Raw genomic sequence first — 72,089 nt, forward strand, 5'->3', positions numbered from 1 at the left:
TATGAGCTTATCTAAAGGAGGGCCCTGATTGAGTATTCAACTGCTGGCACCAAACATTGCACTGCCCTTTGAGAGAGAGAGAGAGAGAGAGAGAGAGAGAGAGAGAGAGAGAGAGAGAGAGAGATGTTTGTGTGTATGTTTTTAATGTCTGTGCGAAAATAAATTTGGGTTCTGAAACATTAGGTAACAGCGCCACCTTGTGTATACTTTAACAGTCAAGATTTCTATTTCTATTATAACTATTAAGCTTGCTTTGCTACTATATGTAAGGAAGAGAAAATGTTTACTTTTTGCACCAAACTTGGTCAGCAACTGTCCCCTAACAAAAAAAAATACACCACTCCCTATAACTTAATATATATTATAGTGATGTGGATGAAAGATAATGACATTAAATGACAAACAGACCTCAATAAACTGAAAAAATGAATATACAGTGGTGCACATTTTCCCATAAGAAATCATTGAAATGTTATAAGTTATTGTACAGTATAGCCATCCGCATGTGGAGTATAATATATAGTATGGGGATAAAACTCAAAAAACAGCAGCAGTTTGTAGATACAGAATGGAACTGCAGATCCCCATAATGTAATTGTGTGGTACAACAGGCTAGAATAGAGAAGTAAGGTTGCTGTCAGAGGTCTGTGTTGTCACGTGACAGCAATGTGAAAGGGGGACCAATCAGGAAGTGAGAATCACAGAGCTGTGCAGGAGGACAGTGACAGAAACTTTTCTATACAGCAGTGTGTATAGCTGAGTGTAAGTGCAGGCACATTATATACAGCAGTATGCACAGCTGAGTGTAAATGCAGGCAGATTATAGGATGTGTGTATATAGCTGAGTGTTAGTGCAGGCACATTATAGCAGGAATGGAGAGGATGGGAAACACAAGGACTGACAGAGACTGCAGGGAGCATAAAGGAATTAGCAGGGCATATGTGGGCACATAAATGCAGCACTCTCTATCAGGGGAAGGAGGGGTTACAGCTATGGAGAGATTACCTCCACAGTCCTGTCCCCTGATGCAAGGCCCAGTCTGAAGTGGATCTGCTATGATTTGGAAGGTGAGGAAAACTTCCTGGGTCAGAGTACAGGGCTGTAGACCAAGCTATGCAGTGCCACTCCTTTGCAGTACGTCTCCTGCGCAACCATGCCAAAATTATCTCTTTGAACTGAATTTGATCTACAATTATTCAACTGCATCCAGGACCCTGACATATGCAGGCAATAGTGTAATGACATGAAAAAAATGACAGAAAATATTTTTGTTAAGCAAAAGTTAAACCCCTTAAGGACACAGTGGATTTTGGCCTAAAAGTCTACCTGCCATTATAAATAACTTTTGAGAATTTATAGAGACTAGAGATGAGCGAGCAATCGAGTAGCTATTTCATTGAGTATTGCACTACTTGAAAGATTAGTTTTCGATTGAGTATTATAGCCTGTTGGTTGCTATAATATAATAGATGGGATCCCCTTCCAGTCTATTCCATTATAGCAGGAAATTAATTAACTGTATAATTAATTAAAACAGCAAAAGTCCATTCTAATTTTGGTATTGTAAATGAAAAATATCAATATTAGAACGAACATTTGCTATTTTAATTAAATATAAATTGTTACGGGGAGCGGTATTTAGCGGTATACCGACATTAATACAGCTTCTTGTAATAGTCTATATTTAATTAAAACAGAAAATTTCCATTCTAATATTGATATTTTTCATTTACAATAGCAAAATTGAAATGAAAAAAAAAAAGCAGTTTCAATTAAAAATACTGTTAATAAATTATATATATATATATATATATATATATATAAAATTTATTTATTTATTAACAGTATATTTAATTGAAACAGAATTTTTTAATTTCAGTTTTCCTAAAACTGAAACGCAAAATAGCAAAATGAAAACAATATTTTTCAGTTTTAATTAAATATTAAATATTAACTATTACAGGGAGCGGTATTACTGCCGGGGACCTCTACCTGTGATAAGTGGTATAATACTGCTTCCCTGCTTTCCCAGTTGCATTCCAGAGGTGTTTGCATCATTTTCTAAAGGTGTCATTATGGACTTTGGGACCTCCAAGTGGCCGAATTTAGGTTTCCAAGAAACAAGCATTTTTCCCATTGACTTTAATGTGGTTCAATATTCGATTGAATAGTCGAGCATCACTTGCTCATCTCTAATAAGACATGTTAAAAGTTTTCATCGGCCCAATTCTGAGTGTTCAGACCTGTACCGATCAGGAGATGGAGCGGGGAAAGGCACCCGGCAGCGCGTCCACTCTCCACACTGAATTAATAAAAGGGTTGGACTTATAATGGGCTCCTATGAAGCGTGTGTAAGGACTGTGCGCTGATGCTCCTCGGTTTGAACTGTGCGGCTGAGAAGGCGCTAAATTGGTGCAGTTCCAGTAGCCTGTCTGAGCACATGTTTATTTTAGGTTTGTTCAGCCCCACTCGTCTTGCTTGTTGTGCCTTGGCAGCTTGAAGGATAACCTGCTGCTATGCAGGTGAGCTGTGTGGAGGATCAGTGGCTGGTTCAATCACTGCACTGCTGCACTGAGTCCCTGATCCTGCATAAATAGTAAGTAAGCCCAGCAGACAGAGCTGGCTATTAGTTGTTACTAGTCCCAGCTCCCCTGCTCCTTTCCCAACGTTCCCAGTCCTATTCCCTTGCTATTGTTCTGCCCGTGTTCTGACTTTTTGGCTGACCGCCAACTATCCACTCTCTATCCGATTTTGTACTGTGTTGCCCGTTCGGTTTTTGACTGGCTAGCTGACCTTACTTTATTGTTTTTATTCGTCTGTCTGCGTTTTGTGTATCGCACCTACTCAGTGTAGGGACCAGCTCTGTAGTTGTCCGCGGCAGTTTAGGGCCGTCCGTGGCAGGTAGGCAGGGACATTGGTTGGGTCAAGCCTCAGGGTTCACTGTCCTGTATTGTCCATGTCTCCCTAGCCTTGACAGTGTGACTCTTCTTTTTGAACTCAGAGCTGGGAGAGGATGTGCTGTCCTCTCCCTACTCTATCTCCAAATTAGTACTGGTCTGAGCACTCAGACCCAGACCGATCAACACTTTTGACATGTCTTTGTGACATATCAAAAGTTTTTTTTATAATGACAGGTCCACGCCAATTTTCATTTCTGCATTCTCATTTTTTATTTCTTGCCTTAGCACTTTTCAACCTTCAGGGATTTTTCATTTATATATATCTATTAGAGATGAGTGAACATGCTCGTCCGATAGCTACCAGATAGCACCATCAAGCCCCCCCTAAACTAGTGTGTACTGCACTGTATAGCTGATATTTGTAGTGCATCCCGCATAGAACTTACTTCACTGCTCATTGTATTGGGGTGACAAAGTGTGTACAGTTGTTGCCCATACCATATAGCACCATCAAGCCCCCCCCTAAACTAGTGTGTACTGCACTGTATAGCTGGGAGTTGTAGTGTATCCTGCATAGAACTTACTTCACTGCTCATTGTATTGGGGTGACAAAGTGTGTACAGTTGTTGCCCATACCAGATAGCACCACCTAAACTAGTGTGTATTGCACTGTATAGCTGGGAGTTGTAGTGCATCCTGCATAGAACTTACTTTACTGCTGATTGTATTGGGGTGACAAAGTGTGTACAGTTGTTGCCCATACCAGATAGCACCGTCAAGCACCCCCTAAACTAGTGTGTACTCACTGCACTGTATAGCTGGGATTTGTAGTGCATAGAACTTACTTCACTGCTCATTGTATTCGAGTGACAAAGTGTGTACAGTTGGTGCCCATACCAGGTAGCACCGTCAAGCACCCTCTTAACTAGTGTGTACTGCACTGTATAGCTGGTATTTGTAGTGCATCCCGCATAGAACTTACTTCACTGCTCATTGTATTGGGTGACAGAAAGTGTGTACAGTTGTTGCCCATACCAGATAGCACCACCTAAACTAGTGTGTACTACACTGTATTGCTGGGATTTGTACTACATCATGCATAGAACTTTACTGCTGATTGGAAGGGGGTGTCAGAGTGTGTATAGTTCACGCCAATACCAGATTGAACCGTCCAGCCCCCCTAAACTAGTGGGCACTACACTGTATTGCTTCTGTATCACTTCTAATGGTTCTCTGTGTCCTCACTGCCATGCTCTGACGTCACACTACATCTGCGGAGGAGCGGGACTGGTTGCCGGGGGCCCGCCTATCGCGCCCCTGCCAACCGACCAGTTGTTTTATTTTATTTTTGCTTGTCTAGCTGTGGCCGTGGCCTCACCACCCCCGGCCGAGAGGCATCCAGTGTACTCTTGATGGTGAGTGGTGAGTGAGAGCAGGCCTAGCCAGTCAGCTGTTAGCACCCGGGTTCATGTCCACTACATATCCCAGCCCCTGGATTCACTCCAATTTTTGGGTGGGCTCAATTGCTTCCTCACTCACTTGTAATGGTGAGACAATTGCCAGATCCTCAAGGATCAAAGTCAATTTCAAAATAAAAAAAGCGGTGGGGGAAGAGGTGGTGAGTCACATTATGCAGGGTATGTTACGCCAACTGCTACATTTAAATTGAAAATCGAAAGGGTGGTGGGGGTAGGAGTGGGGAGCCACGTGATGCAGGGAATGTTACAGGAGCAGGACTGGTTTCCGGGGGCCTCCCGATCGCGCCCCCGTCAACCAGCATGCTGTTTTCTTTTATTTTTTCTTGTCTAGCCGTGGCCGACATGAGCATGAGGTGGAATTCCTCCTTCCAGATGGTAGCCAGGGTTTACCAGCAACGCAGAGCCATTGTGGAATGCCAGATGTCAACCTCGGTTTTGTCCATTTCGTACCAAATGATTTGTGGTCCATATGCCTACCTCTGCCATCCATGTTGACTACTGGTGTGCCTGCCCCTGCCTCCTTGTTGATGGGCCGTAACTGGCATCCATGTCGACTACTGGTGTGCCTGTCCTTGCCTCCTTTTGGCTGGGCCTTAACTGGCATCCATGTTGACTACTGCTGGGCCTTTAGTTTACTGACGTCACTAATTTTGCCTCATTGTTTTGTCCATTTCATACCAAATGATTTGTGGTCCTGGTCCATATTGATGTTGTAGCCTTCTCAAAGGCAGGATTGACCAGGTCTTTTTTAATAGACACTTGCCCTCTCTTAGAGACTCTTTAAAGGATTGAAAGTGTATTCATTCGTTCAAATCAAATTACAGGGCCTCTTAAAAAGACTGTATTGTTATTCTTCGTCCCTACCTCCAATGAGATGCCTCTCAAGCAAAACTGCATGATGGTGTGAGGCAAAATCTAGCCCTAATCCGGCTATTTTAGTTTTAGGCGCAGCAGCAGCACTGCCGTGGGTAAGCGTCAGCAGGCGGTGCTCAAACTGATGAACAGCACCTTCTACCTTCCTTGGATGTTTTAGCCGCTTTTAAGGCAGGATTGACCAGGCCTTTCACCAGTAGATTCTTTCCTTTCTTGGCTGTTGTAGTAGCCTATTTGAAGGCAGGATTGGCCAGGCCTTTCACCAGTAGATTCTTTCCTTTCTTGGCTGTTGTAGTAGCCTATTTGAAGGCAGGATTGGCCAGGCCTTTCACCAGTAGCTTCTGTCCTTTCTTGGCTGTTGTAGGCTTTTGGAAGGCAGGATTGACCACCAGGTCTTTTTAATACACAGGCTACCACACTTGGCGTCTCTTAGAGACTCTTTAAAGGATTGAAAGTGTATTTGTTCGAATTCCGGGGTCTCTTAAGAAAACTGTATTGTTCTGTGTCCTCACTGCCATGCTCTGACGTCACACTACGCCTGTGGAGGAGTGGGACTGGTTACCAGGGGCCTGCCGATCGCGCCCCCGCCAACCAGCCAGCGGTTTTATTTTATTTTTTCTTGTCTAGCCGTGGCCGGGGCCTCACCACCCCCGGTCGAGAGGCATCAAGTGTACTTTTGATGGTGAGTGGTGAGAGAGAGCAGGCCTAGCCAGTTAGCTGTCAGCACCCGGGTTCATGTCCACTACATATCCCAGGGGGTGTCAGAGTGTGTATAGTTCACGCCAATAACAGATTGTACCGTACAGCCCCACCAAACCAGTGGGTCCTCCAAGTATTTTTCCTGATTTCTGTATTTCATACGCAAGGCCTATCTAAGTTCATTACTGTGCAGTGTCCATAAAATGGTGAACTCCAGGGGTAAGGGTCGAGGGCGTGAGCGTGGGGTTCCAAGTGATGTGGTTGCTGGAGTCCGTGGTTCAGGGCAGGGTGACACAGCAGAACCTGCTGAGGAGGTAGCAGTGGCACACCGCAGACGTCCACTCCCTAGCTTCTTTGCCTAACTTACAGGGTCTCAAGGTAGACCGTTATTGAAACTGCAGCAGTGTGAACAGGTGATCAGGCACCCCTTCACCTCCACTCTGCTCCACACCCTCCAGCAAGGTGTCCAAGCGCAGCGTTCAACTGTCCCTGCACCAATGTTCCCTTGCCTCCATGTTGGCTACTGCTGGGCCTTAACTGGCATCCATGTTGACTACTGCTGGGCCTTTACTGGATTCCCTAATTTAGCATCCTTGTGTTGTCCATTTCGTACCAGATAATTTGTGGTCGATATGCCTACCTCTGGCATTCATGTTGACTACTGGTGTTCCTGCCCTTGCCTCCTTTTGGCTGGGCCTTAACTGCCATCCATGTCGACTACTGCTATGCCTGCCCTTGCCTCCTTTTGGCTGGGCCTTAACTGGCATCCATGTCGACTACTGCTGGGCCTTTAGTTTACTTGCGTCCCTAATTTAGCCTCATTGTTTTGTCCATTTCTTACCAAATGATTTGTGGTGGTCCTGGTCCATATGCCTACCTCTGGCATCCATGTGGACTACTGCTATGCCTGCCCTTGCCTCCTTTTGGCTGGGCTTTAACTGGCATCCATGTGGACTACTGCTGGGCCTTTAGTTTACTGGCGTCCCTAATTTAGCCTCATTGTTTTGTCCATTTCGTACCAAATGATTTCTGGTGGTCCTGGTTCATATGCCTACCTCTGGCATCCATGTGGACTACTGCTATGCCTGCCCCTGCCTCCTTTTGGCTGGGCTTTAACTGGCATCCATGTGAACAACTGCTATGCCTGCCCTTGCCTCCTTTTGGCTGGGCCTTAACTGGCATCCTTGTCGACTACTTCTATGCCTGCCCTTGCCTCCTTTTGGCTGGGCCTTAACTTCCATCCATGTCGACTACTGCTGGGCCTTTAGTTTACTGGCGTCCCTAATTTAGCCTCATTGTTTTGTCCATTTCGTACCAAATGATTTGTGGTGGTCCTGGTCCATATGCCTACCTCTGGCATCCATGTGGACTACTGCTATGTCTGCCCTTACCTCCTTTTGGCTGGGCCTTAACTGGCATCCATGTCAACTACTGCTATGCCTGCCCTTGCCTCCTTTTGGCTGAGCCTTAACTGGCATCCATGTCGACTACTGCTATGCCTACCCTTGCCTCCTTTTGGCTGGGCCTTAACTTCCATCCATGTCGACTACTGCTGGGCCTTTAGTTTACTGGTGTCCCTAATTTAGCCTCATTCTTTTGGTCATTTCATACCAAATGATTTGTGGTGGTCCTGGTCCAAATGCCTACCTCTGGCATCCATGTCGACTGCTGCTATGCCTGCCCTTGCCTCCTTTTGGCTGGGCCGTAACTGGCATCCATGTCAACTACTGCTATGCCTGCCCTTGCCTCCTTTTGGCTGGGCCTTAACTGGCATCCATGTTGACTACTGGTTTTGGACAACACAGATTACTGGGTGTTCACTCTCCTGGACCCTTGGTAGAAGCCGAACTTTTCCACTGTCATTCCTGCCGAGGAACGCAGTATGAGAGTGAATCAATATCAACAGGCCCTGGTGCAGAAGCTGAAAATGTGCTTTCCATCTGACACCACTAGCACCAGAGGACGTAGTTCTGTGGGCCAAAGAGCGGGGGAGAGGAGCGGTGAAGCAAGAAGCTTGAAAGGGGCAGGGGAACACTCTCCAAGGCCTTTGACAGTTTCATGGCACCCCAGCAAGACTATGTCAACCATCCCCAGTCTAGACAGAGTAGGGGGAAAGCCTTCAGGAACATGGTGAGGGAGTACCTTGCTGACCATACCAACGTCACCGGAACTGGAGCTTTACATCTTTGAGGTGCTGGGCTGCCCTGCCGCTAGCGTGTTGTCAGAGCGTGTCTTCAGTGCTGCTGGTGCCATCATCACTGATAAGCGTACTTACCTTCTAATGCTTCTCTGTGTCCTCTCTGCCATGCTCTGACGTCACACTACGTCTGCGGAGGAGCGAGACTGGTTGCCGGGGGCCCGCCAATCGCGCCCCCCGCCAACCAGCCAGCTGTTTTATTTAATTTTTTTGTCTAGCTGTGGCTGGGGATTCACCACCCCCGGTCAAGAGGCATCAGGTGTACCCTTGATGGTGACCCCCTAAAACTCGTGGGTACTACACTGTATTGCTGGGATTTGTAGTACACCTGCATAGCACTTCACTGCTCATTGTAATGGGGTGTCACAGAGTGTGTATAGGTCCAGCCACTACCAGATTGTACCATACAGCCCCCCCCCAAAACTTGTGGGAGCACAAGTATTTTTCCTGATTTCTGTATGTCATACGCAAGGCCTATCTAAGTTCCATACTGTGCAGTGTCCATAAAATGGTGAACCCCAGGGGTAAGGGTCGAGGACGAGGGCGTGGGGTTCCAAGTGATGCCGTTGCCGGAGGCCGTGGTTCAGGGCAGGGTGACACAGCAGCACCTGTTGAGGAGGTAGCAGTGGCACACCGCAGACGTCCACTCCCTAGCTTCTTTGCCCAACTTACAGGGTCTCAAGGTAGACCGATATTGAAACCACAGCAGTGTGAACAGGTGATCAATTACTCACTCACTTGTAATGGATCTCAGTGTGCTGAATGCCATGCTGTGTCTGGCCTAATTTTTGGGAGGCTCACTAGCTTCCTCAATCACTTGTAATGGATCTCAGTGTGCTGAATGCCATGCTGTGTCTGGCCTAATTTTTGGGAGGCTCACTTTCTTCCTCACTCACTTTTAATGGTTCTCTGTGTGCTCACTGCCATGCTAGGTCTGGTATAATTTTGGGGAGGCTCACTGGCTACCGCTTCTACCTTGTTCACTCTGTCCTCACCGCCATGCTTTGTCAGGCTGAATTTTTGGGTGGTTCATGTTATGCTACCTCTGTTTTAATGGTTCCCTTTGTTCTTACTGCCATGCTGTATCAGGCTAAGTTTTTGGGTGGTCCATATGCCTACCTCTGTTTTAACCAGGCTTTTGCACAGAATTAGACATAATGGTGGCATTAGGCAGCTTTAGAGGCATGCATACATGCTGCCCCTGCTGTTTCCTGTCCATTTCCGTTGTGTTTCCATCAATTTCTGAAGTTGACAGGTTTTCACACGACCTTTCCTCTACCGAACCTGAGTCCCCTAAAAAAATGCTCGAGTCTCCCATTGACTTCAATGGGGTTCGTTACTTGAAACGAGCACTTGAGTATCGGGAGATATTCGTTTCAAGTAACGAGCACCCGAGCATTTTAGTACTCGCTCATCACTAATATCTATCACGTTGTTAGCCCCATAACCATAATAACTGTACAACAAGTGTATTTATGTAGGTGTAAGATAAAACATAATAATGGCATCACTGTTATTTTACTTATTCTCTGCATTTCACTTATAAGAATAATTTATAGAAATAGTTATAGTTACTATTACTAAATGTACAATTTGTTGTAAAGAAAACATTAAGATAAAACTGAAGAATTGCTAAGAGGAAAGAAGGAAAAAAATCCTCTGATACTTATTTGTCATGGATTTGTCATGAATAGTGATGAGCGAACATCCTCATCCGAGCTGGGTACTCGTTCGAGTATTAGGGTACTCTATGGTACTCGTTACTCGGACGAGCATCTAGCGATACTTGAGAAAATCGCATCATCCATTTCCTGTAAGTTTGGGCGCAATTTCTCAGCCAATCAACATGCAGGAGACTCTTTGGTACATCCTGCGATCACGTGGGACCCATAAATGTCGATAGCTGCGATTGGTTGGCCAGATCAGATGACCCTGGCATATAAAAATCGCGGCCGGCAGTGCTTGCTTCAGATGTATGCTGTGAAAGATTAGGGACAGAGCTGCTGCTGGTCAGGGAGAGCGTCAGTGTAGGATTTAGCGTTCCGGTAGGCAGGAATACTAGGAAAAGAACCAAACAGCCCTTGAAAGGGGTTCAAAACTTTATTTTTTTGTATTACTCCAGGCTGCTGGCTGGGACTTGCCGTGCTGCTACCACGATTTCAGCAGCACACTGTGGTGATCGGCTGCTGGCAGAAAGGGGACATTAGGTGTTGCATACAGACCCCTAAGAAGTGCTCAGTACTCTTTTATTATTTTGTGGATGGTGGTGCTGCTGTCGTACATTGTATTGCTATGATTTGTAGTACATCTGCATAGAATTTCACTGCACACACTTGTCCTGTGTAACAGGTGCCATAGACCAGTGCTTCTTAAACTTTTTTTAGTGGAGCCTCACCCAACAGACCAAGGCAATGCCTGGGCCTCACCAGACTGACTAAGAGGTTGCCAGGGCCTCACCATCTGTGGTAAAAGTCCATTTAAAAGTTGAAAATAATGCTAAGGCTACCTTTTACCCATCTCCCAAGCTCTATCTATATCATAAAAATCAAAGTCTGTCTGTCTGTCTGTCTGTCCTTCTGTCTGTCTGTCTGTCTGTCCTCTATAGACTTCCAAACGCCTTAACCGTTTGACCCCAAATTTGGCACACAGATACATTGGGTGCCCGGAAAGGTTATTGCGAAGGTCCCGTCCCCGCCAGATGTACAGGAGGGGGGGGGGAGGGGAAAGAGTGCTCCATAGAGATGAATGGGAAAATCTCCTCACTGCAAACACAGGTGATATAATTAGCTGCAGCAGACACGGCAGTTGGAGCCTTAGCAACCAATAGGATTACTGCTTTCATTTCCACAGGGAGCAATGGTGGCTAGGGAAGCTGCCTCACAACATCCACAGTAATAACTGGTAGGCCCCCTACTCCATCTATACAGTACATGTATATACAGGGCCCCCTACTCCATCTATACAGTACATGTATATACAGGACCCCCTACTCCATCTATACAGTACATGTATATACAGGACCCCCTACTCCATCTATACATTACATGTATCCAGGACCCCCTACTCCATCTATACAGTACATGTATATACAGGGCCCCCTACTCCATCTATACAGTACATGTATCCAGGACCCCCTACTCCATCTATACAGTACATGTATATACAGGGCCCCCTACTCCATCTATACAGTACATGTATATACAGGACCCCCTACTCCATCTATACAGTACATGTATCCAGGACCCCCTACTCCATCTATACAGTACATGTATATACAGGGACCCCTACTCCATCCATACAGTACATGTATACACAGGGCACAATAGGTATACCAAACTGTGACTGGGTAACACTGCCACACCAGACCTGACCAATACCGCCATACTGTGCTGGATAACACTGTCTTACCAGACCTGACCAATACCGCCATACTGTGACTGGATAACACTGCCATACCAGACCTGACCAATACCGCCATACTGTGCTGGATAACACTGTCATACCAGACCTGACCAATACCTCCATACTGTGACTGGATAATACTGCCATACCAGACCTGACCAATACCGCCATACTGTGACTGGATAACACTATCATATCAGACCTGACCAATACTGCCATACTGTGACTGGATAACACCGCTATACCAGACCTGACCAATACCACCATACCGTGACTGGATAACACCGCCACACCAGACCTGACCAATACCACCATACTGTGACTGGATAACACCGCCATACCAGACATGACCAATACCGACACACTGTGACTGAATAACACTGCCCTACGGGTAAATACAACCCTGCAGGTATACAGGACACTACAGGTATACAGGACCCCAAAACTATACACTACAGGTGCACGGGACCTCCTCAAAACTATAAACTACAGGTATACAGGACCCCAAACTTTACACTACAGGTATACAGGACCCCATAACTATATACTACAGGTATACAGGACCTCCACCAACTATATACTTCAGGTATACAGGACCTCCACCAACTATATACTACAGGTATACAGGACCCCAAACTATACACTACAGGTATACAGGACCTTAAAACTATACACTACAGTTATACAGGAACTCCACCAACTATATACTACAGGTATATAGGACCCCAAACTATACACTACAGGTATACAGGACCTACACCAACTCTATAATACAGGTATACAGCACCTTCACCAACTCTATACTACAAGTATACAGGACCCCAAATATACTACAGGTATACAGGAACTCCACCAGCTATATACTACAGGTATACAGGACCCCAAACTATACACTACAGGTATACAGGACCTCCACCAACTCTATACTATAGTTATACAGGACCCTCAAACTATTTACTACAGGACCCCCGAACTATATACTACAGGTATACAAGACCTCCACCAATTATACACTACAGGTATCCAGGACCCTCAAACTATAAACTACAGGTATACAAGACCTCCACCAACTATACATTACAGGTATACAGCACCAACTATATACTACAGGTATACAGAACCCCCGAACTATACAGTACAGGTATACAAGACCTTCAACAACTGTACACTGCAGGTATACAGGACCTCTCTTAACTATACACTACAGGTATACAGCCCCCCCCAAATACACACTACAGGTATACAGGAACCCCCCCCAACTATACACTATAGGTATACAGCCCCCCCAACTATGCACTACAGATATGCGAGACCCCTAAAAACTATACATTGTGGGTATACAGAACCCCTCCAACTATGCACTACAGGTATACACTAATTCCACTGATTATCTCAGATGAAACAATACCTTTAGCTTGGCCTCCTGGGCACCTTAGAACAAATCTAATTAACACACTGACACTTTATACCCGGGCAGCGCCGGGTACATTTTCTATATACTAATATATTAAGTACAAAATAAATTAATAATGTTGCTAAAATTGAGATTTCTGCAAACAGCAAAAGGATTGTGCAGATCCTAGTTACTTTGTGAAAACTGGCTCCCCAGATGGGCCTTACCAACAACTAAGGGGCGCCTCACTGGTGAGGCCCTCCTCACTTTGAGAAGCACTGCCATAGACGACAGACCACCACTTACAGACAGACTCTATACGACAGCCTCCAAATACTAGTGTGACCACCAGTATTATAACTTATTTCAGTATTTCTTACTGAAGCCATACCCAAGCTCACTGCTAATTGCCCTGTGTAAGGGGGTGTCACACAGTGTATAGGTGCAGCCACCAACAGATTGTATACCACAGCCTCCAAAAAAGTAGTTGGACCACCAGTATATTTTCTGATTTCTATATTTCTTAGTCAAGGCATATCCAAGCTCACTACTGATTGCCCTGTGTAAGGAGGTGTCACACAGTGTATAGGTGCAGCCACCAACAGATTGTATACCACAGCCTCCAAAAAACTAGTGGAACCACCAGCATATTTTCTGATTTCTATATTTCTTAGTCAAGGCATATCCAAGCTCACTACTGATTGCCCTGTGTAAGGGGGTGTCACACAGTGTATAGGTGCAGCCACCAACTGATTGTATACCACAGCCTCCAAAAAACTAGTGTGACCACCAGTATATTTACTTATTTCTGTATTTCCTACTGAAGCCATACCCAAGCTCACTGCTAATTGCACTGTGTAAGGGGGTGTCACACAGTGTATAGCTGCAGTCACCAACAGATTGTATACCACAGCCTCCAAAAAAGTAGTGTGACCTGACCACCAGTATGTTTTATGATTTCTGTATTTCTTACTCAAGGCATAACCAAGCTCACTACTGATTGCCCTGTGTAAGGGGGTTTCATACAGTATATATAAAGCTGCAGTCATCAACAGATTGTATACCACAGCCTTTAAAAAAAACTAGTGTGACCTGACCACCAGTAAGCAGAACTTACCTACAGATTGTATTTGACAACCTCAAAAAACTAGTCTTATTTCTTTATTTCTCAGTGCAGCCATATACAAGCTCACTGCTAATTGCCCTGTGTAAGAGGGTGGCATACTCTATATAGCAGCACTTACACTTAGCTTCTGAGGGGGAGGCAAGGTCAGTCACAGGACCGGTTGGAGGAGGAAGAGGGGTGGGCAGAGGGAGAAGCAGGGCCAGAGCAAAAAGATCAGCAACTGTTTCACAGAGTCAAACTCCTGTGGCCAGGCCTAGATGTTGTCAAGTCTGGAAGTTCTTTAAAGAAACTGCGTATGACCGACGGACTGTAGTGTGCAACCTGTGACACGCCAGGATCAGCAGGGGAGCCACCACTACCAGCCTAACCACTACCAGCATGCGTAGGCATATTAATGCTAAACACCCCACTCAGTGGAACCAAGGCCGTTCAGTGACTGTTAGTCACACCCCTGCTCCTTCCCATGTGTCACATGCTGGCTCTGTCAGTCCCCCCGCCCAGGCCCCAGGCACGAGGACCTCCCGCCCCGACAGCCTCCAAAACACTAGTGTGACCAGTATATTTTCTTATTTCTTTGTGCAGCCATATCTAAGCTCACTGCTAATTACACAGGGTAATTAGCAGTGAGCTTGGTTGCGTGTGACAACGGATGGAACCTGGTAATGGCTCTCCAACTTGGCAGCCTCACACATGTACCATGCCTGGCCCACGTCTTAAACCTAGTGTTGCTGCGGTTCCTTAAAACCTACCCCAATTTGGCTGACTTGCTCCCCAGGGTGCATGGCAGGGCCGTTTTAATACATTGGTGGGCCCAGTGCACAGCCCTCAAGAGTGGGCCCCCCCTTCCCTTTTGGCACAATGTATAATGTACTGAATTTGCCCCCACACTGTATTAAGAGCCCCAATACATACAGTAGTTACCGTATAACACTATTTCCACCATACAGTGATTACATATTACATAAAAACTGCACTAAACAAAACAGAAAGATATCACCAATGATACCATTACATAATACAGCCACATCATGAACCCTAACACTACAACCCTATAACAGAGTGCAGTTACATCCAGTGACTCACCGGGGGCGTCTTCTCCGATCAGAGTCTGTCACCTTTTCTTTTTCTCTCCATCCAGCCTGGGCCACCTTGAAGTCTTCTCCTGCCTGTGAATCTTCTCTCCAGAATCTGCCAGAGAAATATTTTAGGCTCCAACACATACAGTAGTTAGGTCCCTTGTACCCCTATACAGTAGTTACACCCCTCTGTACCCCTACATAGTTACACCCCTCTGTGCCTCCATAGTTTTAAGGTGTCCCTGTAGTATATAGACCCTCATGTGCTCCTCCAGTTATATACAGCCCTCCTGTGCGTTCCCCCATTAGTATATAGCCCCTCTGTGCTCTCCAATAGTATATAGCCCCCCTGTGCTCTCCCACAATAGTCTATAGCCCCCCTCTGCTCTCCCACAATAGTATATAGCCCCCCTGTGCTCTCCCCCCAATAGTATATAGCCCCCCTGTGCTCTCCCCAATAGTATATAGCCCCCCTGTGCTCTCCCCAATAGTATATAGCCCCCCTGTGCTCTCCCCAATATATAGCCCCACTGTGCTCTCCCCCAATAGTATATAGACCCCTGTGCTCCCCAATAGTATATAGACCCCTGTGCTCCCCAATAGTATATAGCCCCCTGTGCTCCACAATAGTATATAGCTCCCCTGTGCTTCCCAATAGTATATAGCTCCCCTGTGCTCCCCCATAGTATATAGCCCCCTGTGCTCCCCCATAGTATATAGCCCCCTGTGCTCCGCCATAGTATAAAGCCCCCTGTGCTCCCCAATAGCATATAGCTCCCCTGTGCTCCCCAATAGTATATAGCTCCCCTGTGCTCCCCAATAGTATATAGCTCCCCTGTGCTCCCCAATAGTATATAGCTCCCCTGTGCTCCCCAATAGTATATAGCTCCCCTGTGCTCCCCTATAGTATATAGCCCCCCTGTGCTCCCCCATAGTATATAGCCCCCTGTGCTCCCCCATAGTATAAAGCCCCCTGTGCTCCCCCATAGTATATAGCCCCTGTGCTCCCCCATAGTATATAGCTCCCCTGTGCTCCCCCATAGTATATAGCTCCCCTGTGCTCCCCCATAGTATATAGCCGCCCCCCCATAGTACATAGCTCCCCTGTGCTCCCCCATAGTATATAGTCGCCCCCCCATAGTACATAGCTCCCCTGTGCTCCCCAATAGTATATAACCCCCCCATAGTATATAGCTCCCCTGTGCTCCCCCATAGTATATAGTTCCCCTGTGCTCCCCCATAGGCTGCCCCCCCATAGTACATAGCTCCCCTGTGCTCCCCCATAGTATATAGCCGCCCCCCCATAGTACATAGCTCCCCTGTGCTCCCCAATAGTATATAACCCTCCCATAGTATATAGCTTCCCTGTGCTCCCCAATAGTATATAGCCGCCCCCCCATAGTATATAGCTCCCCTGTGCTCCCCCATAGTATATAGCCCCCTGTGCTCCCCCATAGTATATAGCCCCCTGTGCTCCCCCATAGTATATAGCCCCCTGTGCTTCCCAATAGTATATAGCCCCCTGTGCTCCCCAATAGTATATGTGCTCCCCCTCCCATATAATATTGAAAAAAAAAACACTTTTACTCACCTAGGTCCACGCGTTCCTCTTCTCTTCCCTCTTGTGGCCGCACTTCCTGCGGTCACAAGAGGCTGCACTCCCCTTACCCTCGCGCCGACGCTCTAGTGATGTCGGGCGCTAGAGGGAGAGTGCGGCCTCTTGTGACCCCAGGAAGTGCGGCAACAAGAGTGACTGACAGGGAGGGAGCCAATGGCTCTCTCTCTGTCAGTATCGCTGCTGCTGAAGCGCTGAAGCGCCACAGCAGCGGGCGGGTGGGGGCAGCGGCGGACGGGGGGCCCTGCAGGGGGCGCCATGGAGGGGCAAGTAGCTTACCCATCCATGGCGCTCCCCCCTGACAGGCTGGTGGCCGGAGCCCTGTGCGACCGCACTGGTCGCACATAGCAACGGCCGGCCTGCTCGGGGGGGCCCCTTTAACCAGTGGGCCCGGTGCACGTGCACCATGTGCCCTCTGGTTAAAGCGGCCCTGGTGCATGGTATCTGTGCGCATTACGCAAGTCAAAAAGGGAAAGTTACCCAAACTGCTACAGTCAAATTCAAAGTCAAATTCAAACTCAAATCAGCAGTGAGGAGAAATGTTGAGTGAGTCACATGATGCAGGGAAAGTTACCACAACTGCTACAGTCAAACTCAAATCAGCAGTGGGGAGAAGTCAAAGTGTTGAGTGAGTCACATGATGCAGGGACAGTTACCCCAACTGCTAAAGTCAAACTCTACTGTGTCAGGCCTAAATTTTGTGAGGTTCCACGCCTGCCTCATCTAAAGGCCGGTAAAGCCCACTTTATGTTTTTTTTTTTTTTAATCTTCAATTGAAATTTTCAAATCAAATCGACTTAAATTCAAGTGCTATTTTGCAGGGCTGTATCTCCAAGATACACGTCACTGTTCAAAGGAACAGACAGTGAACATGGTGGATATTAACTTAGCATCCTCCTTGTGTTGTCCATTTTGAACCATATTATCTGTGGATGTCAAATTACGGGTGTTCTCTGCCGTCCTTTCATTTTTTAGCTGTTTCAAAGGCAGTAGTCAGCTACTCATCAGTCTAGTACGTTAAAAGACAAGTTATTAAGGAGGGGGGGGGAGGGGAGCTCTCTGCTTGTCAGGCATTGACAACGTTCAAAGGAACAGTGTCATGATCTCGCCTGAAAAGGCATCAGTGCCACCCTCTGCTGCGAAGATTAGACCTCTGCGCCAAAGACTGCGATTTTGGCCATAATCTTCCATTTACTGTGTTTAGTTTGCCTTGTTTTTGCCCTGTCTGAACTGTGTCTTATTCCTTCTGGTCTGCTAATTGTTTTCCCTGCCCCACCCATGTCTGTGCTGCTAGTTTCTTCTGGTCTTGTAACAGTTAACCTGCCTTTGCCTCAGTGATTGACAGCTGGTCCCTCCTATCACTTTCTGGACATGGTTCCTGGTCTCCTATTTAAGATTGCAGCTTCTGCCTGTGCCTGGCCGGTTATTGAGCTTGTCTCTGCCTGGTTCTGTGTTTGCTATTCTTGCTCTGTTTATTCTGACTCTGCTTTGTATTTCTGACCTTTCCTGCTTGCTGCCTGCCCCTGACCATACTGCCTGTTTTTTGACCTTGCCTTTGGATTGTGATTTTGTACTTTTGCTGCCAGATTGTTGTGACATTCTTTATTGTGTTTTGTCTGTCTGTCTTGTCCTTGTGTCCCACCTAGCCAGTGCAGGGACTGACGCCCAGTTGCTCGCCACCATCTTAGGGCGGATTGTGGCAAATAGGTAGAGGACAGTGGGCGGGGCTGAGCTTAGGGCTCACTGTGTTGTCTTGTCCTGCTGTCCGGTTCCTGACAGAATATCCGGCCTTACAATATTTTTTTACTCCTTACCTGTGGCCAGTAATGGACTCAGCACAGGAGTTATCTGTCCGTTTTGAGGGTCTTGCTAACCTCGTTTTTGAGCTTGCCAAACAGGTCCAGCTATTGGCCCAGCAGCTACCAGCTACCACTCCTGCCACCCCAGTGGTCACACTCAAGGAGCCTGACAAGTGTTCTGGGGACCTGAACACATATGTGACGTTCAGAGATGCTTGGGTCAGTCACCCCACCCCTAGCTTCCTTGAAGAGGCCATTTCCCTGGCGATTACCATTGATCGCATGCTAAGACCACGCCCAGACCACTCCTGTGTCGTTAATGTTCCTTCTTCTGTCCCCTCCAAACCTCTGCATACTATGTCTTGTCCTCTGGTCACCCTGGAGGAACCTCCGGAACTGGGCAAAATTAATAGATCCCTGGCCCGCAAAGAACACAGAAGAAGGAATGGACTCTGTTTTTATTGTGGCGAAAGTGGACACTACATCAGCTTTTGTGCCAAGCGTCCCTCGAGGCCAGATCATCAGCGTCCAGGTGACTACCAGGAGGGTCATCTGGGCGCCCAGGTGGGTGTAGTTGTTGTGCATTGTCCCGCTGATAATAAGTCAGTAAGTTCGGGCAATATGGAAGTTGGCTCTGTGTGTCCCGCCGAGGATACCATGTCTGCTAATTTGTGTAAGGTGGAAATTGGCTCTGTATGTCCTGGTGATGGTACTAGGTCTGTGTCCTCATGTAAGGCAGAATTTGGATCTGTGTCTGGTATTGATTTGAGTAGTTATGGGAGATCTGTCAGACCGGTTACATATCTCTTGGAGTCTGATTCTGATGAGTGGGAGACGGACGATGATATTTCCAGTGACATCGAGACATGCATTGTAAGAGGTCCTTTCCCTCCTAGGTCTGGTGAGGGTCCAGAGGCCCCTCATAAAAGGGGGAGTAATGTCATGATCTCGCCTGAAAAGGCATCAGTGCCACCCTCTGCTGCGAAGATTAGACCTCTGCGCCAAAGACTGCGATTTTGGCCATAATCTTCCATTTACTGTGTTTAGTTTGCCTTGTTTTTGCCCTGTCTGAACTGTGTCTTATTCCTTCTGGTCTGCTAATTGTTTTCCCTGCCCCACCCATGTCTGTGCTGCTAGTTTCTTCTGGTCTTGTAACAGTTAACCTGCCTTTGCCTCAGTGATTGACAGCTGGTCCCTCCTATCACTTTCTGGACTTGGTTCCTGGTGTCCTATTTAAGATTGCAGCTTCTGCCTGTGCCTGGCCGGTTATTGAGCTTGTCTCTGCCTGGTTCTGTGTTTGCTATTCTTGCTCTGTTTATTCTGACTCTGCTTTGTATTTCTGACCTTTCCTGCTTGCTGCCTGCCCCTGACCATACTGCCTGTTTTTTGACCTTGCCTTTGGATTGTGATTTTGTACTTTTGCTGCCAGATTGTTGTGACCCGGACTGTCGACCATTCTTTATTGTGTTTTGTCTGTCTGTCTTGTCCTTGTGTCCCACCTAGCCAGTGCAGGGACTGACGCCCAGTTGCTCGCCGCCATCTTAGGGCGGATTGTGGCAAATAGGTAGAGGACAGTGGGCGGGGCTGAGCTTAGGGCTCACTGTGTTGTCTTGTCCTGCTGTCCGGTTCCTGACAAACAGACTGTGAAAATGGTGGACCCTAATTTAGCATCCTCCTGTGGATTTCAACTTGCGGGTGTTCTCTGCCGTCCTTTCATTTTTTAGCTTTTAGGCAGTAGTCAGCTGCTCGTTAAAGGCCATTTCAAGGCCTTTTTTTAATCTTCAATTTCAATTTTCAAATCAAATCAACTTCAATTAGACTAATAGTCGAATTCAACTTCGACTATTTTACAGGGCTGTCTGTTCATCTATTGTATCTCCGTGGTGTCAGGCTAAGTTTTTGGGTGGTTCATATGCTACCTGTGTTTTAATGGTTCCCTGTGTTCTCACTGCCATGCTGTGTCAGGCTAGATTTTGGGGTGGTTCACGTGCCCAAGCGGTGGAATTCCACCCTCCATTGTGGGTTTCCAGATGCCAGAGTAGACGTGGATGTCTGCTATCTGTCAGGTACTGGGCCCCTTTGAGGATTCACCACAGATCGTCAGCGGTGATGCCGCCATCATCAGCCTCACCATCCCTCTGCTGTGTCAGCTTCAAATCTCCCTGCTGAGCCTTTGCCTTTGTCTCAGGAGACGGGGGAAGAACATCCGCCGTTAGATAGCCAGACCACCCTCACGTCTGTTTCTCAGCCCGAAGTAGAGGAGGAGGAAGAGGAGCAGACTGCTGCCGCGACTGAAGAGGGTATCCATGCTCAATCCTTAACTGTTAAGCGTGTATGGCCTAAAGAGGAGGAATTGGTGGAGGAGGAGGAAATTCAGAGTCAGCCTATTTAGGAGAGGGAATTCTTGCATGTTGGGACCCTGGCGCACATGGTTGACTTTATGTTAGGCTGTCTTTCCGGTGACCCTCAGGGTAAACAATTTTTACAACACCGATTACTGGGTGTTCACCCTCCTGGACCCTCGGTACAAGCAGAACTTTTCCACTCTTATTCCTGCCGAGGAACGCAGTATGAGGCTGCGTTCACACTACGTGTAATTCAGTCAGTATATGTATATTTCAGTCAGTATATTTCAGTCAGTATTGCAACCAAAACCAGGAGTGGATTAAAAACACAGAAAGGATCTGTTCACACAATGTTGAAATTGAGTGGATGGCCGCCATTTAATGGCAAATATTTGCTGTTATTTTAGAACGGCTGTTATATTGAAATAATGGCCGTTATTTACTGTTATATGGCGGCCATCCACTCAATTTCAACATTGTGTGAACAGATCCTTTCTGTGTTTTTAATCCACTCCTGGTTTTGGTTGCAATACTGACTGAAATATACTGACTGAAATATACGTAGTGTGAACATAGCCTCTGAGAGTGAAACAATGTCAACAGGCCCTGGTGCAGAAGCTGAAAATTTACTTGTCATCTGACACCACTAGCGCCAGAGGATGTAGTTCTGTGGGCCAAAAAGCGGGGGAGAGAAGGGGTGGAGCATGCATCTTGTCAAGGGGCAGGGGAACACTCTCCAAGGCCTTTGACAGTTTCATGGCACCCCAGCAAGACTGTCACCCGTCCCCAGTCTAGACAGGTAGGGGGGAGGCCTTCAGAAAGATGGTGAGGGAGTACCTTGCTGACCATAACAACGTATACAATCTGTGGGTAACTGCAGGTATATAGTATTTGCCACCCTCTCACACAGGTCAATTAGCTTGGATGTGACTGCAGTAAGAAATTAAGAACTAAGAAAATATTCTGGTCACACTAGTTTTTGGAGGTCATTGTATAAAATCTGTGGGTAACTGCAGCTATATAGTATATGCACCCCCCTTCACAGGGCAATTAGTAGTGAGCTTGGATGTGACTCACCACTCCTCCCCACCGCTGACTTGATTTTGAGTTTGATTTGGAGGTGCTGGGCTGCCCTGCCACTAGCGTGTTGTCAGAGCGGGTCTTTAGTGCAGCTGGTGGCATCATCACTGTCTTGCATAATTGTTGGGAGGCTCACCTGCTACCGCTTCTACCTGGGTCACTCTGTCCTCACCGCCATGCTGTGTTTGGCATAATTGTTGGAAGGCTCATCTGCTACAACTTCTACCTGGGTCCCTCTGTCCTCACCGCCATGCTGTCTCTAGCATAATTAATGGGAGGCTCTCTTGCTACTTCACTTTTAGTGGTTCTCTGTGTCCTCACTGTCATGCTGTGTCAGGCCTAATTTTTGGGAGGTTTCACGCCTGCCTCATCTTTTTTAACCCTTAGAGGACCCGGCCAATTTAAATTTTTGCGTTTTCGTTTTTTCCTCCTTGTGCATAAAAGGCCATAGCACTTGCATTTTTTCACCTAAAAACCCACATGAGCCCTTATTTTTTGCGACCCTAATTGTACTTTGTAATGACGGGCTGAATTTTTTCATAAAGTACACTGCGAAACCAGAAAAAAATTCAAAGTGAGATGAAATTGAAAAGAAAAAAACGCATTTCTTTTATTTGGGGAGGTTTGTGTTTTTACGCCGTTCGCCCTGGGGTAAAACTGATTTGTTATATATGTGATCTCTTCTACTAGACACCAGGGAAGTGCTGCAGCCAGTAATCGGATGCAGCTGTCATCTTTGACAGCTGCATCCGATTCTCTAATTAGTGGGCACGGCTAACCACTGAGCCACTTAAATTCAAACTCAAATTCAAAATCAAACTCAAATTCAAACTCAAGGCAGGTTTGACCAGGTCTTTTTAATAAACAGGTTACCGCACTTGCCCTCTCTTAGATACTCTTTAAAGTATTAAAAGTGTATTCGCTCAATTTCCGGGGCCTCTTAAGAAGACTCTATTGTTATTCTTCGTCCCTACCTCCAATGATATGCCTCTCACGCACAACTGCATGAGGGTGTGAGGCTAAATCTAGCCATAATCCGGCTATTTTCATTGGATGATTGTATTGTCCATCTTGGTCTGGGTCAGTGGTGTCAAATTTTTGGGTGGTCCATATGCTACCTGTGTTTGAATGGTTCCCTGTGTTGTCACCGCCATGCTGTGTCAGGCTAAATTTTGGGGTGGTTCATATGCTACTTCTGCTTTAATGATTCTCTGTGTCCTCATTACCATGCTGTGTCAGGCCTAATTTTTGGGAGGCTCACTTGCTACCTCTGTTTAAATGGTCCTCTGTGTCCTCACCGCCATGCTGTGTCAGGCAAAGTTTTTGGGTGGTTCATATGCTACCTCTGTTTTAATGGTTCACTGTGTTCTCACCGCCATGCTGTGTCAGGCTAAATTTTTTAGCACATTGCCTTCAGTCGGTAGCTTTAGGCGCAGCAGCACTGCCGAGGGTAAGCGCCAACAGGCAGTGCTCAAACTGCACCTTCTACCTTCCTTGGATGTTGTAGCCGTTTTGAAGGCAGGATTGAACAGGTCTCTTTAATAAACAGCCTACCGCACTTGCCCTCTTTTATATACTCTTTAAAGGATTAAAAGTGTATTCGTTCAAATTCCGGGGCCTCTTAAGAAGACTGTATTGTTATTCTTTGTCCCTACCTCCAATCATATGCCCCTCAGGCACAACTGCATGAGGTTGTAAGGCTAAATCTAGCTATAATCCAGCTTTTGTTATTGGATGATTGTATTGTCCATCTTGGTCTGGGTCAGTGGTGTCAGGCTAAGTTTTTGGGTGGTCCATGCTACTTCTGCTTAAATGGTTCTCTGTGTCCTCACCACCATGCTGTTTCAGGCTAAATTTTTGGAGGACCCAAAATGATAAATGATCGAATCACAACATACTTATCAAAAATACAAGTTTATTAAATCAATCACAGAAAAAACAACATTAAAAACAAGACCTGGGGAGGTGGGAGACCAAGTTGCTGGGACAAGTTATTTAAAGTGCCAGTACATCCAGAAGATATTGTAAACTACATAATATAATTCATCCAGCATAACGTGCATGATAAAGTGACAGTGCCAGTTGCTACAGTACGCTGATAAGAATCACATGTAAACAGACAGTTTACAGTGTGAGGTGGGGGACTAGTGGACTGGGACCTGTGTTGTATACTGGTAATTACTTATCATCCACATAGACTTGTCTGTTTACATGTGATTCTTATCAGCGTACTGTAGCAACTGGCACTGTCACTCCCCAGAGCGGATGACCGACGGACTGTAGTGTGCAATGCATGCCACGCAAGGATCAGCAGGGGAGCCACCACTACCGGCCTAACCACTACCAGCATGCGCAGGCATATGAGTGCTAAACACCCCACTGAGTGGAACCAAGGCCGTTCAGCGAGTGCAAGTCGCACACCTGCTCCTTCCCCTGTGTCACGTGCTGGCTCTGACAGTCCCCCCACCCAGGCCCCAGGCGCGAGCGCCCTACACGCACCCCTTCACCTCCACTATGCTCCACACCCTCCAGCAAGGTATCCAAGCGCAGCGTTCAACTGTCCCTGCAGCAGACCAAATACACTGCCACTCACCCACATGCACAAGCCCTAAATGTGCACATAGGTAAACTGTTGAGCTTGAAGATGCTGCCCTATCGGCTGGTAGAGACAGAGGCTTTTAAAAACCTCATGGCGGTGGCTGTCCCTCGGTACTCTGTCCCCAGCCGCCACTACTTTTCATGGTGTGCCGTCCCAGCCCTACACCAGCACGTGTCGGATAACATCATCTGTGCCCTGACCAACGTGGTCAGCGACAAGGTCCACCTAACCACGGACACGTGTACAAGTGCTGGAGGGCAGGGACACTATATCTCCCTGACGGCACATTGGGTCAACTTGGTGGAGGCTGGGACAGAGTCTTACTCTGGTTCCGCTCATGTGCTGCCCACCCAGAGGATTGTGGGGCCTACCCCTGGTCTCTCATGAGTTGTACACCTCTTTCTCCTCCTTTTCTTCCTCCTCCTCTCTATTATCCTCCACGAGCACGCCATGCCTGGCCCACGTGTTCAACCTAGTGGTGCAGCGGTTTTTTAAGACCTATCCCAATTTGGCTGACTTGCTCACCAAGGTGCGGCACATCTGTGTGCAAATCCGCAAGACAACCACGGATACTTCCACCCTTAGAGCAGTGCAAAGGCGCTTGCAACTACCGGCTCACAGAATGCTGTGCGATGTGCCTACAAGGTGGAATTCCACCTTCCAGATGGTAGCCAGGGTTTACCAGCAACGCAGAGCCATTGTGGAATACCAGATGTCAACCTCGGTGTGAAGCGGAAGTCAGGTCAGTCAGCTACCTCAAATCTACAAATCTACGTGGATGTCTGCCATCTGTCAGGTACTGGGCCCCTTTGAGGAGTCAACACAGATGGTCAGCGGAGATGCCGCCATCATCAGCCTCACCATCCCACTGCTGTGTCTGCTTAAAACCTCCCTGCTCAGCTTGAAGTCTGACACTTTGCCTTCGTCTCAGGAGACGGGTGAAGAACAGCCGCTGCTAGATAGCCAGACCACCCTGACGTCAGTTTCTCAACACCGAGTAGAGGATGAGGAGGATAATGAAGAGGAGCAGACTGGTGCTGCCACTGAAGAGGGTACCCATGCTCAATGCTTACTTTTTGAACATGTATGGCCTGAAGAGGGTAAATTGCTGGAGGAGGAAATTGAGGCTAGTCAGGAGAGGGAGTTCTTGCGTGTTGGGACTCTGGCGCACATGGCTGACTTTATGTTAGGCTGTCTTTCCCATGACCCTCGGGTTAAATTTTTTTTTTAACAACACAGATTACTGGGTGTTCACCCTCCTCACAAACAGAACTTTCCCACTCTCATTCCTGCCGAGGAATGCAGTATGAGAGTGAACCAATATCAACAGGCCCTGGTGCAGAAGCTGAAAATGTACTTCCCATCTGACACCACTAGCGCCAGAGGATGTAGTTCTGTGGGCTAAAGAGCGGGAAAGAGGAGCAGTGGAGCAGGCAGCTTGTCAAGGGGCAGGAGAACACTCTCTAAGGCCTTTGACAGTTTCATGGCACCCCAGTAAGACTATGTCCACCGTCCCCAGTCTAGACAGAGTAGGCGGGAAGCCTTCAGGAAGATGGTGAGGGAGTACCTTGCTGACCATACCAGCGTCCTTCACGATCACTCTGCTACCTACAACTACTGGGTTTCAAAGCTGGATACGTGGCCCGAACTGGCACTTTACACCTTGGGGGTGCTGGCCTGCCCTGCCACTAGCGTGTTGTCAGAGTGGGTCTTCAGTGCAGCTGGTGCCATCATCACTGATAAGCGCACCCGCCTGTCCACTGACAGCGCTGACAGGCTGACGTTTATAAAAATGTACAAAGCCTGGATTTCACCTGAATTCAACTGTCCACCCGGGGAAAGCTACTGAACCTGAAGATTCTTGTTATCTCCTCTCCTCCTCCTCCTCCTCCTCCTCCTACAATTATCGGCCAACTGCCAAGTCTTCTTCCGCCATGCAGGGTCTGGCCTAATTATTGGGAGGCTCAATTGCTTCCTCACTCACTTCTAATGGTTCTCTGTGTCCACACTGCCACGCTCTGACGTCACAATACGTCTGCGGAGGAGCGGGACTGGTTGCCGGGGGCCCGCCAATCGCGCCCCTGCCAACCGGCCAGCTGTTTTATTTTTTTTGTCTAGCCGGGGCCTCACCACCCCCGGTCGAGAGGCATCAAGTGTACTCTTGATGGTGAGTGGTGACTGACAGCAGGCCTAGCCAGTTAGCTGTCAGCACCCGGGTTCATGTCCACTACATATCCCAGCCCCTGGACTCACTCTCGGGTGGCCTCACTCACTTGTAATGGTTCTCTGTGTCCTCACTGCCATGCTGTGTATGGCCTAGTTTTGGGGAGACTAACTAGCTTCCTCACTCACTAGTAATGGTTCTCTGTGTGTTCAAGGTCCTGCACTGTCTGGCCTAGTTTTGGGGAGCCTCACTACCTTCCTCACTCACTTGTAATGGTTCTCTGTGTGTTCAAGGCCCTGCAGTGTCTGGCCTAGTTTTGGGGAGCCTGACTAGCTTCCTCACTCACTTGTAATGGTTCTCTGTGTGCTGAATGCCATGCTGTGTCTGGCCTAATTTTGGGGAGCCTTACATGCTTCCTCACTCAGTTGTAATGGTTCTCTGTGTGCTGAATGCCATGTAGTGTCTGTCCTCATTTTTGGGAAGCTCACTAGCTTCCTCAATCACTTGTAATGAATCTCAGTGTGCTGAATGCCATGCTGTGTCTGGCCTAATTTTTGGGAGGCTCACTAGCTTCCTCACTCACTTTTAATGGATCTCTGTGTGCTGAATGCCATGCTGTGCCTGGCCTAATTGTGGGGAGGCTCACTTGCTTTCTCACTCACTTTATATGAATCTTTGTCTGCTGAATGCCACTGTCCTCTCTAATTTTCTGTACAATTGTTCTCTCTAATGTCCTGTACCACTGTCCTCTCTAATGTACTGTGCCACTGTCCTCTCTAATCTACTGTGCCACTGTTGAAGTTTGAACTGAACTTTGTCTACAATTGTTGTATCCAGAACCCTAACATATGCAGGAAATAGTGTAATGACATGAAAAAATGAACAAAAAATATTTTTGTTGAGCCAAAATGTAATAATAATAATAATATACAGCATAATGGCATGATTGCTAATTTGCTATTTTATGCATTCCATCATTATATATACTGCAATTTGTCACACAGAAGAAAAGGCCTAACATCATGGGCACATTATCTAAAATAAAATTCTCATGAAAGTGCCAAAAGGAAAGAAAAAAAAATCTGGTCTGCATGTTATCTCACGTGTCAAAAGTTAAGGATCGACTTTCACTCCTCAAACCCACCATGATTTTTAGCTATAGCTTGGTGAGGAGCATGCTTCCCCGGCTGTCAATCAAATCTGACTCTTTGACTTATTCACTCAATTATAGTCTATAGAGTAAATGAATCAGATCTCCTGGCCAGCTAGGCTAAGGCTTTAAGTATAGGGCTATGTTCATACTACGTATGAGACCGGCCGTTCCGTGACCCGGGCGGGTCGCGGAACGGCCTGTCTCAGAAAAGATCATACCGGATAGTACTGCAGTACTGGCCGGATGATCTTTGCAGCCGCAGAGTTTTGATGCGGGCGCATCCGTGCATACCTGCATCAGAACTCCCCAATGCTTACTATGGGGCGTGCTGCCGGAGCCTGTCAGAGTATACTGTGCACTGACAGGGTTTTCATGTCAGTTTTCTACGGCGCCGCTAGGGATCCCAGCCGGAGTGTACGCCATGGGGGAGATTTATCAAAGGGTGTAAAATTTAGACTGGTGCAAACTGCCCACAGCAACCAACCACAGCTCCTCTTTCCTTTCACCAGAGCTGAGAGCTGAGCTGTGATTGGTTGTTGTGGCCAGTTTGCACCAGTCTAAATTTTACACCCTTTGATAAATCTCCCCCGTGTGTATACACTCCGGCCAGGATCCATTCAGCTTGCAGCACTACGTAAGTTCCATGGAAATCGTTTCAACGGCCGTGATTTCCACGGAACTTATGTAGTGTGAACATAGCCTAAAAGCGGTTAGTTCCTAATAGGTTAATGCTCTTCAATCGCTAAGAAGTAGTGACAGTGATGTCTTTATTTCCAGCACTCTGCTGCATACATAGCAACTTCTTTAAAACACTTGTAAGTTTTCTGTTCCCCAAGATTAAAATAATAGAATTTATGCTTGGAAACAATGAAACACCAACGAAACCAGCAGTGACGGTATCATTATCATATGAAATGTTTTGTACAATAAATGCAATGTAGAAAATTAAATAAACTACTAAGAGAGAAGTCATAGTTCTAGCCACCGAGAGATGAGAACTGATCCTACAATGTCCATGGTCATTGTTCTGTCTCATCCGTCTCATGTGTTGACATAGAGAGGTGATGATGGCTCCAGTAGTGAAAAGTATTATAGTAAAAGCCACAGAGGCAAAAAAACTATATATCTGCCATGTATAATTGCATTTGCTGTTATAATCATATATCCGGGTTGTTATGTTTACTGTAATGTTATCTGTAGTAATAGTATATGTATTGAAGATAATGTCTAAGTAGTAATCCCAGTAGGAGGGAATTCCGACACCCCAAGAAAGAATAAAAGAAAAGGCTAGGAGGTAGGGCACCAGAACCGGAAGCTTTACCTTCAGCTTGTAAAATAATGTGCCAGGAAATTGTACAATCTTCACACAATAGTAGAAGCACAGACAGGTGGAGCAGCAGAGACTGGACAATGTAAGGGATGTGACGGCCACATACACTGTCATGTTAACTGTGAATTGCATGTAGAAGTCATAAAACAGAACATAAGCAAATTCTTCGAAGACGACGATGCCTTGCAGGAGTATATTGGAAATTGCAATTACATTGAGGATAAGATTACATGGGTTATATTCATGGGTCCTCAGCCAGTCCAGAAAGTGAACCATCAGGATGAAACTGTTTCCAGTTAAGCCAGTTACCAGAAATAGAGAATAGAAGAGTAACTCAATAACCGTAGAAGTTAACATGTTGGAGATATAGAATATTTTACATATATATCTCTTAAAGCTTAGTGCTTAGTGATATTGGTCAAGATTTATCCAAAATGTTGGTTTTGAGCTTGGCTTGATATCTTCCTTACAATCTGTATCTTAGATTCCAAGTCTGCGTGTTTTCTGATGTAGAAGTTGAAGGTTTCTTGTGTCTTTGTTTCTGCATCTGTAGACTTCAAGCAATGTTTTATTGTGACACATTCTGCCCCATTCCCTATGTATATATTACCAGTCATTGATATAGATGACAGAAAGAATACATAGTATTTGCAAGTCAATAGCGTGGGTATGAATTATTGTACACAGCTCCATTTCCAGGATACAAATCAGGTGGTTTTTTGAGAACATTTATTTTTCAATATGGAAGGCACACGTTGCTATAATCCAGTGTATGTATTTCAGAATAATAAATGGTTTGAAGGTTTATGCCATCAGTAAAGCACTTCTCCTTTATCGGAATGTATCCATGTCATCCATGTATTATCTAGACAATTTATGGCTATGTTCACACTACGTAAGAGACCGGCTGTTCCGTGACCCGGCCAGGTCACGGAGCGGCCGATCTCTGCCAAGATGCTCTTTATGGCCGTAGTGTTCTGATGCGGGCGCATCACCGCGCGCCCGCATCAGAACTCCCCGTAGGACACAATGAGCTGGAGCCGCTCGCTTCATTTTGTGAAATGAAAGGGTTTCCTACGGCTGCAATTCACTGAATTGCAGCCGCAGAAAACTGACATGTCAGTTGTTTGCAGCGCTGCACGGGATCTCGTCCGGAGCGTATACGATGTGTATACGCTTCGGTCGGGATCCCATAGAACTATAGGCAATGTTCCACACTTTGTAAAGTACACCCGTTGTTGCCGATGGCAATAACAGCAGTACTTTTACTTAGTGTGAACATAGCCTATAGTTGGATGAATAGTTTCAGGACATTAGTCCCAGATTAGCGTGGTTGTCTGTCATAACACGTCAATGTATTTAAGCTCTTTAACCCCTTAACGACGCATGACAGGTATACCCATCATGCGGCCGTTAAGGGTAAACAGAGAGGGCTCCCGACGTGAGCCCTCTCTGCAGCCCGCGGTCCCCAGTTGCTATGTACAGCCAGGGACCGTGTTTATCAGCCGCCGCGGCCGATCGCCGCGGCCGGCTAATTAACTATTCAAATGCAGCTGTCAAAGCTGATAGCTGCATTTGGATAGTGACTGTGGCCCCTCTCCCTGGTGTCTAGTGGGAGATCTCCCCCCAGCGATGCGATCGCGGATGGGAGATCCGTTCTAATGAGCCGTCCGGGGCTCAGCGTCGGAATGACGCTGATCCCGGCTCGGCAATCTATTCAGATGGTCTGCAACAGACCATTATAATAGAGCACCGATATGATGGATCTGTTATATACACAGCATTGATCTCAATGGGAGATCAGTGCTGCGTATATGGAAGACCCCCAGGGGGCTTCATATTACTGTATGTAAAAAAATAATAAAGTGTTTTTATTAATAAATTACCCCCTCCCCTAATAAAAGTCCAAATCAACCCCCTTTTTTCCATGTTATAATGAAAAATTTATGAATAAATAAATAAATAAACATGTTTGGTATCGCCGCGTGCGCCCAAAATATTAAGTTATTTAATTCATGATCCCTCACGGTAAAAGGCGTAAGCGCAAAAAATTTCCAAAGTGCAAAATTGCGCATTTTTGGTCGCATGAAATTCAGAAAAATTGTAATAAAAAGCGATCAAAAAGTTGCATATGCGCAATCAAGGTACCGATAGAAAGAACACATCATGGCGCAAAAAATGACACCTCACACAGCCCCATAGACCAAAGGATAAAAGTGCTATAAGCATGGGAATAGAGCGATTTTAAGGAACGTTTATTTTCTGTAAAAGGTTTTATATTAAGGTTTTAATATAAAAGTTATACATGTTACATATCGTTTTAACGACTTGAGGAACATATTTAACATGTCAGTTTTTCCATAGGGCAAACGGTGTAAGAACAAAGCCCTCCCAAATAAAAAGAATTCCGTTTTTTTCAATTTCATTGCGCATATAATTTTTTTTCTGGTTTTGCAGCATATTTTATGCAAAAAATCAGCCTGTCATTGCAAAGTAAAATTAGTGACGCAAAAAATAAGGTTTCATGTGAGTCTGTAGGTGTAAAAATGCAACTGCTATGGCCTTATATACACAAGGAGGAAAAAAACAAAAACGCAAAAACGAAAATTAGCCTGGTCCTTAAGGGGTTAAAGAGCTTTTGGTTGTTATTAGTGTTGAGGGAATGTCCTAATGTTCAGTTCGAGATCCCAAACAAGAACATAAAAAAAATTGTGATCAGTTCGGTTTGTGTTCACCAAACAATCACGAACAAATAACGAACAGACAGTAGATGCGTACCTTTCGGTCTAGAATTACGCAATGCGTACAGATTATCAGGTGCAAAGGAGGAATGCACGAGGAATCCTAGGCCGCAGCGTCCAGTCAGCTCAGTAAGTTAAGATGTCCCAGCGAGTCTCCCCTTTTATCCCCGGAGAATTAAAATATATTGTGAAGATAATAGACAGGATGGACTATGCATTAATGCATTAAAAAAATATATTGGTTAAAATTACTGCACAGCTTGGAAGTGTGGGGTGTGACAATTTCACAACGTTGTAAGCCCTACTATGTCAGCTCTCCCTCCCTACCCTGACTAACTACCACTGTGAATATTGCTGCCTAACTAAATTAAGATTCTGTCCCTGCTCATTTCACTCTCCCTACTGAACAGCACAAGAATAAGGAAAGACTGTGAGAAAATTCACCTTAATGTTACATGTTTATAGCATGTACGTAGCGTACGTAATGTACGCTACGCTAATCGTACAGCCAATCACAGTAATGCCAGTAGTGAATATGGCTACTACATTACCTGATGTGCCCTTCCGTCCCCACACGCTCATTGGCTCTTTCAAACTGGTGGAAGGAAACTTGTGCACATTGCGAAATAAACTTTTACATGTTCGAATATGTTCGAAAATAAACGTTATCTAACCATTCCGATCATCGAACAAATTGTTTGTGATCGGCGAACACAAACAATTAGCGTCATGTTCGTACAAACATTTACAAACATGTTTGCTCATTACTAGTTTTTATGCAATTTATTTTAGTCTTTCAGTGTAAAAGGTTTTAGATTAATCACAGTGGTCACAAATAGCAAATTATATAGTAAGATGACATTAAAGGGGTGGGGGATTCCAAAGTCAGGTAAAAAGAAAATTGCAGAAACATATAGCATTGCTTACCTGTCTGCCACAGTTATGAAACCATCAGCTATTTATTTTTTTTTGTAGGTCTCCTCCAGATGTCAGATAATCACTGGGCCTCGTGATTGAGCAAATCCCAGAATGCACTGCCTTCTCTTTGCAAAAGCTGCTGTATTGACTGCTAGCTTCTTAGCTTGTGGCACTCTTCAGCAAAATGCAGCATGCTGTAATGATAATAATAATAATTCCTTTATTTATATAGTGCTGATAACTTATTCCGCAGAGCAACAAACTCATATCAGTCCCTCTATTGTTTAGGACTAGGGATGAGCGAACTTTTGAAAAGTTCGGTTTGGTTCGATCCCCCAAACTATCCTGAAGTTAGCTGGTTATGAAAATAGGGGGAACCCTATGCGTTTTTTTAAATTATTTATTTATTAAAAAAAAAAAAAACGAGTAGGGTTCCCTCTATTTTCATAACCAGCCGGGTTAAAAACCAAGCAACAGCAGCCTGGTAACACCAAGGTGGGAAGAGCCATTGGTTTAGGCCCTCCCAAGCCTAAATATTACCAGCCTGCTGCCGCCCCAGTCCAGGAGCGCCAATTTTGACGCTCCGGGACCACTGGCACCCAGCTCTTCCCAGTACCCCTGGTGACATTGGGTACTGGGGTAATAATGGGGGGGTTAGTGTTAGCCATTTTATACCGGCTAACACTAGGCCCTGACTTAGTAATGGATTCCGTCTATTAGACGGCTTCCACTACGAAGTCTATAAAGTAAAGAAATAAAGACAAGACACAAGTGAAATTTGTTTTTATTCAAATAAAAACACCCCCACACCCCTTATTGACCATTTTATTTTAAAAAATCCAAACAACCGCTGGTCATCGACATAGTCCATTGAATCTGACGTAATCCACTGGATACTGAAAAACCAAAAGGAAGAAACACACAAACAAGAGCACAACACCCATCATTGTGAGCGGTGTTGTGCAACTTACAGTATGCAGCATCTTTACAGATCGCTGCTTACAGTCTGGCACCCAAGGGGTTAAGGGAGAATGCATTTCATCCCCCTTAACCCTTTGGGTGCCATACTGAACAATCTGGCCCCCAGGGGGTTAAGTAAGGGTCCCCACTTAACCCCTTGGGGGCCAGACTAATGTCAGACTGCACCCATACCAGCAAGGAAGGGGTTAAGTGACCCCCCCCCCTTCCTTGCTGGGAGGGGTGCAGTGCAGGGACGGGGGGAGAGCTTTATACTCACCCTCCCTGGTCTTCTATCTTCTCTCTTCTTTCTTCTCTCTTCTATCTTCATTCTTTGCCGGAGTCGGCACACTGAGCTCAGTGTGTCGGCTCTGGCTCGGGTAAATTTACACGGGCGGATCCGCAGCGGATACCGCCCCTGTGAATTCCAATGTAATTACATACTGGCAGTGGGATTGTCATCCCGCTGCCAGTATATAATTCCCGGCCCCATTAACCCCCCGGGATAATTCATTACCAGCAGCGCGATCCGGTCACATCTGAGACTCCCGGCTCCCGCGCAGCCAATCAGTGCACGGCACTGCTGCAGTCACTGATTGGCTGCGCGGGAGTCGGGAGCCTCAGATGCGGCCAGATCGCGCTGCTGGTAATGTATTATCCCGGGGGGTTAATGGGGCTGGGAATTACATACTGGCAGCGGGATGACAATCCCGCTGCCAGTATGTAATTACATTTAAAATTCACAGGGGCGGTATCCGCTGCGGATCCGCCCGTGTGAATTTACCTGAGCCGGAGCCGACACACTGAGCTCAGTGTGCCGGCTCCGGCGAAGAAAGAAGAGAGAAGAAAGAAGAGAGAAGATAGAAGACCTGGCAGGGTGAGTAGAAAACTCCCCCCCCCCTCCCCTGCACGGCACCCCTCCCAGCAAGGAAGGGGGGGGCACTTAACCCCTTCCTTGCTGGTATGGGTGCAGTCTGACAACAGTCTGGCCCCCAAGGGGTTAAGTGGGGACCCTTACTTAACCCCCTGGGGGCCAGATTGTTCAGTTTGGCACCCAAAGGGTTAAGGGGGATGCAATGCAATCATCCCTTAACCCCTTGGGTGCCAGACTGTAGGCAGCAATCTGTAAAGATGCTGCATACTGTAAGGTGAACAACACCGCTCACAATGATGGGTGTTGTGCTCCTGTTTGTGTGTTTTTTGTGTGTTTCTCCCTTTTTGTTTTTCAGATATCGGTATCCAGTGGATTACGTCAGATTTGATGGACTACGTCGATGACCAGCGGTTGTTTGGATTTTTTAAAAATAAAATGGTCAATGAGGGGTGTGGGGGTGTTTTTATTTGAATAAAAAAAAAATTCACTTATGTCTTGTCTTTATTTCTTTACTTTATAGACTTAGTAGTGGAAGCCGTCTAATAGAGCTGCAGCAGCCTGGTAACCCCAGGGTGGGAAGAGCCATTGATTTAGGCCCTCCCCAGCCTAAATATTACCAGCCTGCTGCCGCCCAAGGCCAGGAGCACCAATTTTGACGCTCCTGGACCACTGGCACCCGGCTCTTCCCAGTACTCCTGGTGGCATTGGGTACTGGGGTAATAATGGGGGGTTAGTGTTAGCCATTTTATACCGGCTAACACTAGGCCCCGACTTAGTAATGGATTCCGTCTATTAGACGGCTTCCACTACTAAGTCTATAAAGTAAAGAAATAAAGACAAGACACAAGTGAAATTTTTTTTTATTCAAATAAAAGCACCCCCACACCCCTCATTGACCATTTTATTTAAAAAAAAAAATTCAAAACAACCGCTGGTAATCGACATAGTCCATCGAATCCGACGTAATCCACAGGATACCGATATCTGAAAAACAAAAAGGGAGAAACACACAAAAAACACACAAACAGGAGCACAACACCCATCATTGTGAGTGGTGTTGTGCACCTTACAGTATGCAGCATCTTTACAGATCACTGCTTAAAGTCTGGCCCCCAAGGAGTTAAGGGAGGATGCATTGCATCCCCCTTAACCCCTTGGGGGCCAGACTGATGTCAGACTGCACCCATACCAGTAAGGAAGGGGTTAAGTGACCCCCCTTCCTTGCTGGGATGGGTGCAGTGCTGAGGAGGGGGTGGGGAGAGCTGTTTACTGACTCTCTGATGTCTTGCTCTTCTCTCTTCTATCTTCTCTCGTCGCCGTCCGCAGTGGCGGATTATAATGTGGGCAGTTTGGGCGGCCGCCGGGGCCCTAGGCTCCGGAGGGGGCCCATGCCGCGCCGCCCACATTATAATCCGCCCACGCCGCTGCGGCCCGGCCCGCCACTGCACTCTTGTGACCGCAAGCATTATTTCGCTTGCGGTCACAGGAGTCCCCGGCTGCCTTCGGCTGATGATGTGGCAGCCAGGGGTGTTTTGTCGCATCACACAGCTCACTGTGCCACCTAAGCCCTGACTTCCGGTATTAAGAGCGCACGTTAGAGACGCTCTGTACCGGAAGTCAGGGCCCAGGCGGCACAGTGAGCTGTGTGATGCGCGCGCTGCCGGGGAGAGGACGAGACACCCCCGGCAGCCGCATCATCAGCCGGAGGCAGCCGGGGACAGACCAGGAGCTGAGAGGATCGACGGGGGAACGGATGGCAGGTGAGTTGTGTGTTTTTTTTTTTTTATTTACTGACTGCTGTGCAAGGGGGGGGAGCAGAGGTGGACCATCTATAAGGGGGGGGGGGAGCAGAGGGGGACCATCTATAAGGGGGGGGGGAGCAGAGGGGGACCATCTATAAGGGGGGGAGCAGAGGTGGACCATCTATAAGGGGGGTGAAGCAGAGGGGGACCATCTATCAGGGGGGGAGCAGAGGGGGACCATCTATAAGGGGGGGGAAGCAGAGGGGGACCATCTATAAGGGGGGGAAGCAGAGGGGGACCATCTATAAGGGGGGGCAGAGGGGGACTATCTATAAGGGGGGGAGCAGAGGGGGTCCATCTATAAGGGGGGGAGCAGAGGGGGACCATCTATAAGGGGGGGAGCAGAGGGGTACCATCTATAAGGGGGGGAAGCAGAGGGGGACCATCTATAAGGGGGGGAGCAGAGGGGGACCATCTATAAGGGGGGAAGCAGAGGGGAACCATCTATAAGGGGGGGAGCAGAGGGGGACCATCTATAAGGGGGGGAAGCAGAGGGGGACCATCTATAAGGGGGGGAGCAGAGGGGGACCATCTATAAGGGGGGGGAGCAGAGGGGGACCATCTATAAGGGGGGGAGCAGAGGGGGACCATCTATAAGGGGGGGAGCAGAGGGGGACCATCTATAAGGGGGGAGCAGAGGGGGACCATCTATAAGGGGGGGAGCAGAGGGGGACCATCTATAAGGGGGGAAGCAGAGGGGGACCATCTATAAGGGGGGAGCAGAGGGGGACCATCTATAAGGGGGGGAGCGGAGGGGGACCATCTATAAGGGGGGGAGCAGAGGGGGACCATCTATAAGGGGGAGCAGAGGGGGACCATCTATAAGGGGGAGCAGAGGGGGACCATCTATAAAGGGGAAAAAAGAGGGGGACAATCTATAAAGGGGAAAAAAGAGGGGGACCATCTATAAAGGGGAAAAAAGAGGGGGACCATCTATAAAGAGGGGGACCATTTATAAAGGGAAAAAGAGGGGGACCATCTATAAAGGGGGGAAAGAGGGGGGCCATCTATAAAGGGGAAAAGAGGGGGACCATCTATAAAGGGGGGAAAGAGGGGGACCATCTATAAAGGGGGGAAAGAGGGGGGACAATCTATAAAGGGGAAAAAAGAGGGGGACCATCTATAAAGGGGAAAAAAGAGGGGGACCATCTATAAAGAGGGGGACCATCTATAAAGGGAAAAAGAGGGGGACCATCTATAAAGGGGGGAAAGAGGGGGGCCATCTACAAAGGGGAAAAGAGGGGGACCATCTATAAAGGGGGGAAAGAGGGGGACCATCTATAAAGGGGGGAAAGAGGGGGACCATTTATAAAGGGGGAGAGGGGGACCATCTATAAGGGGGGAGAGAGGGGGACCATCTATGAAGGGAAAAAGAGGGACCATCTATAAAGGGGGAAAGAGGGGGACCATCTATAAAGGGGGAGAGAGGGGGACCATCTATAAACGGGGAGAGAGGGGGACCATCTATAAGTGGGAAAGAGGGGGACCATCTATAAGGGGGAAAGAGGGGGATCATCTATAAGGGGGAAAGGGGGACCATCTCCTATAGGATTAGCACCCTCCTCTCCTGACATCCTCTGTGCTGCTGTGACCTCCCCTATAGATCAGCACCCTCCTCTCCTGACATCCTCTGTGCTGCTGTGTCCTCCCATATAAGATCAGCCCCCTCCTCTCCTGACATCCTCTGTGCTGCTGTGACCTCTCCTATAAGATCAGCCCCCTCCTCTCCTGACATCCTCTGTGCTGCTGTGACCTCTCCTATAAGATCAGCCCCCTCCTCTCCTGACATCCTCTGTGGTGCTGTGACCTCCCCTATAGACCAGCACCCTCCTCTCCTGACACCCTCTGTGCTGTTGTGACCTCCCCTATAGATCAGCACCCTCCTCTCCTGACATCCTCTGTTCTGCTGGGACCTACCCGATAAGACCAGCAGCCTCCTCTTCTGACATCCTCTGTGCTGCTGGGAACTCCCCTATAGATCAGCACCCTCCTCTCCTGACATCCTCTGTGCTGCTGTGATGCTGTGACCTCCCCCTATAAGATCAGCAGCCTCCTCTACTGACACCCTCTGTGCTGCTGTGACCTCGCCTATAAGATCAGCCCCCTCCTCTCCTGACATCCTCTGTGCTGCTGTGACCTCTCCTATAAGATCAGCACCCTCCTCTCCTGACATCCTCTGTGCTGCTGTGACCTCCCCTATAAGATCAGCACCCTCCTCTCCTGACATTCTCTGTGCTGCTTTGACCTCCCCTATAAGATCAGCACCCTCCTCTCCTGACATCCTCTGTGCTGCTGTGACCTCCCCTATAAGATCAGCACCCTCCTCTCCTGAACTCCTCTGTGCTGCTGTGACCTCTCCTATAAGATCAGCACCCTCCTCTCCTGACATCCTCTGTGCTGCTGTGACCTCCCCTATAAGATCAGCCCCCTCCTCTCCTGACATCCTCTGTGCTGCTGTGACCTTGGGGGGGGGGGGCGCAACATCAGGGTGAGTTGGCAATATGTTTATTGGGGGCAGCGGAAGTGGGGTGGGCAATGCTTACTGGGGGTAGCAGCAAGGGACCAAACATTATGTTTATTGGGGTCAGCAGGGAGGGGAGGCAGGCAGTGTTTTTTGGGGACAGCGTGGGGGGGGGGGCAGTAGCGGATCATAATGTGGGCAGATTGACTGGGGGGGGGGGGCAGGTTGGGTGGACAGCCTGGGGCCTAGGGTACATTTAATCCGCCACTGGCTTTCCGCGGCACAATGAAGTCACTGTGCTGCGGACGGCTCATTATATGTGCACTCAGCCGATCAGCTGAGCGCACATATGATTCAAAATGTTTCTTCTAATAATGCTATTGTGATAGCATAATTAGAAGAAACATTTGATGTTTTAATTAAAGTAAAGTATTATGACAGAAAGCTCTATTACCGGGAATATGAATTAACGGCTTTAAAAGAGATTCCTGTAATAATTAATATTTAATTAATAAAACACATTTTTGTTGTAATAAAATTTGTTTCGTTGTTCAATAATTTAATTTAAACGAATCCATACTTGTGCAATTAAATATAGTGTAAAAAAATAAAAATATATATAAATATACATTTATTTATTTGATTGATTTGTTTTAATTAAATTATTGAACAACGAAAGTGATTTTATTACAATGAAAATGTGTTTTTCATGAATTAAATATATTAACCATTAGAGGAGTCAGCATTATTGCAGAGGATTGCTAACACCATAATGCCAATTCCTGTAATACTGTTTCCCTGCTTTCCCAGATGCATTCCAGAGGTGTTTGCATCACTTTCTAAAGATGTCTTTGATTTTATTTGTTATTGTTATTTTAACCAGATTCGTTAAGAACTTTCTCACAGTTCGGTTCGGTGACGAACCGAACTTTTTGCAAAGTTCGTAACGAATCTGGTTCATTATGGTTCGGTTCGCTCATCTCTATTTAGGACTCACAATCTAAATTCACCTATCTGTATTTTTGGATGTGAGATGAAATTGGAGTACCTGGAAGAAATCCATGTAACAAGGGGAAAACATACAAACTTTTTGAAGATGTTATCCTCGGTGGGATGCAAATAAATTTTATTATTCCCGAAATGTCCCAATATGAATATACATATATATGTGTTAGGACATAGTGATATAGGCTGAGGGGGCTGGTAAGAGAGGTTCTACAGGCTGGAGAGGCTGGACAGAGGTAATGATGTGGTGCAGGCATGGTCCAGGAGTGCCTACTAAGACATCAGGTCAAGGAGCTGGAGACTAGAGATGAGCAAATTGATCAGCGCTCTGCTCATCAAGCCAACTGCCTTTCAGCGCTGCTCCACTCCCTGCCACTCCTCCCAGGATGCCGGAAAAATCTGGATCCAATCCTGAAAAACTTCTCCCAGTTTTCCAGGATTGGATCCAGCTTTTCTCCGGCATCCGAGGTGGAGTGGCAGTATCGCTGAAAGGCAGTTGGCTTGATGAGCTAAGCACTGATCAAATTAGGCACTTTGCTTGGTTTATATGAGCAATTTGCTTATCTCTACTGGAGAAAAAACATTTTTAGGCTATGTTCACACTACGTATCTTTCCGGTCGTAGTGCGAACCGTGAATATACGCACGTAGTTTTGAGGTTGATGCGTTCGCTTGAAAGTATACGATATACGGCCGCACAATGCACACTACGTGTGAACTTACGACTGGATCTTATACGGCGCCGTGAAAAATGAACAAGACCATTGTTTGAAGAAGGAAATGTTGAAACTCACGGCCGGGGATTTCCAAGCGGTCCCGTACGAAGTACTTATTTCAGCCAAATTGAACTTGATTTTTCGATCCAAAAGGTTCTGTGAGTTTTATTGGGCTAGGTGAAGAATTTCAAGTAAATGACCTGTTTCAGATCGCTTCGAAGTAAGCTAGGGAAGCAGAACTGTACTACGGGCGTATGTTCACGGTTCGTACGCATCAGGCGGCATGTCGATTTTTCCCACGCCCTTAGTTTCAGCCGCACATGTACAGCGGCGTACAAAATACGTCCGGACTCATACGTAGTGTGAAAATAGCCTAAAAATGGAAGGACTACACAACTTCCTGTCAGGAATATATCAAGAAAAAAATGTGCTGAAGCCAGTACTATAAAATGGCTGTAAAGTAAGTCGAAATAAGTTGGAATAGACTTTTTTTTATACAATGTGTACAGTGATGGATGTTTTTCTAAAGACCTTTATAGAACACATTGCAAGGGTTTTTTTATTTTATTTTACCTGTAGATATTAGTACACATTCCATCTCTTGGTAGGAAATTTGATTAGGTGACGTCGAGCAGCAGAGGTGAACCAAGCCACTCTAAATATATACAGAGAAAGCTCTGGCCCTCCAATTCACTGAAAAATCCAGTGTTTTATTCCATATGCAAGATTACAGATGCTTGTGGGGCAGAAGAGTTGCCTCTTTAATCTTGAATATGGAATGTAATACTGTTTGGATTTTTCACTGAATTGGAGTGCCACGGCTTTCTCTATGAACTTATCTAAAGGACAACCTTGATCGAGTTTTTAACTGTTGGCACCAAACATTGGACTGCCCTTTGCTTGTGGATATATATATATATATATATATATATATATATATATATATATAGTCATGGCCAAAAGTTTTGAGAATGATACAAATATAAATTTTAACAAAATCTACTGCTTCAGTTTTTAAAATGGCAATTTGCATATACTCCATAATGTTATAAAGAGTGATCAGCTTAACAGAAATTACTTGCAAAGTTAATATTTGCCTAGAAAATGAACTTTATCCTTCAAAACACATTTCAACATCATTGCAGCCCCGCCTTAAAAGGTAGGGTTTCCTGACATGAGGCTGTATTTCCTAGCATCACAGTTAAATTATTTGTGTAATAAAGATAAAGTAGATTTGTATAAATATCTGGAGAGAAAACTGGGCAGTATTTACAATGGCATGATTGAGATACTGGAGTGGGAGTGGGAGAATATAAAAGTATTAAGAGGTGGGGTGTTGTAAAGGTTAAATTATGATAATGTTATTGTTTGTAAATTTGGATTTTGTAATTTTTCAAAAAATAAATAAAAAATCATCATGAGACGGGTGGACAAACAAAAACCAACTAATTCTGACAAAATGCAAGCATTGATTTTGCAAGATAGGACTGCTATCAGTCAGGATTTGGTCCAGAAGTTGATTGAGAGCATGTCAGGGAGAATTGCAGAGGTCCTGAAGAAGAAGGGTCAACACTGCAAATATTGACTTGCTGCATTAACTCTTTCTAATTGTCAATATAAGCTTTTGTTACTCATAATATGATTGCAATTATATTTCTGTATGTGATAAAAACATCTGACAAACACACATAAAAACCAGAGGGCAGCAGATCATGTGAAAATATAATATTTGTTCCATTCTCAAAACTTTTGGCCATGACTGTATATATGTGTTTGTGTGTATGTTTTTAATGTCTGTGCGAAAACAAATTTGTGCTCTGAAACATTAGGTAACAGAACCACCTTGTGTGTACTTTAACAGTCAAGATTTAGTTTCTATTAAAACTAACAAGCTTGCTATGCTACTGTATGTAACGAAAAGTTTTACTTTTTGAGCCAAACTTGGTCAGCAACTGTCCCCTACATTTACAATCAAAAATATACCACTCCCTATACCTCAATTTATATCATAATGATGTGGATGAAAGATAACTGAAAAAATGTATATATAGTAGTGCAAATTTTCCCATAAGAAATCATTGAAATGCAGAAAATTGGTTCCACACCCCAAAAATAATTCTGAAACAGCTGAATATGTTATAAGTTATTGTACAGTATAGCAATCAGCAAGTGGAGTATAATATATAGTATGTGGATAAAAATAAAAAAAACAGCAGCAGTTTGTAGATACAGGATGGAACTGCAGATACCCATAATGTATTAGCGTGGTACAACAGGCTAGAATAGGGAAGCAGGGCTACTGTCAGAGGTTTGTGTTCTCACATGACAGCAATGGGGGGGGGGGGGTGTTCAGCATGGACCAATCAGGAAGTGAGAATCACATAGCGGTGCAGGAGGACAGTGACAGAAACCTTTCTATACAGCAGTGTGTATAGCTGTGTGTAAGTGCAGGCACATTATATACAGCAGTGTGTATAGCTGAGTGTAAATGCAGGCACATTATAGCAGCAGTGTGTATAGCTGAGTGTGAGTGCAGGCACATTATAGCAGCAGTGTGTATAGCAGAGTGTGAGTGCAGGCACATTATAGCATGAATGGAGAGGATGGGAAACAGAAGGACTGACAGAGACTGCAGGGAGCATAAAGGAATGAGCAAGACATATGTGGGCACATAAATGCAGCACTCTCTGTTCGGGAAAAGAGGGGTTACAGCTATGGAGAGATTACCTCCACAGTCCTGACCCCTGATGCAAGGCCCAGCCTGAAGTGGATCTGCTATGATTTAGAAGGTTAGGGAGACTTCCTGGGACAGAGTAGACTGCTGTAGACCATGCTATGCAGACCATGCCCCTCCCCCACCCCCCTCCCACCCAGTACAGGGAGCTCTTAAACCAAAGCAACGCTCTTAAACCAAGTTACAATTTTGAAAAACTGTGAGATCTTCTTGCAAAACGTTCTTAATCCAAGTTTCCCTTAAACCAAGGTACCACTGTATTTATAGATAATTTTTTTTTTAGTTATTTAAAAAAAAGTTGACGTTCAAATACAAAATGTATACCATTTACACTTCTTGATTGGAATCTTTCCCGATTCTTTACAAGCAAAACGCTCTAGCTCCGTGATGCTTAATGCTTCTGTGCTGCAATTGCCTTCTTTAAGTCCCACCAAACATTTTCAATTTGATTTAACTCCTTAATGTGAAGTCCCGTGCTTGTACATGTGGGGTTGCTATACTTAAAACGGACAAAAGTAAGTATGCAATAAGGGCAATGGCACACCAAAAGTGAAAATGAATATGAATATCTTTATTTAGCAAACCATGAAACATGAAGGAAAAACACTTGAAAAAAGTTAAAAACACTTAAAAAACAGAACAGGAGACCATGATTGTAATCATGTGCTCAGGGCCAATAGTGGAAAACCATATACCCTGGGTAAATGTCTCAAACCCCATCCAATGACATAATGCTAGTCCCTTATCACCAAAAGGATCTTGGTCTCAAGTAAATAAATTTGTATACAAAGTGCAAATGCATGAGAAATAGATGAAACATAAAACGGTAGTAAAAAAATATATATGAGTCCCTATGATGAGTATACTATATTTCCTGATATAAATAAACGCCAAATCCTTTAGCAATTAAATGTACACATGAAGGAAGTTTAGCAGGGATGGAAAATACCTGTAGCAAGCAAAAAGGGGAAAAAGAGACAAAAATGCAGCACCTAAATGGAATAAGGCACAAGAGACCTAGGGAAGACAAGTGGTAAAGGACAGGGGGGGAGAGGCAAGTAACCAGTAACTATGGCCCAAAGATGTCCCACGCGTTCTGTCCTGCTCCCAGGACTTCGTGAGGGAAGTCCTGGGAGCAGGACGGAACGCGTGGGACATCTTTTGGCCATAGTTACTCTTGTGCCTTATTCCATTAAGGTCCTAATGAACAGTGACACTCCTGCGCAGTGTGTCTCCTGCGCAACCATGACGAAATGATCTGTTTGAACTGAATTTCATCCCTTCCTGTCTATTCCATTATAGCAGAAAATTAATTAACTGTATGTTTAATTAAAACAGCAAAATTACGTTCTAATTTTGCTATTGTAAATGAAAAATATCAATATTAGAACAAAAATTTGCTCTTTTAATTTCATATAAATTGTTACAGGGAGCGCTATTTAGCGGTATTAGCGGTATACCAACATTAATACCACTCCTTGTAATAGTCTATATGTAATTAAAACAGCAAATTTTCATTCTAATATTGATATTTTTTGTTTACAATAGCAAAACTTAAATGAAAAAATGCTGTTTCAATTAAATATACTGTTAAATATTTATTTATTAACAGTATATTTAATTGAAACAGGATTTTTCAGTTTCAGTTTTCCTAAAACTGAAATGGAAAATAGCAAAATGAAAGTGATAATTTGCTGTTTTAATTGAATATTAACTATTACAGGGGGCGTTATTACTGCCGGGGACAGCTAATACCACTACCTGTGATAGTGATGTAATACTGCTTCCCTGCTTTCCCAGTTGCATTCCAGAGTTGTTTGCATCATTTTCTAAAGGTGTCATTATGGACTTGGTGACCTTTAAGTGGTCAAATTTAGGTTTCCAAGAAACAAGCATTTTTTTCCCATTGACTTTAAAGGGGTTTAATATCCGATAAAATAGTCAAGCATCATAGTCTATTCAAAACAAATTTTATGTTACTACCCACTCATCTCTAATAAAGACATGTCAAAAGTTTTCATCGGTCCGAGTCTGAGTGTTCAGACCTGTATCGATCAGGAGAGAGAGCGTGGAAAGGCACCTGACAGCGCGTCCACTCTCCGCTTTTAATAAAAGAGTTGGACTTATCATGGGCTCCTATGGAGCATGACTCTTCTTTTTGAACTCTTTCTTGCCTTAGCACTTTTCAACCTACAGGGCCGTTTAAAGTCTTATGATATGTGCCATGATATTTAGTATCTATTGGTACCATAATTGTGTAGATGGGAGGAGCTATGTCATATTTTTAAAAACCTTTTTCTTTTTTTAATTTTTTAAGTCCCCCTAGGTGACTATTAAATGCATTACATGGGTCCTTAAGGGGTTTTTCATATAATATAATAATTATATATATATACTCACATTGGTAGCCCCATAACCATAATAACTGTACAACAAATGTATTTATGTAGGAGTAAGATAAAACATCATAATATCATCATGGCTAATTTACTAATTCTCTGCATTCCACTTCGAAGAACAATTTATAGAAATAGTTATAGTTACTATTACAAAATGTACAATTTGTTGCAAAGAAAACATTAAGATAAGACTGAAGAATTGTTAAGAAGAAAGAAGGAAAAAAATCCTCTGATGCTTAAAGTGGATTTGTCATGAAGTCTGGGCATGGCGTGCAATCTATTTGCCATACACTGTGTCTGTAATGTGTGGGACCCCAACTGGATCAGAACGTGGGTCACAGGAAGTAGCAACCCCGTGTGGTTGTCTCTAATGATATCTGAACTTATGGCTGGTTTGCACGCTGCTCTGTGTCCACACTTCATGACAGGTACACTATAAGTGGAAAAAATAGTTTGTAAGGGGTAATGTTCTTCAATCGCTAGTAAGTGACTTTTGTATTTCCAACGCTCTTTAACACCTTAATGAGATCTGACGTATAAACATGTCATGATGCCGTTACCGATGTGACCTCGATCTGAATCGCCACTCACAGCTGCTATCAGCAGCCGGGGACTGCGGGTATTAGCAGGTGCGGGCTGATAATTGCGCCACCATTTAAATGGTACTAAAGCCCCATCCGTGGTGGTCTAGTTGGCAGATCGGAGGGGTGATCTGTGTTTGTGGCCAGACTGGTGGTTAGAGCCACAATGACACTGATCCCGGCTCGGCACTCAATTACAATGGGCTCCAGCAGCCCATAGTAATAAAGAACTGATGTCAAGGATCAATGCAGTACATATGTACATATGTTCTGCATTGATTTCTATGAGAGATAACTGCTGTGACTTACAAAATTTCCCCCAGGGAGACTTCAAGTTACTGGAATAAAAAATCCCATCCCGTAATAGAAGTTTAAACGACCGGCCTTTTCTCATTTTATAAGAATAAATAAATAAAAAATCTTGCAAAGAAAAAAAAAATGCCAAACATAAAAATTGCAGATATATTTCAAAACTGGAAAAGCTGGATTGACTCCTGGGAAACTTCTCCCAGTCAGAATAGGACAAATTTAAGCACAATATTTTTTTTTACATTTTTTAATTATTTTATAAAAAATTTAATAAAATATAAGTTTTAGAAATTGTCTATCATTGTAATGGTACTGAATATACAGTCGATAACATCTTTTATATAGATAACACCTCTCCTCCCGAAATTTCTTTTTATTTTCATCCCCCAAATAATTTATTTGCAGTTTCACAGTATATTGACAAAATCAAGCATGTCATTACAAAGTAAAATTGGTGTCACAAAAAAAATCTCAAATTGGTCTGCAGATTGAAATATAAAAGCAGTATGGCCTTTTAAATACGTGAAACAAAAAACTGAAAGGTGAAAAATTATATATATATATATATATATATATATATATATATATATATATATATCTCATAAAAAAGATGCTATTCATACCACACCATGCATGCTAGCATAAATCTGTGGCATAAACCTCTTAGTAAATGCGTGGTGGGGAATGGAGGTGGGACTTCATGTAAGACCAATGTACCCTTAAATAAATAAATAAATTTTCCCCACTGTCTATTCTAGCAGAATAAAGTGTGGCCATGTTTTCAGCAGCAGCGTTGGTCTTGCTGATTTGACTGCTGCACTTTTAGTAGATATGTATACAAATAACTCTTGGGTGAAAGCCTAACCGGAAGTATCTGTTAGCTACATCTCCGATGGAAATTGGAAACAAATGAGCTCTGAAGTAATGTATTGGTATCTAGGGGACAGACAGCTAGTTATGGCAGCAGGTTTACATACTGATGCCGTATTCTTTCATCAGTGACCATCTAACACGACAGTTGCTTATTTTATTTGCCTGCACATGAAAACCCACAGTAATGACTGACATTAAGGAGATTTTTCATTTAAATTTGAGGCATGTGCGGCTTTTTGTGCTCGCGTATATGGGCATTAGGGATTGGAGCTTAGAAATGCAGGGAAATATGTAGGGGTGATGTGAGTTAGATGTGCTGTGTATGGTTGGGATTCCTCTTTGTTTGATCCTCTACATATACTTGATTGCACCATTTTCCATCTAGGAATCCATGTCACTTGTTATATGGTGATTGTTTGTTCTTTGTTTATTTTGTGCCTCCCGTCTTATATGGGCTAGCAATTCCTTTGGTTGAATGCTCACACAGACCCAGCTCCCTTATTATTATTTATTGGACTGGAGCCACTCTTGTTTACTAGGTGTGATATATAGTGCATATGTTACTGTTTTGAAAATAATATAACCAGAGGGGTGGAAAGGGAAATAAATACTCTAAGAATTGGTGTTTTTTTAGGCAGTCATTGCCTCCATCGAACTGGTTACTAGCGGTAATACTGTAATTCCAACTGCTTTGTTGAAACTGTTTTACCCATTGTACAGTGTTTATGGATCATGGGTTATGCCTGATAGCAGTAGTAAATCAGGATAAATCAGATGCAGGAAGCAGCCACACCTCCTCTGCACCTTAAGGCCAGGTTCAGACTATGTAACTGTGCGGCGGTATTTTTGGTGGTTCATGAGTACGCTGGAAAGTATAGGATATACGGCTGCACAGTGCACACTATGTATGAATCTACGGCCCGATCGTAAACGGACCCGTAAAAAATGAACAAGACCATTGTTTGCGGCTGGACATGCGGCCGTGGATTGACAGGCGGTCCGTACGGAGTACTTCAAAAATAGCCGGCAATGATGCCAAATGCCGATGCCTCTAATAGTTAATATATTAAATTAATAAAACACATTTTCTTTGTAATAAAGTCCCTTTCGTTGGTCAATAATTTAATTCTAACGAATCCATCATTTTGCAATTAAATATACTGTTAAAATAAATAGATATATAAATAAATGTATATTTATATATATATTTATTTTTTGACAGTATATTTAATTGCACAATGATGGATTCGTTAGAATTAAATTATTGAACAACGAAACTGAATTTATTTCATCGAAAATGTGTTTTATTAATTAAATATTAATTAGTACAGGAAGCTCCATAAGCCGTTAATTCATATTGCCGGCAAAAGAGCATTCTGTACTAATCATCACTTTACTTTAATGAAAACATCAAATGTTTCTTCTAATTATGTTATCACAATAGCATTATTAGAAGAAACATTTAGAATTATATGTGCGCTCAGCTGATTGGCTGATCGGCTGAGCGCACATATAATGAGCCGGTCCGCAGTACAGTGACTTCATTGTGTTGCGGACCAGCGAAGAGGCAACATCGGGGTGAGTATAGAGCTCTCCCCACCCCCTCCCCAGCACTGCACCCCTCCCAGCAAGGAAGGGGGGGGGTCAGTTAACCCCTTCCTTGCTGGGATGGGTGCAGTCTGACATCAGTCTGGCCCCCAAGGGGTTAAGGGGGATGCAATACATCCTCCCTTAACCCCTTGGGGGCCAGACTGTAAGCAGCGATCTGTAAAGATGCTGCATACTGTAAGGTGCACAACACCGCTCACAATGATGGGTGTTGTGCTCCTGTTTGTGTGCTTTTTGTGTGTTTCTCCCTTTTTGTTTTTCAGATATCGGTATCCTGGGGATTACGTCGGATTCCGTGGACTACGTCGATGACCAGCGTTTTTTTTTTTTTTTTTTTTTTATAAAATGGTCAATGAGGGGTGTGGGGGTGTTTTTATTTGAATAAAAATTTTTCTTAACTTGTGTCTTGTCTTTATTTCTTTACTTTATAGACTTAGTAGTGGAAGCCGTCTAATACACGGAATCCATTACTAAGTTGGGGCCTAGTGTTAGCCGGTATAAAATGGCTAACACTAACCCCCTATTATTACCCCAGTTCCCAATGCCACCAGGGGTACTGGGAAGAGTCGGGTGCCAGTGGTCCCGGAGCGTCAAAATTGGCGCTCCTGGACCGGGCGGCAGCAGGCTGGTAAGATTTAGGCTGGGGAGGGCCTAAACCAATGGCTCTTCCCACCCTGGTGTTACCAGGCTGCTGTCGTTTGGTTTTTAACCCGGCTGGTTATAAAAATAGGGGGGACCCTATGCGTTTTTTTTTAAATTATTTATTTATTTTAAAAAAAACGCATAGGGTCCCCCCTATTTTTATAACCAGCCGGGTTAAAAACCAAACGACAGCAGCCTGGTAACACCAGGGTGGGAAGAGCCATTGGTTTAGGCCCTCCCCAGCCTAAATCTTACCAGCCTGCTGCCGCCCGGTCCAGGAGCGCCAATTTTGACGCTCCGGGACCACTGGCACCCGACTCTTCCAAGTACCCCTGGTGGCATTGGGTACTGGGGTAATAATAGGTGGTTAGTGTTAGCCATTTTATACCGGCTAACACTAGGCCCCAATTTAGTAATGGATTCCGTCTATTAGACGGCTTCCACTACTAAGTCTATAAAGTAAAGAAATAAAGACAAGACACAAGTTAAAAAATTTTTTTATTCAAATAAAAACACCCCCACACCCCTCATTGACCATTTTATTAAAAAAATAAATAAAAAAAATGCTGGTCATTGACGTAGTCCACGGAATCCGACGTAATCCCCAGGATACCAATATCTGAAAAACAAAAAGGGAGAAACACACAAAAAACACACAAACAGGAGCACAACACCCATCATTGTGAGCAGTGTTGTGCACCTTACAGTATGCAGCATCTTTACAGATCGCTGCTTACAGTCTGGCCCCCAAGGGGTTAAGGGAGGATGTATTGCATCCCCCTTAACCCCTTGGGGGCCAGACTGATGTCAGACTGCACCCATCCCAGCAAGGAAGGGGTTAACTGACCCCCCTTCCTTGCTGGGAGGGGTGCAGTGCTGGGGAGGGGGTGGGGAGAGCTCTATACTCACCCCGATGTGTCCTCTTCGCTGGTCCGCAGCACAATGAAGTCACTGTGCTGCGGATCGGCTCATTATATGTGCGCTCAGCCGATCAGCCAATCAGCTGAGCGCACATATAATTCTAAATGTTTCTTCTAATAATGCTATTGTGATAACATAATTAGAAGAAACATTTGATGTTTTCATTAAAGTAAAGTGATGATTAGTACAGAATGCTCTTTTGCCGGCAATATGAATTAACGGCTTATGGAGCTTCCTGTACTAATTAATATTTAATTAATAAAACACATTTTCGATGAAATAAATTCAGTTTCGTTGTTCAATAATTTAATTCTAACGAATCCATCATTGTGCAATTAAATATACTGTCAAAAAATAAATATATATATAAATATACATTTATTTATATATCTATTTATTTTAACAGTATATTTAATTGCAAAATGATGGATTCGTTTAAATTTAATTATTGAACAACGAAAGGCACTTTATTACAACGAAAATGTGTTTTATTATTTTAATAGATTAACCATGAGAGACATCGGCATTAGTGCAGAGGATCGCAAACCCCGGTAATAGCGATTCATGTAAACTGTGTTCCCTGCTTTCCCAGATGCATCCAGAGGTGTTTGCATCACTTTCTTAAGATTTTATTTGTTATTTTTAGTTATACCAGATTTCCAAGTAAATGACTCCCACGGCCGTAGTTTCATCCGCACATTTACAGCCGCATAAAAAATACAGCCGCACAGTTACATAGTGTGAACCTAGCCTAAAGGGGTATTCCCCCCAAAATTATTTTTGCATTAATATGTTGCCCACCCGTAGCTTTACATCTTTTTAATATAAAGTTATTATGGATTCTGTACAGTTTTGCTGTTATCTAGATGCATCCACCCCCACCGAATGCATAGAATCATCAGATCTCAGTCCACTCCGACACGGTCCCTGCTCCTGGCCCGCACCCTCTGAGATGGCATCACGTGTCCTCAGTTTCTTCAATAGGCCGGGCTAGCGCTTCTAACCCTGCCCATTGAAGTGATAGAGGACAGTGACAGCTGCTGCTGCAGATCACCGACTCCCTCTGTGAAAGCAGATCCCCCCCTCACCCCCGGAACTCACCCGGCACCACAATCCAGCAAACCCACCCTGAACCCCCCACCACCACTGCTCCTCTCCCGCACTGGTCCTCAGAACAATCATCCCCAGCACAGCGGCACTTGTCCATCCCCCCCGAACTCACCCGGCTGGCAGCTCCCCCCCCCCCCAAAGTTATCCGGAATTCACCCGGCCGCCAGAGGCACAGCCCCCCCGCCGGAGCTCACCCGGCAAGTGAGACGGCCGCCAGCGGCAGCTCCAGGTGACACGGCCAGCCCCCCCATCCCGGAGCTCACCCGGCCGCCAGCGGCACAGACCCCACCAGACCGGCAGGTAACGCGGCAGCGGCAGGTGACACGGCCGGCCCCCCCCACCCCGGAGCTCACCCGTCCGACAGCCCACCCCCCCCGCCCGCGCCGTAGCTTACCCCGCAAGTGAGACGGTCGCCAGCGGCAGAGCCAGGTGACACGGCCGCCCCACCCCGGAGCTCACCCGGCCGCCAGCGGTAGCGCCCCCCCCCCCCGAACTCTCCTGGCTGCCAGCTGCATCACCCCCCCCCGGAGCTCACACGGCAGGTGACCGGCCCGGCACCCCACTCTCGGAAGCCCCCCCCCCGACCTGACCCGGTAAGTGAGATGCCTGCCACAACTCCCCCACCCCCCCACCCCCCGAAGTCACCCGGCAACTCACCCGGCTGCCTGCGAGACTTCACCTCCGGAACTGATCTGCCCACCGACCTCCGCTCCTCTCCCGCACCCGGCCGCATCGCCACATCAGTTCCCCGAAGAGTCCACCGCTAACCCCCATGCCTGCCCCGTCCCGGTCTGTAACCTGATATATTGTGATGTGGATGGATAGCAGCTTGCTGGGACCTGTAGTTCTACACAATATATCAGGTCACAGAACTTCTGTAGAACTACAGGTCCCAGCAAGCTGCTATCCATCCACATCACAGTATATCAGGTCACACAGTTTCTGATTTGGACTGATGGAAGCTTGCTGAGACTTGTAGTTCTACACAATATATCAGGTCACACAGTTTCTGATTTGGATGGATAGCAGCTTGCTGGGACCTGTAGTTCTACAGAAGTTCTGTGACCTGATATATTGTGTAGAACTATGTGCTATCCATCCACATCACAATATTTCAGGTCACAGAGCTTCTGTAGAGCTACAGGTCCCAGCAAGCAGTGAGAAGCACTGCATGATGGGAAATGTAGTTTCCTGGCCAGCGCCATATTGGATATAGACGGCTTTTATAGAAAAAACTTTTTCTCGGGAACGGCAGCAGCTAGAAAGGCGGGAGACGGCTCAAAATACTCAGGGGGACTTGGTGAGTAAGAACAGCTAGGTTTGGGGGCAGTTAATTTTTTTTACTCTTGGGGGGAATACCCCTTTAACACCCCCTCCTCCAGCCCATCAAGCATGCAGGGCGTATATTGACAAAAACAAAAAGATTGCTGACATATGCCAGGTGTGTGTTGACAAATTACCTTCCCCTCCCCTCCCCTATTATGTCTGGTATCTCTATATTGTTTTATTGTATTGTACAAATGTTAATAAAACATTTTTTTTTTTAATGTCTTTATTGGTTTAATTTCATACCAAAAATTAGCTTAGACCTAACGTGTACATAACTCTATTAGGCAGTCCGAAACTTTTTGTCTTGAAATGTGAGAAAATACAGTTGCATATTCACAACATAGCCTGCGCATTTACTATATTTACAGTTAAAGTAGGCTGTCACCCCGGATGACGGGGTGAAGCTTACCCGACCCCCCAGTGGAGCCCATTATACTTACTCCTTCCTCTCAGTCCCGGACCACGTCCCGGCGCCAAGATATCCCCATCGGGCGCGGGCTCACCAGAGATGAGTCTGACGCCCATACAGAATGACTGCTCCGGTCATTCTCTATGGGCATCAGATTCATCTCTGGTGAGCGCGTGCATGGCTTCAGATGGTGATTTCTCGGCACCCGGGCAAGGTCCGGGACTTGAGAGGGGAATAAGTATAAGGGGCTCCACCGGGGGGGTTGGACGGGCTTCACCCCAGCAGTCGGGGTGACAGGTCCCCTTTTATAATGTTATAATTTGATCTGGCATTCAGACCATGTAGGGATCTTGTCTCCAAATCAAGGATTCAAAAGGCCTCACTGGCCAATTGTTTTTTTGTGCCAACGATCTATTAACTTCCTCAATAAGTACCACTTTCAATGTATCCGCAGAACCTGCAGAACCTGAGGGTCCATTTACACAGAAAGATTATCTGATAGATTATATGCCAAAGTTTTGAAGCCAAAGCCAGGAATGGATTTGAAAAGAGAATAAATCTCAGGCTTTCCTTTATGACCTGATCTCTGTTTATAGTCTGTTGCTGGTTTTGGCTTCAAATCTTTGGCAGATAACCTGTCAGATAATCTTTCTGTGTAAATGGACCCTAAGGTGTCATGTCACTCCTGAAAACATACAGCTTTCATTTTTCTAGTTTTGTAATACTGCATATTGTAACTGATAGGTGAGGCAAGAAAAGGCAATATGCAGTATGTATGGTGTGATAGTTTATGCATGTTTTGATAGGAAACATTGAATTTGTTGTATTTTTTATGTGTTTACAAATACTGTATTGGGATTTACCGCATGGGATGCAACTTAGGCGTGATAGCCAATTCATATTTCTATGTGTCCAAAAGGTAATATGATCTAGAGTAACTAATCACAATAGATATGGCCCAATTTAAGATACCATCCCTATATCCCTGACATTTTAAACAATGATCTATAATTTTACGCTCATCCTTATAGGCATCTTGTGTAGAGACCGTCCTTTTAGGGGAACAATGAGCAGGTTAGACAAATCCCCTATAGCGCCCGGGATGTTGAGGAGGAAGATATGTGTCTTACCTTCCTCCTCTGCGCCGGTCCCACGCTGTAAGTGGTGGTAAACTCCACTCTGGAGCACCGCTAGGATCAATGCTGTGTCATCCAGCCCACCCCCTCCATTGATTATCATTAGAAGGGGCAGGCTGGAAGACACATCGGCACTCCTAAATGTGCTTCGAAGCAGAGTTTACCCCAACTAAAAGCATGGGACCACTGCCAAGGAGGAAGGTAAGACACATACCTTCCTCCTCAACATGCCAGTGCTATAGGGGGCTATCAGCAGTTTTGTTTGTTAGATTTGTCTAACCTGCTGATAGTTCCCCTTTAAATGTTTCAGTTAGACATTATAAGCCTATAGAAGGGTATTTCCTGAAATTAGTTCCCTAAACAATTTTCTCTATATATTGTCAATAACTGTATCCCATAAAAGAAGAACATCTAAGAAAAATATCTGTTACAAATAGCAACTATGTGTAAAAGACAAATTGTCATTATTGTTATTCATGTACCACAGAAAATTGGGAATGTTACTGACTGCAGAAGGTTGGCGTCATATGATGATAATATCATCTATGAACCTGGCATTCCATGTGATGTATCAGAGAAATGGATTATCCCCAGTATAGATATGTCTCTCATCCCACCAGGTCATATACAAGTTGGCCAACGAGGGTAAAAGATTGGATAACCCTCAACCTTATTGTAACAACTGTAAAGCTCAATATGGTATCTGAGAGCTATTATATAGGATAGATATAGAGCATAAAGAGATATGTAGAGTATAAAGCTGCCACATCACTTGACAGCCAGGTACAATTGTCCTACCCAACCTTTCAATAGCTGATCCAATGTCTGCAACAAAGGGCCTGAGAGATGGGGGAAACTTCTTTTCGGCAATTGGGGAAGTCTTGATAAATAAGACAAACATGGTGCTCAACAAACATGTAAATCCTTGATTTTGGAAAATGGAGAACATGGCAGCCTCTACATTGGGTGCGGGTCATTTTGTAGATATGTGTAAGTAGTGGTATCCCATAAGTATACTTATAATCTCTCTTTTATAAAGACCCTGGCACAAAAAAACCACAGCACCCCCCTTGTCTTTCATTGGGATGAAGTAAGATTGTCCCCAGTTGAATTGGTAGTCTCTATTTTTTTTAAATCCTGTTCTACTAGGTGTTGGAAGGTGTCCATAGCAGGAACATAAGTTACAAAGCAATCACAGTGACTTCTGTTTTTTTAACACCCAGCTACATACGTAGCATCTTCTTCAGAACATTCAGAAGGTTTTTGTTCCCAGAGATCAAAACAACCGAATTAATGGTTGGAAACATTGAAATTACAATGTAACCAGCAGTGATAATGCCTTCCTCCTTTGAAATGTTTTGTACAATAAACGCAGTGTAGAAAATCAAATAAGCTATTAAGAGAGAAGTCATAGTTCTAGCTGCCGAGAGATGAGTAGTGATCCTAGAGTGTCCATTGTCATTGTTCTGTCTCATCCGTCTCATGTGCTGATATAGGGAGGTGATGATGGCTCCAGTAGTGAGAAGTATTATAGTAAAAGCCATAGAAGAAACAAAAGTATATATCTGCAATATACAATCACATTTGTTCTCGTATTCAGATTTCACGGTTATGTTTCCTGTACTGTTATCTGTAGTGAAGGAAATGTCCAAGTAGTAATCCCAGTAGTATGGAATTCCAACACTCCAAGACAAGACAACAGAAAAGGCTAGGAGCCAGGGCACCAGAACTGGAAGCTTTACCTTCAGCTTGTAAAATAATGTGCCAGGAAATTGTAGAATCTTCACACAGTAGTAGAAGCACAGACAGGTGGAGCAGCAGAGACTGGACAATGATAGGGATGTGAAGGCCACATACACTATCGCTATAACTGTGAGTTGCATGTAGAAGTCAAGAAACTGAATGTAAGTGACTTCTTGGAAGACAACGATGCCTTGCAGAAAAATATTGGAAATTGCAATTCCATTAAGGATAAGATTACATGGGTTATATTCATGGGTTCTCCGCCAGTCCAGAAAGTGAACCATTAAGATGAAACTGTTTCCAGTTAAGCCAGTTACAAAACATAGAGAATGGATGAGTATAGCTGGCGAAGATGACATTTTGTAGATGTAGAATATTATACATATATGTCTCTAAAAGCTTAGTTCTAGGTATTATGCAGAAAAAAGAAATTCACAATTTATCCAAAATGAAGTTTTTTCACGGCTTTATATCTTCCTTACAGTCTTTATTTTAGATTCCAAGGTTGAGTATCTTCGGATTGAACAGATTTAGAAGTTAAAGATTCCTTTTATCTTTGTCTCTTTAACATTGCGTCTGTACACTCTAAGCAATGCCTCATTTTGACACATTTCACCTCTACCTCCGTGTACATTACCAGTCATTGAAGTAGATGACAAAAATAATATATTTGCATGCATGTGAATTAGTTTACACAGCTCCATTTTCACAAATACAAATCAGGTGGATTGTCAAGACCATTTAGAAGGCACACATTGCTATAATCCAATGCATTTATTGAGAATTATAATATCAGCATATCAGTAAAACAATTGTCCTTTTATTATGGTGTATGGTGACATTATTAAAGGGGGTCCTTTTCTAAGAAGTTCTTGTCCTAGGACATTTAGGTTTTACATAGATGGTCTTATGTCTAAAAGACAGGAACAAATAAAAATTAGTTGGGCAGATACAGGTCCAACCGTAGATAGAAGAACGGTACAAGAACGGTAGGCAAAAACAGAGGTCAGAAGGACAGGCGAAAAAGGTCAGAATTCCAAGAGATATGAACTAATATGAAATGCCAGCTTAAGCTACAAAAGACTATGGCAAGTGATGTCTAAGAGCACAAGAGGACTTCTTAGTGAATTTCAGCTTCCCAGTCCAGGGTGTGATTAGAACCTCATTGTGTGTACTGTAATAGTCAAAATTTAGGGGGAGATTTATGAAAGGGTGTAAATATACACCTGGTGTAAACTGTCCACAGCAGCCAATCACAGCTCAGCTTTTATTCTACCAGAGCTGAAAGCTGAGCTGTGATTGGTTCCTGGGCAGTTTACGCCAGGTGTATATTTATACCCTTTCATAAATCTCCCCCTTAGTGTCTATTCTAACCAATACGCTTGCTATTGTATTCAACCCACTCAAAACATTATAGTGGTGTGGATGAAAGATAATGAAAAATTAAATGACAACCAAAAATTATTGACCCTTAGAGCACCTGGACAATTAAATTTTTTTCATTTTAGTTTTTGTGCTTAAAAGGCCATAGCAGTTGCATTTTTTCACCTAGGAACCCACATGAGCCCACATTTTTTTGGACCACTAATTGTACTTTGCAATGACAGGCTGAATTTTTTCATAAAGTACACCGCAAAAGCAGAAAAAAATTTAATGTGTGGTGAAATTGAAGAAAAAAGGCATTTTTTTTTATTTGAAGGGTTTTTGTTTTTACGCTGTTCGCCCTGGGGTAAAACTGACTTGTTATATGTGTTCCTAAAGTCGTTACGATTACAACAATTTAAAATGTATAACTTTTATGTTATCTGATGGCTTTTAAAAAATTCAAACCATTGTTAACAAATGTATGTTCCATAAAATCGCTCTATTACCATGCTTATAGCGCTTTTTTCCTTTGGTCTATGGGGGTGTGAGGTGTCATTTTTTTGCGCCATGATGTGTGCTTTCTATTGGTACCTTGATTGGGCATATGTGACTTTTTGATTGCTTTTTATTACAATTTTTCTGGATTTAATGCGACCAAAAATGTGCAATTTTGCACTTTTTTTTTCGCTTACACCATTACGGGGATTGCTTACGGGGATTGCTCCTCCTCGTTGGGGGGGGATAGGCTGCAAGAAGTATTCAGATGCAGCTGTCAACTTTGACAGCTGCATCTGAATACTTAATTAGCGGGCACGGTGATCAGACCGTGCCCGCTAATAGCCGCGGTCCCGGGCCACAAGCGGCACCCGGGACCATGCTTGCCCCCGCTCTCAAGTCCCCTAGGCGACCCAGGACGTACGGGTACGCCCAGGGTCGTCTAGGGGTTAAACCACAAAAAATACTTATTGATACATAGTTCAGCTATTTGACAACAGAATTTGACTTGACTTTGACATTCAAATGAAGAATGTGGAGCATCCTTTGGCTTTGATAATTCCTAACAAACATATTTGATAATTGCTAGGAAGCTTCTTAATTGGACTCTTTGCCCATTCTTTACATGCAAAAGCCTCTAGCTCAGTGATACTTGATTACGTCTGTGCTGTGATTGCCATCAAAAAGACTTCAATTTGGTGACTGAAAAGGCCACTCCAGGATGTTCGACGATCTTTTTCTTGACCAAGCTTTGGGTTAATTGGAGGCTTGCCTGGGATCATTATTAGAGATGAGCGAACCTCGAGTATGCTCCAGTCGATCCGAACCCGAACATTCGGCATTTGATTAGCGGTGGCTGCTGAAGTTGGATAAAGCCCTAAGGCTATGTGGAAAACATGGATATAGTCATTGGCTGTATCTATGTTTTCCAGAGCTTTATCCAAGTTCAGCAGCCCCCTCTAATCAAATGCCAATCGTTCGGGTTTGGATGGACTCGAACCCGAACCCAGTTCGCTCATCTCTAATCATTATCCACCTGGAAATCTATTAATCACCAAGTTTTAATCTGTCAACTGAAAGCAATACATACCTGTTTAAATTGGCCTGGTGTTTCTGGAAATCCATAATGCCAGGTACATGATCGAGAATGCCAATTCCTGCCACAGAAAAATGTCAAAGATCCACCTCCATGCTTGACTGTCCCATAAGTTTTATATGTATTTCTATTGCCCCCAATGGAGTTTCTTGGAAAATTAAATGTTTTTATATTAAATCTTCTTTAGTAATCTTTCTCTTTGTTAGAAAGTAATTTTTCTCATGATTGCAATTGACCTTGAATATATTCATGGGTATTGTTTATATATGCATCACTTTAGACCTTAAAGTTTGTCAGGAAGCTTTGAAACCAACAATATTGTATAGGGGTTTATATAATTGGGACATGGCAATCATAACAAACATATGTTACACAAACATACTTCATTGTGCATTGTCTGAGTTTACTTGATGGATTTCTGAACAATAAAAAAGTAGATTAAAGCACAATCTTAACAAATCCTTAAAATCTGTGCCAGGGTGTTTGTGTGTGTGTGTGTGTGTGTGTGTGGGGGGGGGGGGGCAGGGGTTCTTGGCTTTTGGTAGCACCAAACCATAACCATAGTAACTATACAACAAATGCATTGTGTCGGTGTAAGATAAGACAGCTAATTTTATGCATCCCACACAAAGTTATAGGTCTTATTGCAAAATCTACAATCTGCAAATCTACAAAAAAGCAAATAAATAGTTAAAGAGTCACTGTCGTATTTTTTTTTTTTTTTTGCAGAAATCAATAGTCCAGGCGATTTTAAGAAACTTTGTAATTGGGTTTATTAGCCAAATCTGCCATTATCTGCATGTAAAAAGCCTTTTCCCAGGTCCCCCCCCTCCTTCCTCTTTTTCATCCACTCCAAAAAATCTGAAAATTGTGACTTGTTGCAGGAGACGTACCCAGTCTGCTCTAGGGAGAGGGGAGGGGGGAGGAGGAAGGAGGGAGTTAGCTGGCAGCAGAAAGCAGATAACAGAGGATTACAGGCACAGAGCTGGGTGACAGCTGTAATCCGAGCTCAGACAGGTCACTGGTGACTGTCACAGGAGATATCCTGTGAGGGATTTGTAGATTAACTCTTTGTTGTCCTGTTTTGGTCTTTTCTTTAGCTCTCTCCATAGGAGAACAATGAAGACAGGGGGGAGAGCTTCAAACTGCTTTTTCATGATAAAAATGCATTTTTCGGATAATAAACCCAATTACAAAGTTTCTTAAAATCGCCTGGACTATTGATTTCTGCAAAAAAAAAATTCACGACAGTGACACTTTAAGAGAGAAGTCCTAGTCCTAGCTGCCGAGTGATGAGTACTGATCCTACTGCTTCCATGGTCATTGTTCTGTCTCATCCGTCTCATGTGCTGACATAGTGAGGTGATGATGGCTCCAGTAGTGAGAAGTATTATAGTAAAAGCTGCAGAAGCCACACAAATGTATATCTGCAATATACAACTGCATCTGCTTTTGTATCTAAATAATCATAGTTGTTATGTTTCCTGTAATGTTAAATGTAGTGAAGGAAATGTCCAAAAAGACATCCCAATAGGCTGGAAATCCAACACTCCAAGACAAGACAACTAGGCTAGGAGCCAGGGCACCAGAACTGGAAGCTTTGCCTTTAGCTTGTAAAATAATGGATGAGGAAATTGTAGAATCTTTACACAGTAGTAGAAGCACAGACAGGTGGAGCAGCAGAGACTGGACAAGGAAACGGATGTGATGGCTGCAAACAACACGGTTTTAACCGTTTCTGATATGTAGAAATTTAAAAGCAGAATGTGGGCGACTTCTTGGAAGACAATAATGCCTTGCTGAGGAATATTGGAAATTGCAATTCCATTGAGGATAAGATTACATGGGTTATGTTGATGGGTTTTCAGCCAGTCCAGAAAGTGAACCATCAAGATAAAGCTATTTCCAGTTAAGCCAGTTACCAAATACAGAGAATGGATGAGTACAACAAAGATGACAAAAGAAAACATGTTTGAAATGGAGAATATTTTATATATTTGCTTCTAAAAGCTTAGAGGTAGGTATTATGCTAATAAGATTCAGGGTTTGGATTTTTTTAAAAATTGATATTGGGGAGTTGGTGTATTTTGTTGCGCCTAGGTTATTTTCTCCTTATAGCATGGGGTGCAGACTGAATGTCTTGTGACTTTAGGAGTTTCTTGTATCTCTGTTTCTTCAGCCTTGAGTCTGCAGCTTTCAAGCAAGGTTTGTCGTGGCAGGGAGGTATGAGGTAATTAGGGTAATTTAGTCTGCCACGCTTCAACTAACTGCCTATGTCCAGATTGGAAAATGGGGAAGTGGGGGCCGTCAGGAAATCACACCAACAACCAGTTTGGTCCAAGTTCCATATACACCTCTTTTATTACTTCCTTGATCCATACATTTATACGGTAGAATATAGGGGTGGTTACAATATGACATTATTACATTCCTCTTTGATCTAATTGGATTACAACAATTTCTATTCATTTATGCATTTTCTACTGCGTAGCTTAGGCTGTTAGACTCTTGTAGTAGTAACGTTTTCTATCTTCACATATCTTCTGGACGTGACTTCCTCTAGCTTCCTCTGCAAACCACCAGCATACCATTCTTTGTCCAGGACAGGAACCATTAATCTTCCATGTGAAGACTTGCCTTGCAGAAGCAGTTACGAGCTACTAGTATATATATATATATATATATATATATATATATATATATATATATATATATATATATCTGAAGCAGTTTGTTAAGAATTATATATTGTAATAAAAATCACGTGTTAGTATACATTGTAGATTGAAATGTTTCTCTTATGAGGGCCATACCTTTACCTCCATACCTGACAGTCCCCCCTAGAAACATTTAAATCACTTAATCACCCATTAGAATAACCTTTGCCCCCTTGTTTCTCTGAAACTAGTAGTCTTGAGCCTTTGTAGCTGTCTCATGATGAGGGTTGGGGAGTAGGGATACTTCACCCAGCTACTGGAGTTTGTGTTCCTAACAAACACCACCTCCTTCCACTGGGGCTTAGTCACCATGAGAGTCTACCCTTCCCTTATCTACCCCTAATTTAGTTGTAATTCTAGGTTATTCTTTATCATATAGGTGATTCAAAGGGAACCTGTCAGGCCCTGGGTTGCTCAGTAATAACTCTCATTGGGAGAACCATGGGTTGCTCGGTAATAACTCTCATTGGGGGAGCTTCTTCTGTAATATCTTCCTCCATATAGGTGAAATTATCTTCCCCCAGATAAGGAAAGACTGGAGTAACCTCATTCAAACCCTTAGACAGCATCTTCTTAACACAAGGGATTACACAGATCACCACGATTAACGAGACCAGTAACACTACTCCTAGCACCGTGCCCACCTGTGCTAGCCACTTCTGCCACCCGCTCATCCAAGAGAAGTACTGGTCCCATGGGTCTGTTATGCCAGCATTCCTCTTTAGCTCTTCAGATATGTTGTCTAGTTTTTTAATGGCTAGGGTTACTTTACCGTTTGGATCAGTATTGTCAGGTATATAGGTGCAACAAACACCCTTGATCATTTTACATACCCCACCATTCTCTGCCAACACCATATCTAGGGCCATTCTGTTTTGGAAAGTCATAATAGATGTGGGGCCTAGTTGGTCTACCAATCCATGTAGGGCATCCCGAGTGTAATTGACAAATCTCTGTTGATTGTAATAAATATAGTTTATCCAATCCACATTCTTGTTTATGGTTATCTGAGGAAAAATTTATTCAAATCCTGCTTTCACCTGGTCCCTAGCTTTAAACTGATCTGGCACCCCCCTTGGGACTCCTATGGCATCTATGTATATGTGTGGGTCAAAGCTTCCCTTTGGAGTCAGATCAACAGTTCTCTTGTGTCTGATGGAAGAGTCGAGGGACCTTGCAATTCTAGAATGAGAGAAAACTTCTTCCATCTTACCATCTTCAAGGGGTATTACATGAAGTGGCATTAGGGCCTTGGCTAGTGCACATTCCCCTGTCCAATTACCTTCAAGTTTGGGTCTTATTTTCATATCCCCACAGATCCAGAACACATCAGCTACTGATTGGACCTGGTTCAGGAGTTGGTCTCTGGTTACGTTACTGTAACTTCCACAATAGCCTGGTTCAAACTTACCCAGGTTTCTACCCTCCCCTTTGCTCACGAAGCATGTGTAGTTACCAGGGTATATTGTGATTCCCTGGCTTCGGGTGGGTGCTTGTGTGATTATGGGATATTTTACTTTCCAAGTCTCACAAATCGGGTTGTTAGTAGTACTGTTGGTAAACAGGCTGAGGAAACATTGTTCTGAAGCTGAGTCTAGATGTAGGGGAACTGACCCAAGGTGTGGGCGGGCACTAGAGCATACATAACAGTTTGATTGGTTGTATTGTGTTGCAGTGTATTTCATCCATTCTAACCAATAGTTAGTATCACTGTATCCTGTCTCTACTGCATATACCTCTTCTACCGTGGGGTCTGAGATAGCTACCATCTCATTATACATTTGCATGTGGGATTTGGCTAAATGTATTATATCCGTTGTTTGTTTCTCCTCTGTTCTCCACTCTGGAGAATGGAGCATGTCCTTCAGCTTGATTCCTGCCTTATAACCAAATGCCATTCCCCCATATCCACCTATAACATATGTTCCTGCATCATTAGCACTGGGGTTCTCTATGGTTATAACTAGTTTCACCTTCTTCTTCTTAACACACAGTGGTTTAAGTAAGGTCAGTCTATTGAGTAAGGGTTTTCCATTCTTGTCCTTTCTCTGTAGTATAGCCTCTGGTCTATATCCCCAATCAGTGTCTCCAGTGTTCCATCCCACTGCCCCCCAGGAATTGCAATGTGGGCCCCAATAGTTATCATCAGTAACACACATGTACCACACAGCCCCTCATCGCATATCATTCCCCTGGGTAGATTAAAGCTGACCTTAAAGGTTACTATATGGGTGTTGGATGAATTATACCAGAGAGTAATGAACTCCTCATCTTGTGTAATGGCTACATCTGGTGTTCCCCAACCCACCCAGGCAGAACACATTATAAAAAGGATAAAGATGTCTTTCATGGTGATGGACTGGTGGGTGACACCTTCTTGCAGTGAGAGGCGTGTATCCAGGTGGTTTTCCCCTCAAGTTTCACAGAAGTTGGAGACACCAAAAGCACTTGGTATGGGCCTTCAAATCTAGGTTCCAGAGCGTCTCTGACGTGCTTTTTCACAACCACAAAGTCACCTGGTTGGAGGGAATGAGTGCTCTGGTCAGATTCTGGATCTGGAATAGAGGAGAAAACTGCAGCATGTGTTACTTTCAATTCACTGCACAGGTTTACTGCACAGGTTTACAACATACTTCACAAGATTATCATTCCCCGCCTTCAACTGTTGTGGGTAATATGCCCCAAGCCTAGCGGGACCCCCAAATAGAATTTCATACGGGGTTAGACCGGTGGGCTGCCTAGGGGTATTCCTGACAGAGTAGAGGGCAATAGGTAGGATCTCAGGCCATGGGAGGGATAACTCTCTGCTTGCTTTTAGAATTTTATTTTTCAGTGTGGCATTCATTCTTTCTACCTTTCCACTACTTTGAGGGTGATAGGGGGTATGTAAGCCTAAATCTGCCCCTACCATCTTCCAGATCTCCCTAGTCACATCTGCAATAAAAGCTGGGCCTTGGTCGCTTTCAATAACTTCTGGAATTCCAAATCTACAGACTAGGTCGGTCAAAAGTCTTTTCACAGTAAGTTTGGCTGTCATGTTAACAACTGGGTAGGCCTCCGTCCATCCTGAGAACATGTCCACCACCACTAGGACATATTTGTATCTTCCACTCTTTGGTAGTTCCATGTGGTCAATCTGGATCCTCTGGAAAGGATATAGCGGTTTAGCCAAGTGTTTCTTGGGAGTATGCACTGTCCCCCCTGAAATGCAAGTCTTGCAGATGTCACAACTCTTAGCATAGGTAGCTGCTGTGATAGAGATTCCAGGTGCCAGGTAAAACTTAGTGATGGTGGAAATCATCTGGTTCTTCCCTCTGTGGGTGACTCCATGGGCCCACTGCACCACTGCTGGGAACAATGCTCTTGGTAGGCAGAGTCTCTTGTTTTTCCTCCAGAATCCATCTTCTTGCATCTCGGCTCCTTGTTTTTCCCACTCTTTCTTTTCTTCTAGACCTATCTGGGACTGGAATTGCTTCAACAGAGTAATTCCTGGATTGGGTATATCTTCTTCTTCTCCGGCTTCATATTCTTTTTTCTTCCCTGCTCTTGTTAGTACGTGTATAGCAACTTCTGCTTCCTCTCGAACTTCTGGAAGAAGTGCTGCAGCCTTTGCTGCCAGATCTGCTCTGTAGTTGCCCTTGGCTTCTTCTGTCTCTGTTCTTCCATGAGCTTTAATCTTCAGGATGGCTACCTGAGCCGGTAGATGGAGAGCTTCCATCAAAGTCTTCACGGCTTTGTGGTTCTTGATGGGCGTTCCACTAGCTGTCTGGAAACCTCGCAAGGCCCATTTCAGGCCAAAGTCATGCGCTATTCCATGCGCGTAGGCTGAGTCTGTGTAGATATTGGTAGTCTTCCCTTCTACTAGCTTGCAGGCTTCGGTCAGGGCCCTAAGTTCAGCTTCCTGGGCCGACATGTTGGAAGGAAGGGAGCTTGCCATCACATTTTCTGATAAGGTGACCACAGCAAATCCTGTATGGAACTGCCCTCTTTCATCCGCGTACCTTGAGCCATCCATGAAGAGAATATAGTCAGGATTGTCCAGTGCTGAAGTAGAAACATTTGATAGACGTGAAGTCTCATCTTCCATCTGTTGGACGCAGTCATGTTCTGGGTAATAATCTTCATCTGCATGGTAGTCTTCATCCCTGTGAGATGCAGCACTATTGCCTTCAATAGGATCACATTCCCCCTTGAGAGAGGAAGCAGAGTTGCAGGGTTCAAAATTGTACATCTCTGCAGTGTGACGTTTTCAGGCAAGAGGAGAGAACTTTGTAGGCGTGTCTTGCTCTGCATAGACAAATGAGGTTGTTGAGATAGTTTCAGAATGGCTTGCAAATTATGTGGCGCCAAAATAGTAACAGGATGTCCCAAGATAAGATCAGCCGTTTTGTCCAGAAGTGCTTTTGCTGCAAGAACAGCCCTGAGGCAGGTGGGTGCTGTTCTAGCAACTGGATCCAATCTGCAAGAGTAATATCCAAGAGTTCTTCCACCATGTTTCTGGGCCAATACTCCTGAAGCATGACCATTGTTCTCAGAGATGAAAAGGAAGAATGGTTGAGTATAATCTGGTATCCCCAAGGCAGGGGCTTGTAAAATAAGATTCTTAAGTTCATAGAAACAGTTCATAGCCTCTATGGGAAGACTATGCGAGTCCTTGATGTCAGAAAAGGAGTCATAAAGCGGTTGCATCAAAGCCGAAGCGTTGGGAATCCATTGACGGCAGTAGGTAATCATCCCAAGGAATGCTTGTAGTTGAGTCAGAGTCTGGGGTGGCTTGATCTCTGCCACTGCTTTCTTGCGGTCATGTTGGGACATATTTTGTTGTCCCATGTTCATGTTGGAGAATCCTTGGGTTGGTGGGTAACCTTGTTGTGTTTGAATATTCTGTCCGGCAAAGAGGCAGCAGTTCTTCTTAATATGGCCTAGTTTGCCACAAAAATAGCCGGTAGGTTTAGGCCTTTGGGGCCTATTGTTGTTGTTGGGTAACTGTTGTTGTCTGCCAGGGAAAGAACTTCCTGGATAGAGTTGAGCTGGCTGATTATACATAATCCCCTCCACTTGTGAGACATTGTTAGCAGGAGTGTTTTGTACTTGTTGGGAAACAGCCACATTAGTATCAGTCCTTTTTTGTGGTGCATTCTTAATCTGTTGCTTTTCAATAGCTTTAGAAATGAGCAAGACTTGGTTGTGGGGTAATTCTATATATTCAGGGCGAGTTTCTTCCATTTTCTTCCTGATGGGGTCAAGAAGGCCTTTGACAAAAGATTCCACAAAGAGGGTGCGCTGGTGTTTAACCTTCATATCAAATCCCTGGTCTTGGAAGAGTGCCAACATCCTAGCATAGTACTTTTCCACTGTCTCAGCGGGTTCTTGAGATGTGTCAGCCACACTGACAGAGGAGTCAGCCAGCCTATCTTTGGCCCATTTGAGAAGTGTACGGCAAAACTCTTCACCCGAGGGATAGCTGAGGGTATCTAGCATCCCATCCTCCAATAATGCTGACTTGATAATAGGCCAAAAGGAGTCTCCTGCCTTGATACTGGTAATATTAGCTAGATCCTGCCAGTTGGCGGAGTAGGTTTTCTGCACTTCATTGAGTCTACGGTAAAAAGGCATTGGGTGTTTCTCAGGATCAGGCAACTGGCTCAATAAATTATTAATTTCAGCAGGGTTGAAAGGAACATACTTGGGTTTCTCTTGATGTGTTAAAATGGGTTGTACTGAGGAAAATGGTGATGGTGGTGTATTGGCAATTGGTGGTGGTGGTGGAAGCGGTAATGAGTCAAATGAAATCAACGGAGGAGGAGGAGGATCCAGACCTGGAAGGAGGTCATCACTAAATGGATTGTGTCTCGATAAGGGTATTATCACGGTTGAGGTTCCTTGCGTAGTGGGGAGAGGATAATCTGTACACATGTACTGCCAAGTTTCTGCAAGTAAGTTAGCTATATATGAGTTTTGAACTACGATCTTAATAAGCCGTAGCGTGTGGATGGGGCCAAAATCTCGTATTGCATATAATATTGTCTCACCACAAGGCTTCTCGGGAAACCAAAATAGTCCAGCACAGATAAGTGGTAATGAGAGTGAGGTTAATTCTTTAACCTTGACATTCTGGAGTACATTGTGTATTTTCTGTCTCAGTAAGCGGGCAGCTTCTTCATGAACATAATCTCTGTATATGGGGCCTACTGCATGTAGAATGACCCTACATTTCAGGTTGTAACCTGGAGTGGTCACTACTCCTGTCACTGGTAGGTAAGCACCCTGTCGGCATGCAAGGATGTCATCACAGTCTAACTGTATCTCCTTACCACCGTGCTTTACTATCTGTTTAGCCACACCTCCATTGTGCTTGAGGGCAGTGTTAGCTGGATTCACTAAGGCCTCTGTATCCTGATGTACCACATCACCTATGCCTATGACCAAGGTGGTCTTGAGATCCCATAACTTGGTAGAAAATACTGGAGTGAAAGGTATCGGGTTAAATTTCACTCTATTAGGTCCCTCAGACCTTCTAGTGGTAGTGTGGCGTGGGGTTATTGGATGATATGAGTCAACTGATACACGTTCATCCTCGAAAACAAAACCTGGGGAAGGCTGGTGTCTAGTCCTAAGTGACCCGCGTTCAACTGGCTCGGGGGCAGATTTCCCTTCTCCATCACTCTGGTATGGAGATTCCTCCTTAAGTCTGCTAGGGGTGTTATGGAATTGCTGAATTGCAGCTGCAGGTACTTTATCAAACTCATGAGACTGTGGACTGAATGGGGCCCTTGATGCTCGTTGTGGGGATAAGATCATAATGGGAGCGGCATCTGGGTTGGGGACATAGTATGCTCCAGAGGCAGTCAATAAGGGATATAGGTTAAGAGGGCTGCTGTCCGGAAGGGTGGGTTTAGGTATAGCAATATGGCTGCCGGAGGTAGGCTGTTCCCCTTGGGTGGATGGGGAGAAGCTGGGAGTCCCAATATGGCCGCCTGCACTTACAGTAGTGTCACTAGGTGGGGCAGATGGGGCGGTTCTACATTCAGGGACTGGATTTGGGCGTCCCCTTCCACAACTACTACAATATTCAGCAGAGGGTGGATTCTGCTGATGGCAATGTGGACACTCCCAACATCGTGGTTCACCGTCGCCATCATGGGATGTGTCCTCCCCCATACAGTACATATATGCAGTTACTTCCCCTTTTCCATTTTTATATTCCACCTCCACATAATTATCTTTTGCAATTGAACATGCGGTGCGATGCCATGCTTGGGCAGCCAAAAGCAACTCATTATCCTCCAAGGTCCCTTTGTTCTCTCTAAGGGCCTTTTCCCATAGCGTAACTTGTAGTCTCCCCTTTTTATGCATCTGACAGACATCCATTAGTTTTTTCATGTTAGCCACATGTTTCTTTCCTTCTCTTCTTGTTACCAGCTCGACTGGGCTTTCATAGGTCTTATCGGGAGGCTTCGGTGCAAGCAAGGATCGCAAGCTTTCCATCGCGTTGCGAGTTTCCCCAGGGCACAGAGATCACGGGTGTTCCTACTCTACTCTAATACCTAGTTCCTGCAATTCAAGCACGCGACCGTAAACCCAGCAAGTGAAACACTTCTTTTATATATATCTGAGGAGACTAATCCTTCACGATATGGTCATAGGAGGCCCCCTGAAAAGCTACAAAAACAAGTGTTTTCTGTCTCTTTGACTTCACCGGAAAATAAGGAAGTGAAAGTCAAACTAGAGGAAGTGTCTGGAAAGAACAGACCAGCTAACCGCAGCTGCTTAGACAAACTACTAGACTACTACTCCTATCATACATTCTTTGTGTTACATGCAGCCACAGTTTCACTTGCATTAAACTTTAACTGACAAATATTAACATATGGCCGCTCCAAACAATATCTTCAGAACTGGTCTTGTCCAGCGCCACAGCCAAGGTTAATTCACTGACTTGAGACGGACAGGTTCTCTTGCAAACCTCAAATATCTAACAGGTTCTCTTGCAAACCTCAAATATGTATATATATATAACACAGGTTGTCTTTCAAACCCAAAATGTCACTAACACAGGTTCTCTTTCAAACCCAAAATTATCTCTATACTGACACCAGTTCTGACAAGTTAAACTACAAATTATACAACCACCACGTGTCTCAGAGCCCCAGAAAGAAACCCATAGACAGTTAGTTGGTTACGACAAGCTGTACGTACACAATGATACACGTACATTTACGGGTTTTCGGGACGGTACAGCGGGAGGAACACCTTGTCGTTAAGGTCACCACGGGGATCGACCAGGTCACCCACAGACTCACACAGGACCGCCTGACACAGGTAAGCTACAGATTTATAAAATCAGCAGACTTACCGTTGTGGTGGAGTTGATCAGGCTCCTTCAGTCGGTCCGGGATCGTCTAGCAGGCATCCGGGTGTCGGTCCCACAGGGTAGGCCCCCCCCCTGCAGGTGCCGGCCTGTTCGGGCGCCAGTGTCGTGGCAGGGAGGTATGAGGTAATTAGGGTAATTTAGTCTGCCACGCTTCAACTAACTGCCTATGTCCAGATTGGAAAATGGGGAAGTGGGGGCCGTCAGGAAATCACACCAACAACCAGTTTGGTCCAAGTTCCATATACTCTTCCTTTATTACTTCCTTGATCCATACATTTATACGGTAGAATATAGGGGTGGTTACAATATGACATTATTACATTCCTCTTTGATCTAATTGGATTACACCAATTTCTATTCATTTATGCATTTTCTACTGCGTAGCTTAGGCCTTTAGACTCTTGTGGTAGTAACGTTTTCTATCTTCACATATCTTCTGGACGTGACTTCCTCTAGCTTCCTCTGCAAACCACCAGCATACCATTCTTTGTCCAGGACAGGAACCATTAATCTTCCATGTGAAGGCTTGCCTTGCAGAAGCAGTTACGAGCTACTAGTATATATATATATATATATATATATATATATATATATATATATATATCTGAAGCAGTTTGTTAGGAATTATATATTGTAATAAAAATCACGTGTTAGTATACGTTGTAGATTGAAATGTTTCTCTTATGAGGGCCATACCTTTACCTCCATACCTGACAGGTTTTAATGTTGATATGCTCCTCCTCAATCCTTTTATGTATATTACCAATTAGGGATGGTCCGAACCTGCCGAGGTTCATACGAACCCGAACGCTCGGCAGCAGATTCCCGCTGTCTGCCCGCTCCGTAAAGCGGGTGGATACAGCGGGAGCAACGCCTGGAAAACTAGGAAACAGCCTATGGCTAAGGCTGTATCCCAGTTTTCCAGGCGGTCCTCCCGCTGGATCCGCCCGCTCCACGGAGTGGGCAGACAGCGGGAATGATTACCGAGGGTTCGGGTTCGTACGAACCCGAACCGAACTCTGTTCGGACCATCCCTATTACCAATCATTAAAGTGGGTAACAACAAGAACATATTTGCAAATCAACAGCATAGGTGTCATTGACTTTACATAGACCTCTTTTCAGCCATACAAATCCGGTGGCTTGTCAAAAACATTTATCATTGTTTATACAAGACACATATGGCCTTTGTTTCAATGTTTTTATTTCAGAATAATAAATGATTTAAAGATAATATCATCAGGGCAGCTCTTGTTCATCTATTTGAACTTTTAGACATCATTCTAACAGGTTCTTACTTGGGAGGACTCATGCATTCATGTATCAATTAGAGTTAAGCAAAGCAGCTGGAAATTCATCATAAGATTAGTGAATCCGAATTGGGCCATTCCATCCAAACTGAACCTTTTGTAACACCCGTAACACCTAGTTAAACCTTGTAAAACTGCAATTGAAACACTAAAGTTAAGAGTCTTAATGTATATTTATAACTTTTGTGGTTAAATTGCATTTTTTTTAATTAGCTGTTAAAAAAAAGGTTTAACT

The sequence above is a fragment of the Dendropsophus ebraccatus genome, chromosome 8, assembly GCF_027789765.1.
Source record: "Dendropsophus ebraccatus isolate aDenEbr1 chromosome 8, aDenEbr1.pat, whole genome shotgun sequence".
NCBI classification, from domain to species: domain Eukaryota; kingdom Metazoa; phylum Chordata; class Amphibia; order Anura; family Hylidae; genus Dendropsophus; species Dendropsophus ebraccatus.